Source organism: Grammomys surdaster, unplaced genomic scaffold, assembly GCF_004785775.1.
Source record: "Grammomys surdaster isolate TR1022 unplaced genomic scaffold, NIH_TR_1.0 125271, whole genome shotgun sequence".
In the NCBI taxonomy this organism is placed as follows: domain Eukaryota; kingdom Metazoa; phylum Chordata; class Mammalia; order Rodentia; family Muridae; genus Grammomys; species Grammomys surdaster.
In genome coordinates, this window is record NW_021620153.1 from 207457 (window position 1) to 277294 (window position 69838).

Sequence of the window (69838 nt, forward strand, 5' to 3'; positions counted from 1 at the left end):
TGAGTCTATGGTCATCATGGCAGGGAGCATGGCAGCAGGCAGGCAGGCAGCCATAGTTTAGTATTTGAGAGCTTATATTTTATCTGTAAGTAGGAGACAGAGAATGACTAAGTGGAAATGATGTGTGGTTTCAAAACTTTAAAGCCTTCCCTGAGTGACATATCTCCTCCAACTAGGCCACACCTCCTAATTCTTCCCTAATAGTTCCATCAACTGAGGACTAAGTATTCAACTATAGGAGCATATGTAGGTCATCTTTACTCAAACCACCACTTCTAAGTCTGTCTGTTGAGGAAGGTTCTCACATAGTCTAGGAGAACCTCATACCTGCAGAGGCTGACCTTGAACTCATAATACTTATCCATACACCTCTCAGGTATTGGGATTACAGGATTAAATCTCCACCACTCTGTTTCTTTCTTTTCTAGGATGATATTAGTAATTGAACTTAGGGCCTCACTCATGCCAGGCAAGTGATGCACCATTTAATTATATACCTAGATATAATATTGTAAATAATGTTGAGCTGAGCATTGTACCATACTTTGAGCACTTGGAAGCACAAGGGCTAGAAGTTCAAGGTCCATTTGGGTTGCATGAGACTGTCTGAGAAAACAATTAACTACCCATGACAGTGGTAATGATCATGATGATGATAATATAAACACTATAAGCACAGAGAGAGAGAGAGAGAGAGAGAGAGAGAGAGAGAGAGAGAGAAAGTTTCACAGTGTGGAATTTTCTACTTCTGTACTACAATGGCATACCTTTAATCCCAGCACTGGGGAGGCAGAGGCAGGAGGATCTCTGTGAGCTTCAAGGCCTGTCTGGTCTACATAGCAAGTTCTAGGACAGTCAACAGGACCACATAGAAAGATCCTCAGAAGCTAAGAAACAAACAAAGGATTTATTTTTATTTTCTGTTTAGGTATATGTGTGTATGTTTACTTAGGTGCAGGTTCTGAGAGGCCAGTAGAAGACATGGTGTCTCCTGGAGCTGGAGTTTGAGGTGGTTGGTTATGAGCCCTTAACATGGATGATGGGGACTGAACTCTAGTCCTTTGGAAGTAGCAAGTGCTCTTAATTTCTGGCCCAGCTCTCCAGTCCCCTTTCCCCATTATTCTGTGTTTTTTTTTTTTTTTTGGTTTTTCGAGACAGGGTTTCTCTGTGTAGCCCTGGCTGTCCTGGAACTCACTCTGTAGACCAGGCTGGCCTCGAACTCAGAAATCCACCTGCCTCTGCCTCCCAAGTGCTGGGATTAAAGGCGTGCGCCACCACCGCCCGGCTATTCTGTGTTTTAGAGTTGCAGATTTTTGGAACGTTTTGGATTGTAAATTTTTAGAATAGGAATAATCAGTCTGCTCTAGCTATGTGAATTTCCTCGAATGGATTAACTCTTCTTTTATTCTGATGCCTCCATTTGCACATCAGAAAAATGGGGGCAAGCACTCAGCAGACTCAGTTTTATTAATAGAAATATGGAGATCTAGGCTTATAGCCCCCCCCAACCTTATCCATTCTGCAACACCCCTCCACATAACCCCTCTCTATCATCTGCTCCTCTATAGTGGCTAAAGGACCCGGGGCCGCGCACTGAGAAGCGGACACTGTGCTGTGACATGGTATGCTTTGTGTTCATCACACCACTGGCCGCCATCTCAGGCTGGCTGTGCCTGCGAGGGGCCCAGGACCACCTCCGTCTGCATAGCCGGCTGGAGGCTGTAGGGCTCATTGCCCTCACCATTGCCCTCTTCACCATCTATGTGCTCTGGACACTGGTGAGTGGGTAAAGCCCATGTGGGTGGGCTCAGCTGGGATACCTAGGCTGTGTGTGAGTGCTGCTTCTGCTGAAAGTGGTTCCCTCAGCTTCCTGTTGTTCCAGGTTGGCACTATAACACAGGTCCAGGGATGCCCCCAGCAGTGAGCCTTTTTGCTCCAAGTGCACAAGGGCATCTAATCACTATGGGTCAGATGGGAAGAAGGAAGACAGATCAGCAAAAGGCTGAAGCTAGGAAGAGATTTGGAGTGAAGTGGAACAGATACATATTAAGAAAGTGAGGGTAGGTGAGACATGTCAACAGTGAAGTAGAGTTTGAGTTTGAGTCCCTGGACCTATGTGGTGGGGGTGAGAGCTGATTCCAGGTTGCCATCTGTCCTAACATAAGGGTGCCGTGAGATATGCTGCCATGGAGATAACTAAATGTAGCAAAAGTATAGATTAAAAACCTAAAAAATTATGAGCCCTCACCTCTCCCTGCTGAATTGTTGGCTTCTGATAGACTCTGGAGAAGGGGAAACTTTGTCTTCAGTTGTGTGTCCACAGCTGGGCCCACCAGGTTCTGGTGTATACCAGAATCCATGATCACACAGAGTAACACAGAAGACATGAGTATGGGCAAAGTCTTTGTAGGGAGGGAGGGTTTGGTGAGGGCGGGGGTGCTGTTGAGAGAGAGGAGGGGTGAGAGTAATCAGAATGTATGTATGCATATATGAAATTGTGAAAGAAGATATTAAGTTAATATAAAAAGTTAAGACACAGAAAGAAAAAAGAAAGGAGCCGGGCGGTGGTGGCGCACGCCTTTAATCTCTGCACTTGAAAGGCAGAGGCATGCGGATTTCTGAGTTTGAGGCCAGCCTGGTCTACAGAGTGAGTTCCAGGACAGCCAGGGCTACACAGAGAAACCCTGTCTTGAAAAACCAAAAGAAAAAAGAAAAAAAGAAAAGAAAAAAGAAAGGAATCAATCAATCAATCTGGCCAGGCTGTAGCTCAGTTGGAGGAATAGTTACCCAGTTTTGCTTAGTGGTGTCTTAAGTACTGCCAGTGTTTGTACAGCAAGGATGGGATGGAGTTTTCAAGATGCATTCCTTATAAAGGGACACATTTTAAAATATATAAACTGCGTGAAAACATATGTACTGCTTTACTATACCTGCTTGTTTTATCCTTTGCTAATATTGTCTCAAAAGAAAAGGGGTAGCTCCCGAGAACATCATTGTGTGGATGTACTGCATTTATTTAATCAATTTCTTTTGATGTACTCTGAGACTTTCGGTAATGTATGGGATTTTACCCCCTGTTACAAACAGTATTTTGGGTAACTACCAATGAAGTTCTTTTTTTCTTCTTTCTTCCTTCTTTCCCTCCCTCTCTCTCTTCCTTCCTTCTCTCTCTTTTTTTTTTTCCTGTTGTGCTGGGGATTGAACCTAGAGACTTGAGCATTCTAAGTGCGTGCTTTACCATGGAGATAGTCCCTAGCACTTAGAGAGCATTTCTTATGTTTATAAGTCTATGGGTGCATATAAGTATATAGATGACAACTTACAGAAGTTGATGCTCCCCTTCAGCACTCCAGAGTTCATGGCTGTCAGGCTTGGTGGCCTTTACTACTGACCCATCTGGCTAACATTCCACTTTGTATTTGAGACAGGGTCTCTCGCTGTACCTGGAACCTACTGTTTTGTCTAGACTGGCTGATCAGGGATCTCTAGAAATCTGCCTGTCTGACCCGTAGCATTGGTGTTACATATACATTGCACAATGCACCAGCTTTTTTTTTTTTTTTTTGCAAGCTTTGGGGGTCTGAACTCAGGTCCTCACACTCACGCTCACACTCACGTGGCAGATGCTTTATCAACGGAGCCATTTCCTTAGTCCCCTTGCCCACTTCCCTTTTTGAGACAGGGTCTCGTTTATCCCCTCATGCTTGCTGTGTGGCCAGAATGATCTTGAATTCCTGGTTCTCATATCTCTACTTCTAACTGCTGAGATACCACCACATCTGGTTTATGTGGTACTAGTGTACATTTTTTTTTTAAAAATTACTCCTCTGTTTTCCCTTTCTCTTCCAACATCCCTGGTGACCACCCATCTTTTGTCTCCATAGTTTTTCCTCTTCTGAAATGTCATGTACTTGGAGTCATACAGCATGACAGCATGTAGCGTATTTAAATTGGCCTCTTTCGCTTAGTTGTTTGAATTTAAGTTTTCTCCATGTCTTATTATGGCTTGATGGCCCACTTTTGTTGTTGTTCCATACTGAGTATTGAATCCATGGCTTGCATATAATAAGCAAGCATGCCACTATTGAACTCATCCTCAGCCCTGTTTCGATATTGTTATTTTAAGACAGTATCACAAAGTTACTCAGATGGACCTTGAACTCACTCTGTAGTCCTGGCAGACCTTAGATTTGTGATTGTCCTGTCTTAGTTTTCTGAGTAACTATTTAGGTTATATTCCTACAGTACCAGCTGGACTCTTTTTAACAATACAACCAGCTCTCATTTCTTTTAGTGTGTGTGTGTGTCCCCATGTGTGTGTGTGTGTGTGTGTGTGTGACTGTGTATATAAGAGTGTTGTGTGTGTGTCTGTATGTGTGAATGATGGTGTCTTAGTTGGGGTTTTATTGCTGTGATTAGACACCATTACCAAGGGCAAGTCTTATAAAGGACAACATTTTACTGGGGCTGGCTTATAGGTTCAGAGGTTCAGTCTGTTGTCCTCAAGGCACCAGCATGGTAGCATCTAGCCAGGCATGATGCAGGAGCAACTGAGAGTTCTACATCTTCATCTGAAGGTTTCTGGCAGAATACTGGCTGCAGGCAGCAAGGAAGTGAGGGGTTTTGTAGCTCACACCGACAGTGGCACACCTACTCCAACAGGGCCACACCTTCTGATAGTGCCACTCCCTGGGCTGAGCATATGCAAATCATCACAGATTTTGTGTGTGTGTGTGTGTGTGTGTGTGTGTGTGTGTGTGTGTGTGTGTATGTGTATGTGTGTAGGGGGAGTATATGTGTATGTACACATATGGGTGCTAACAGACAGCCAGTCCTACAATTCTCTTGTCTCTACCTCCCTCCCTCTCCTCCTCAGTTTTAGGGATACAGGTATGGTACAGGGTCTTGTTTAGCTTTTTATGTGGATGCTGGAGATTTGAACTTATGTCCTCAAGCAAGTTCTCTTACTCATTGAGCCATCTTCCCAGTCCTGTAAATGCAGCACCATTTTTACCCTCTTACATATGAAGAGACACTTGGTCGCTTCCAGGTTGGGCAGTCATGTGATGGTTGGGGTTGAATACTCCTGAGAGACTGGTAAGACTCCACTCTCATCCCCTTGTCAGAAGAGCCTGCTCCCTGCTGGGGTCACGGTGGTGGTCCCCCACTTTTACAGGACTTGGAGCTTATCAGAGTATCCTCAGAGGACCAAATGGGTGAGTTTATGTATAGTATACAAGAAATGCCCAGAGGTGGCACTGCTTCTAGGTTTGACCCTTGACAAATGCCAGGGCTCCCTTTCCTCCCCAGGGTGGAGGCCTGTCTCTACCTTCCAACCCACTGCAGGACTGCCCCCGCAGGTCTCTTTTCGATACCATTGCCAGCTGTACTCGGAATGGAGGAAGACCAATCAGAAAGTTCGCCTGAAGATTCGGGAAGCAGATGGCTCGGAGGACCCCCACCACTCCTTGCTGGCTACTGGACTTTTAAAAAAGGTGGCAGAGGAGACTCCTGTGTGAAGGCCTGGCTGGCATGTCTCTGAGGTAGTGGACAGACCAGAGTCAGATGGCAATGCACTGGCATTTGGAAAGATGGAAGCTGCCTGACTTTTCATGCACAGCTCTGATGCTTCTCAGGCCAATAGCCACAGCAAGCAGAGCCTGCTCTGTGATCCTGTGTGAATATATTTTCAAGGGTTTTGTTTTGCACATTATTGTATATGACAAGCACAGATGGACAGATTTGAGCTTTGGATGGAGTAGGCACCCCTATATCTGATATCTGTTTGACACCTTTTGGACAGCAGCTTTAGCTGCTGGTGTCAAGGGTGCCCATTGGACTCAAAGGTTCCAGCAAGCTTCTTGCATTATTCTGCACCTAGCTGGCTTGCTTTACTGGCACTCTTGACTTATAAACTTATAAAGTTGCACTGCATTTCAAAAACCCACCCCTGAATGAATAAAAGGAGCCCTTGCTGGCTAATATGGACTCATCAGTTATGTTTCTAAACTGCTCCCAGTAAGAGATTCTATGGGGGCAAAAAATATAAAATGCTTGGCTTGTTTTGTGGGATCTGTTATGAAGCTGTTTTCTTTTCTTATTTTTATGTTGAGGTACAGAGATGGCTCAGTGGTTAAGAACACTGTCTGCTCTTGAAAAAGACTGGGATTTAATTCCTAGTACTCTTATGGCAGCTTGTAACTGTCTCTAACTCCAAGTTCAGGGGATCCAGTGCCTTCTTTTGGCTCCCACAGACACTGCTCACATATGGTGCACATACATAAATGCAGGCAAAATATCCCTACATATAAAATACATTTTTTTTTAAAAAAGGTGACTTAAGGGAGAAAGCATTTAGTTTTAGCTTACAGCTCCAGGTTCAGTCTCTCATGGTGGGAAAATCAAGGCACAGTTAAGTATTTCTGTATCAATCAGTCAATCAAGATGATCCCCACAGTCATGCCCAGAGAGGCTCATCTCACAGGGGACTCTAGAGTCTGTCAAGTTGACAGTTAAAGCTAGCCATCATGGAAGCCTAAAGAAAACGTTAAATCAGAGGGTTTTGTTGTTGTTGTTTTGTTTTTGTTGTTGTTTTAATAAAGAATAGAATGCAGGGCCTTGGGAGATGACTCTGCCGTTAAAGTGCTTGCTACATAAGCATGAAGACTTCCCATCTCTATAACCTGTATAGATTAGAAGTATTTGTGTTTCTGTCCTCTAGGAAATCCTAGTAGCAAGCTGGGTAGTAAACTAACCATATGGGCAAAGCTCTGAGTACAGTTGAGACACTGAGCCTCAATGTATAAGGTGGAAAAGAGTGAAGATAGCAGCATTAGCCTCTGGCCTCTGCACGCATATGCACAGGCATAAACAGGCATGCACATACACATACATGAGGGAAAAAAAATCAAAGAACAGGAAATGGGGTTAGCTTATTTTTTTATCATTTTTAAATTATTCATTATTGGTATTGCTGGGAGAGGTCAGAAGAAACCTTCTTAGTGAAGCAGAGTCTTTCCTTCTGCCTTCATGTGGGCTTCATGGATCTAACTTAGGCTATCAGGTTTGCACAAGTGCTCTCACCCATTGAGTACAGCCACACACACACACACCCCCGGGCCTGAGCAGGATTTATGGTGAATGATATTTTAAAAATATTTTGTAAAGATTTCATTCTTGTGTAAAAGTGTTTTGTTTTCCCTGCTGTGAGTGAGTGTACCGTGTGTGCAGTGCTCAAGGAAGCCAGAAGAGGGCGAGAGATTCCCTGGAGCTAGATGGAGTTTTAGATGGTTGTTAGCTGACTGACATGTGGGTGCTAGAGATAAAACCTCTGTCTTCTATAAGAACAGCAAGTGCTCTTAACCACTGAATCATCTCTGGCCACAGTAAATGATTCTTTTAAGTTATTTTAGCTGATGATGTTATAGTTCAGTGATTGAGTACTTGAGTAACAAAGACAAAGTTCTAGGTTAGATTCCCAGGATCATTAAATAAATAAAGTTTTAAATATAGTTTTAGTGTACACACACACACACACACACACACACACACACACACACACACAGACACAGTCTCTAAGTAGCTCTGGCAGGCTGGAACTCAAAGAGATCTTCTTGTTTCTGCCTTCTGAGTGCTGCAATTACTAAAGGTATGCAACACCATGCCTAGCAAAATATATACTTGTGTGTATGTGTGTGTACGTGTACTATATATATGTTATTTATATATACACATATATTTTTGAAATGCTATTGGGGATTGAATTCGAGCTTCACATATTCTAGGGAAATGATCTACCATGGAGTGATATACTTAACAAGTGACTTTAAGAATAAACCAAGTAGGGGGATTGTGAGTACAGAAATGGCTCAGTGATTAAGAGCACTGGGCTGCTCTTTTATTGAAGAGGACCTGGGTTTAATTCTCAGGATCCATGTAATGACTCACAACCATCTGTATCTCTAGTTTCAGGGGATCCAGCATGCTCTGCTGGTCTCCAATGACACCAAGTATATACATGGTGCACAGATACACAGCAGGCAAAATACCCATACACATAAAATAAATCACAAAGGACCTGTTGTGGTGGCATGTATCTTTAATCCAGCACACAGATTTAGAGGTAGGCTTTGTGAGTTCAAGGGGAGCCTGAAATACATATCAAGTTTCAGACTTCCCAGGGCTGTATATCTCAAGAAGATAAAATAAGCTACATGTGTTCCTCTACACATACCTACTAGAGCTACATATACCTCTAGTTCCAGCTAGGAGGTAGAGGCAGTAGAAGCTCTTTGAGTTTAGGCTAGCCTGGTCTATAATAGAGAGTTCTAGAACAGCTTAAATATTTTATCTCAAACAATAGTGATGACAGTGGTAACAACAACAAGAGAACAAACAAAAACAAAAAATAATAAAAAATACTTGACAGTTTACAAAGGCCATATATGTAGCTCAATGGTACAGAATATGCTTAGCACGTGGGAGGTCCTCATTCCATTCCAAGAGGAAAAAGGTAAGAACAATTTTCTTATACCTTGTATTTCCAATTTGCCAGATCCCATATACTCACTAATAACTAAGGGTAATACTCTCTATACCTATCTGAGATTACCATGGATGAGACACAATTCTGAGCTTGTCTCCCCTCTTCTCTGGGGGAGGAACAGTTATTACCTCAAATTTTAGAGGTGGGAAGACAGAGGCCCAGTATATGAAAACCTTTGTCTGAAGTTCTACAACTTTAGGAGCTGGGGATGCCCCAGTGTTAAGCTTTGTGCCCTATCCCCTGGCAGACTCAGGAAAGACGCAGCATATGGCTCTGGTAATAACAGTGTCTGCTGCTCCTCATTCTCTTTTGTTTAGTTGGCCCTAGAATAATATAAATAGGTTGTCCTCAAATTTGTGGTGGTACTCTTGTCTCTGTCTCTGGAGTACTGAGTACAGGTATGTGTTGCCATACCTGGTCAGCTCACTTTTGAGCTCTTGTTGTATGCTGAGTTATGTCCAGGGCTCTTGGCATTTTCCTGCATTTAATGTCCAGGGCAGCCCTGAAAGGTGGTTTCTGAGGTACATATTTATTTATTTACTTACTTACTCATTGATTTTTTTTTTTTTGAGACAGAATTTCTCTATGTAGCCCAGGCTGTCCTGGAACTCACTCTGTAGCCTAGGCTGGTCTCAAACTCAGAGAGATCCACCTCCCCTCACTCCCAAGTAAAGGCATGTATCACTACTGTCCAGCAGGAGTCTTTCATTAACCCTACTTCCAGATGAACAAATTGAGCCTCAGAGTAGTAGTCTCATAATCCCAGTGGATCCAATACAGTCTGGTCTTTCCTGTTGTTTTCTGCACCCATCTCTTGCCTGGTACGTATGCTCATCCATGGGATGAGGGTACGGTGGCACAGTATCTTGCTGCCCCGACTGGAAGCTTGAGGGAAGCCAGTTTTTTAGAATGTGAAGACTCAGAGGCTGGAGTCTGGCCTATAGGAGACTTTATGGCTGGAACAATATGCTTGAGGAACAGAGCTGAGATCATCAGACATTAGGTGACCAGTGAACTGATATCCATTAAAAAAACATAAGCACACACAAGCATCTTTGCTCTTTTGGCCTACCTAGCTTGGCGCCTACTTCTCATCATAATTTTGGAATGTAGGGCCCTGGAAATGCTGTAAGTGTACCCAAGGAGGTGCCATCAAGGAGAGAGAGAAAAGGAGGGAGAAAGGGAAGGAGGGAAAGAAGGGGAAAAGAGGAGGCAGGGAAACAGGAGTGGGAGGGAGGTTTCTGTTTTATATCTCTTCTAATGCTTTGAATTGCATGGAGAGTTTTAGTTTGATGTTAACCTGTCAAGAATTATGCATACAGGGTTGGCTCTGTTTCAGTGGGGAAAGATATTTGCTGCCAAGTTTGACAACCTAAATTTGATTACTGAACCCACCTGGTGGAAAGAGAAAATTACCTCCCACATGCAAGTTGTGGTATGCTCAAAGCCTCTATTCGAGCATTCTTTTTCTCTCCCTCCCAATAAAAATAATTCCTGCCAACATAATTTTCATTATCTTTCTGCCTAGCTCCATTTAAGCTGATATCTCCTTGACATGCCATGGCCATTGTCATAGCAGGTGTTGTTTACTTGCACAAGATAGAACCCCTAGCATTCTATCATGTTGGGGTAGGGGGACCTTGGGAGGCTTCACCCCCCCCCCCAAGACCTATCGGCAATAGTTGCTGGAGGAAAGAGGTGTCATTTTCTTCAATGTTGTAGCCACCCATTTAATTGCCCCGGTAAATAAACCCCTAATCTATGCTTTTGCAAGCGAACCGGACTCAGTAAACCATAAAACAAGACAAAGAAGTACATGGGGGAACTTGTTGGAAAGGTTCAGTGGAAATGAGGAGGGGGGAATAAAACGGTAATGGAAGGTGAATATTATAAAAATACAGTATAGGGTAAGGGATTGAAGCTGGTAGACTGCTAGCGTGGTCAAGTTACTGGGTTCAATTCCTAGCACTGAGCACAGTTCCTCTAGCCTATCATTCTAGAACTCAAGAGGTGTAGGTGGGAAGCTCAGACATTCAAGGCCAGCATTGGCTAGAAACTGTCTCAACAACAACAGGTAAACCCCAGACAAACTCAAAGTACATGATACACATATATGAAGTTTAAAAAAAAAATAGCCAGGCATGGTGCATTCCTGCACTTGGTAGGTAGGGAGAGGCTGGAGGGCTACATATTGAGACCCTGGCTCAAAGAAAAAAGTTAATGAGTAAAACAAAACAGGGAAAAATATGAAGTAAGCTAGAATGAATAGGTCAGTATGTGCGCTCATACTATAAGTTCGTAAGAGCGATATATATCTCTCCCCGTCCCACGACCCAACTGTCTCCGCCGGCATCGCGAGGCGAGGCCTGCCACTCGAGGAGGCGTGGCCTGATGTTCAGGGGGCGTGACCCGAGACGAGCAGGAAGCGGGAGCCGGTCGCGGCACACGCAGGCGTTACTGGTCGTTCGGGGGTCACGTGAGCGCGCAGGCGCAGCTCGACAGAGCCCGCTCCCTCACACAAAGCCCAGACGCAGAGAAAATGGCGGCAGGGGTCGAAGCGGCGGCTGAAGTGGCGGCGACAGAGCCCAAAATGGAGGAAGAGAGCGGCGCGCCCTGCGTGCCGAGCGGCAACGGAGCTCCGGGTCCGAAGGGGTGAGTATTCTAATAGCAATTTATCCTCCTCTAACTCCAGCCTGGTTACTTCGCAGCTCCGTTAGGTCTGTTGGCCGCTTTCTCTTCTCTCACGGCGGTGCGGCGTCTGCGCAGGCCTTTTCCCTGCCGAGAGTTGGGGGCGGCCGAGGCTGTGACGACGACGGAGCCTGGAGAGCCTCACGGATCGCCCCCTGCCGACCGCGCTTGCCTCCGCTGCCTCAGCTTCCTGGCTGGCTGCGCGCGTCGTCGAGGCCTCAGGCCTATGGCCTGGTATTATTCTCGGAGCAGTGATGGCGCGCGAGCTGCAGGAGCCCAAGGCCCGCTGCACTTCTCACTGGGGTCTCGAGGATTGAGCCATTAAGACTGTGTGATTTCAACCCCTAACATACAACCCATGGATGTGGAAGTATTCTGTCTCAATTTATCAGATCTGAGAAGTTAGGGGCGGGAGGCGTGCGCGTGCGGGGTGTCACGTGTACGGTCAGCAAACGGCGGCGCGACCAGGAAGGTGTCAACACGGCCCTCGTTGCAGGGTTCCTAGACCCCAGTGTTCCCCTCATCCTGCAAGAAGTGATTCTTCCATCAGAATGGTCCCGGAGCCGGGCTCTTGGACTGTAGTTCTTCCTTCTCTTTATATCCCTACTTCTTAAAGTGCTCAGTTGGTATCAATGGGGAGAAATGATCCCTGCTTGCTCAGTGTTCACCCTTAGCAACAGACATAAAGTGTGCGGGTGGAGGCACCAATTCGGGCTTTCAAGATTTCAGAAATTAGAATAGTCAGATGTCATCATCCCTTTTTTGGAATCCTGCTTGGAGGTCTGTTTAGGGACCTTGGTTTGTTTTTATAAGTGTCCTAGCGCAGCCTGATGAGTCCTGGCCTTGTGGGAGAAGTTGGAAGCTGCAGGATCCAAAAGGCAAAGTGTGGCCAGGATATATAGAGTGAGTTCAGTCTAGGTTGTCATTCGGTCAATGGGAAATTGACCTAGACCCTGATTCTCAAAAAGAGGGATGAAAACATAGCAATGGCCTGAAACTCCAGAGTCCCTAGATTTGATTCCTAGTATCAGACCACGGGCAGTCTTTCTGAGTCCCAAAACATCCCAAAACAGTTTTTCTTCAAGGAGGAAAATATAAGATTCTGCTCCTGTGGAACTCTCCTCATACTGATATACACTATATCACCTTGAGGAGGTCTGGAGAAATATTTTGGTTCTAAAATCAGCAACTCATGTCTCTGAATTTTTATTTTCCATCAAACTTATAAGATGGGAAGTTTTAGGATCCTGGGAGTTGAGAGTATTTAAACACTTGTTAATAAAGCATTTACCAAGTAATGGCTATTTTGTTACTGGAGGAAATTTCAGATCTTTTATCTTAGGGAGAAGTAAACTCCCTAACTGGTTAACTGGTTTGTGTTATTCAACACTTAGAGGCTGAGTTCCAGAGCTGATTTTGGCTACATAACAAGTTCAAGATTTGCCTAAGCTACATAAGTACTTGTCTATTGTGTATGAGTGTGTGAAATTATAGCCCATTAATAGAGTATTTACCAAGGATGCACAAGGTCCTGGGGTCCACCCCACAGGACTGAAAGGAGAAAGAGGCCTCTCTTTATTACCAGTACTTTACCATGGAAAGTCTCAGCTTAGGAGTGTGCTCATTTTTACTTTCCCTTCCATCCTCTTGGGAACCCAGGGTCTTGAGGATGCTAGACAAGCACTCTTACCTCTGGGCTACACTTAAGCACCTTTAGTCACCCTCATGTTCATTTTTTTCAGCCTTTGTCTTAGAGATGCCTTGTAGGATCAGATTCCCTCCTCCGGTCTTTTGTTTTTGAGTTAGATGCCTGGACAAACTATAGAGTCTACAGTGTAGACCATGATGGCCTTGAATTCAGAACAATGCCCCTGTTTCTGTCACTGCCACCCAGTTGCTGGAATTACAAGTGTGCACTACCACATCTGGTTCACCTTCTAAAAGCTTTAAGAAAGTTATATCCCGCGCCGGCGCACACCCTTAATCCCAGCACTTGGGAGGCAGAGGCAGGCAGATTTCTGAGTTCAAGGCCAGCCTGGTCTACAGAGTGAGTTCCAGGACAGCCAGGGCTACACAGAGAAACCCTGGCTCAAAAAAAACAAAAACCAAAACAAAAAGAAAGAAAAAGAAAAGAAAGTTATTTTCTGTCCAGGCAGTGGTAATGTGTGCCTTTAATTCCAGCACTTGGGAGGCAGAGGCAGGTGGATATCTGAGTTCAAGGCCACCTTGGCTTACAGAGCTCAGGACAACCAGGACTACACAATGAAACCCTGTTTCGGGGGGCAAAAGATTTCCTGTATGTAGAATGTAATGCTGCTAGAGCCTTTCTATATGAAAGATTGCATTTTTAATAGAGCACAGTCCTGTGGTACAGTTTTTTAAATTTCCACTGTCTATATCTTGTGACTGAGTCATTTGACAGACAGTATGAACTTAGGAAGTTTCAGAGATGAATATCCTTTGTTGGAAAGACCCTGAGTAGTCTGAGACTGGCTTAATGGAGAATACCTGAGAAAGTGGCAGCATTTACTTTTGTAGTGTGAGTGAAAAGCAATTGTTATTTTTTGCATTACAAAATTCTTGAAACAAATTTCTTTTAAAGCACAGAGGAGCGCTTTTTTCTTTCCACCTTTTGACTAGGAATTGAACCCAGGTTTTAGTGCTTGTTAGGTATGTATATACATTACCTACTGAACCTTTTCACCAGCTTGTTTTTGTTTTCATTAAAAATAATTATGTGAATGCATGTTTTGTCTGTTTATGTGTCTCTGCACAACATGCATGCAGTTGCCCATGGAGGCCAGGAGAGGGTATTGGATCTCCTGGAACTAGAATTTTGGGCAATTATTAGCTGTCATGTGGGTACTAGAACTTGAACCCAGTCCCTCTGGAAGAACAGCCAATATTCTTAACCACTGAGCCAATCTCTCTAGCCCATTTATTTAGTTTTTGATAATAGAGATCAACTGATGACCTCCTGTATGCTAGACAAGCACTCTACCATTGAGCTACAGTCAAATGGAAACCTTTTTATTTTTAAGTGTTATGTGTATGCACACAGGTGAGTGCATACACTGTGCATACACAGTGCTTGGAGGCAGGAAGAGGGTGTCAAATCACCTGGAGCTGGAGTTACAGGAAGTTGGGAGCTATGGGTGCTCTTAATCACTGACCCATCTCTACTGCCCCATTGTTTGGGGATTTCAGACAGCATTTCACTCTGTAGGTCAGGCTGGCCTTGAATCCTGCTGCTTCCGTCTCCTGAGTGCTATGAATATATATGTGTACCATCATGCTCTGCTCTGTTTGCTGTACTTTTTTAAAAAAGTGATTGTATACTTGGTGAAAAGTACTTTTGAGGCACATTAGATTGTTAGCTCAAGATTAGAAGTGGAAGCTCTGTATTTTGAGTGTATGCTGTCAGAGCTTTGCTGTTACTTTGTCCTTTGGTGTGTGGTGTTTTTTTTTAGACTACGGAAACAGATACCATCCTGTAAAGATAAGCTTGCTTTTTCCTTTTTTTTCTCTCTCCAAGGGTTTCCCAAATGGACTCTCATATTACTCTGCTTTGCAATATTAGTTAAAACTGAACTGCCCCTTTAGTAGTTTGTAGTGAGTTCAGTGCTTAGGTTTCTTCTGTGATGGACAATGGTTGGAATGTTTTAAAACCTCCCAAGTGAATACAATACAAAAAGGCTAGAAGCAAATAGGTCTCCCTTTTTACACCTCTCAGAATTATTATTGGTATGCTGTGTGCTAATTCTTTTAAAGACTTAGTAGTAGCCTCCACTTACAAATGAGAGTATTATTCAGTACTGGTTCCTACATGTTTTGCTCTTAACATATACCAACTTGCTTTTTGTGTTAGTATTTTTTTTGTAGTCATAGTAGTAGAAATAGAGACAGTTTGCTAATTTATATTTGTTGTGGCAGGGTCTCGTTGTAGATCATGTTTGCTCTGAACTCAGGCCCACCTTCATCACCCTTCCAGTGCTGGAGTTAAAGGTGTTCTCTACCATGCCTGGCAGATGTTGTGTATTAACAAAGAAAAATATTGTTACACCTTTATTTTGGGGTGTTTTTTTATTTTGAAGGGAGAGAGTTAAGACAGGGTTTTTCTATGTAGCCCTGGCTGTCCTGGAATTCACAGAGAGCCACTACAATCCTGCTGTTTTTGTTTTCGTTTGTTTTTAAGGACAGATATTATGTATCTTTGATTATTCTGAAATGCCACAGTAGATTGGTCTCTTAATTTACTATATTTTCCTTGCTCCTTATTCCTGAATTCTGAGAGTATGGGTATGTACTACCATTCTACTTGACTAATTCTCGTTGATTCGCTCAGCAAGCCTGTGTGCTACTATGGATACAGGCTATGTTGGTTTGCTAGTAAAGAGTCACTGTAAAAGGACCCGATTATGTGTTTTGATAAGGGGAGAATCTGTACCTAGAATAGTGTTCCATTAAGCTCCAGCTCCGGATTTAAAGGACTTCTGTTTAAAAAAAAAAAAATCACTTTATATAAGAGATCGTTTTCAAGAGGGAAGATATATTTTTGTCTTAGAAGATGTGATCAGAATTTCAGGGTATTGAATTTTTCTATATATTGAGAAATTCCAGAAATAGTATGAGTAGGAATTATGGATCCTTGGCTAAAGTTTAAGGTTACATTGGGCTGAATGAGACTTTGGCTGAATGAGACTTTGTCTTTAAGGGGGAAAAAAAGGACAAAGATTTGTCAAGAATATGGATTGCAAATAAACACATACAAAAACAAAACCCCAGAACTGTAAGGTATAGGGAAAGAAAATGAAACCAATATATTGTACTCTGGAACTTCCGCTCTGGACCAACTTGGCCTCCAACTCAGATTTGCCTGCTTCTGTTAGGATTAAAAGTGTAAGTCACCACCGCCCAGCTGAATTTTAAATTTCTTGAATACTGCTTTTATTTCTCACAAAACAGCAAAAAGACACAACAGATACAGATAATCATGTATTGTCATTTTAAAATTTGCTTCAAGTACTTTATCAATCTAATTTTGAATGCTTTTCAGATTTGGAGTATTTATGATAAAGATGCCTACAAAAGGCCAGTGAGATGACTCAGACACAGTGATGAAAGGTGCAGGACAAACATGGTGGAAGTAGAAAACTGACTCCCAACAGTTGTCTCCTCACTACCACATGCATTCCAAACAGCATGAATACTCAGGCACATACACACACACAAACTATTTATTTATAACTCAGCACTCAAGAGGCAGAGTTCAAATCCAACCTGGTTACAGAACCAGTTCCAGGCCATACAAGGCTGTAATAGTGAGACCTTGTCTAAAAAAACTTTCTATGAGAGTACATTTTGTTTTATTTTCTTAAAAGGAGAACTTTCAGAATTACATGTTAAGGGTCTGGAGAAATGACTAGTGGTTAAGAGGACCTGAGTTTAATCAAATGTGGTAGCTCAGATCTGTCAGTAATTCCAGTTCCAGACAGATTTGACACCCTCTTCTGCCCTCCTTGGACACCAGACAAGCATGTAGTACAAAAAATATTATGCATAGAATAAAGTAAATAACTTTTTTTAAAAAAAATTGCATATAAGGATTTGGGAAGAAAATATTCAGTAGTCTTGTGACAAATGAAAAAATTAGCGTTGGGAATGTTATGATGAACTTTGTGGGGTACTACCTGTTATGTAATCTGCATTTGAGTATGTTTGAGAAAAGTCTCTTTGAGAATTATATTTAAATACTTTTCTATCCATAGTTCTCTGGTGGATGCTGACAAGTGGATTGATGGATAATTTACCAACTTAAGTTAATGTGTTGTCTGCCAAGATGCATTGAGAGATGCTTTGGCAGACAGTGTTGTTTGGTAAATTTAGGTGATGAATCCCCCCCCCCACCGTCCCTTCTTCTGTGTTAGTCAGCATAAAGAACCATACCTAAGCCTAGGGACAGCACTCTTGAGCATGGGTTGATGATAGGTAGGTAGTTTTGTTAGTAGTAGTAGTTAGGGGTTAGGAATACTGGTATGTGCCACTATACTATGCCCATTTCAGGAGTGGGTTAGATTTTAGTTTTTTGTTTGTTTGTTTTGTTTGTTTTTCGAGACAGGGTTTCTCTGTATATCTCTGGCTGTCCTGGAACTCACTCTGTAGACCAGGCTGGCCTCGAACTAAAAAATCTGGGTTAGATTTTAGGGAATACATAATTGCAGATATCTGCTCTGTGGAGACTTTTCATTTGCAGTGTTCCAAATCAAAACAAGCATTGACCATGTCATGTATAACTGTGTGGGATTATAAATCTGGTACAACAGGTAGTGTCTTTTCCTTGTATTAACCGAGAAACTTTTTTTCTCTTGATTTCAGTGAAGAACGACCTACTCAGAATGAGAAGAGGAAGGAGAAAAACATTAAAAGAGGAGGCAATCGCTTTGAGCCATATGTGAACCCAACTAAAAGATACAGAGCCTTCATTACAAATATACCTTTTGATGTGAAATGGCAGTCACTTAAAGACCTGGTTAAAGAAAAAGGTAATGGTACTGGTGGTGAAGTAGGGTAAGAAGGTCAATGTGTCTCTTCTCTGTGGCTATCTTCTGGTTTTTTTTGTCAGTGGAAGCTGCTCTAGGAAGAGCATGTGTTCTGTTCAGGTTTAACGCTATCCCTCAATCCCTCCATCCATTTTATGTGATCATGCCCATGTGTTAAATAGGGTGATTTATATGGTCCCTTGACCTACAAGTGATTTTACTGGCTTAATATGGTTATTGGGACATCAGTCAGTGAGGGGAATTTTTATGATAAAGAAATGTATCAAATTCTTCACATTATTTGTTGTTTTGGTGTGCGTGTGTGTGCGTGTGCGTGTGTGTATTTAATTTTTTAAGTTTTTTAAAAGTCTGGTTTGGAGATAGTTTTAAATTTTGTGGGTATCCTCCTGGAATCAAAATTTAGTGTGTGCTGCTCAGATTCCAAACTCTGCAACAGGATTTTCTGTTTGAACTGTGAACTCTCCTTTGAAATCAGAGATTGGCAATGGGAGATCTCAGGTCATCTGTGCATGTGTGCCTTAAAGGGTGTATGGTGTCTCAGCCCAGGCATCCAAATTCTGGGCTAAGACAGGGCAAATGACCAAGTGTCTCTGCACGCTGGAGCTTTGCCTGCTCCTGCACTGTTTGCTTTTGTCCTCCTTTCCTTCATGATTCTTATCCCTGTTGGTGACTCTTGGGACTGAAGAGATTGCTGGGTCCTGGTTTAGATAAGGTAGGGTGCCTTGAGCAGCTCCTTCTCCAAGGGAACCTAGGATCAAATCACCCTTAATGGAGTTTCTTTGAAGGACTGGAAGGAATTGGTTTTCTGGAGCATTCATAATGAAGAGAAGTTTGAGCTTGATTTGTTGAATGGTTTATTCTTAGTGACAAGGATACCACTTGGATGGCCCTTTTGGTGTGTGTACTGGTGGCCCAGCATTGAGTTTTGAAACTGAGTGGCCACTGCCATCATTATTCCATCACTTACTTGACAGTAACATGCAAGAAGCACTAGGCACTGTGGACCTTAAGTCACATGTGCTGCTCCCATGTGAGATTTGTTTCTTGCCTTGATTAGACAAATCATTCCTGCCAATTCTCCTAGAGCAAGAGTGAAGTTTCTTTTGTCTGAAGAGTGTCATGTGGCATCCCCAGTGTTCTTGGTTCTATGGGACTGCTGCTTTAATACAAGCTTAGAATTTCTGTACAGTACAGTTGGATCTCATTCGAATTAGTTTTTGGAATATACCTCAAATTTGTGTTCTTTTGTGATTTGGTTGAACCACTGAATTGTTATCTCCATTGATAATAAGGTATAGTAGTTCCAAGAACCAGGAATGTGGTTTTGGAAATGCAATTGTTAGAGTTTTGTAAGAGATTGCAGGCCAAACTACTTTTTCATTTTTAGGAGTGTGTGAACCAGTTTTGGGACATGATGGATAAAGTAGGTGACATTTTTACTGCTTTACCATTCAGTAACTAAGTTTTGGAAGCCATAAAGTAGCAGCCATGATGTTTCTGGATGTAGAAGCAGTTCACCTCAATTTATATTTTGTCCTGTATTAAGTGTGGAGCCAGCCTGGTGATTTATTCAGATCCTTCCAAACTGGTTCTCATATTCCCCTGGCATACTGCCATGGATGTGGGCGCTTCTCCCTCTCAGTGTACTTTTGGTGGTGTAACTCAGAATTACAGGTGTGCAGTAAATCTTGTTTTTATTGAACATTAAAATGTTCTTGTTTAGAGCTCCCCAGTACAATCTAATTATTCTGCTGTATAAAAAATTAGTAGTGTTAGCTTGGGAATAAAATGATTCATGAGAAAAAGGTTAATTTTTCTATAGTAGTGTTCAGAGTCAGTGAAGTTTAAAAAGACATTTATATAATGTATGGCTTAAAATGTCCTTGTTTGATTTTTTTTTTTAAAACATGTTTGTTTTTCCTGTCTCGAATTTTTCCCTCCTTCCCTCCTTCCCCCTTCCCTATCCCTGTCCCCTCCCTCTAAGACAGGGTTTCATGTTTTGTAGCTGGATGTTCTGGATCCTGCTGAGTATACCTCCAGATTAAAGGCATAATGTGTTGTCAGAAAGCCCTAAGTTTTTGAAAAACTTAGGTGGCAGATAGAAGTACTTAAATCCTAAAAGGAATTGTTTCATAGTAACCACAACTAAACAGATCACAGAGATTAGACTGATGCGATCACAGCAGTTTTCCCAATCTGCAGTCTACCCTGATAAAACTATATCCTCCTGGAATAAGAGCTAGGATTAGTTAGTTGTCTTTACCTCCAGTCTCTACCATTGCAACAGTATCTTTAGTTGCAGCCTCTCAGAACAAGACAGGAAGGGCAACAGTGCTGGTAATAAGTGTCTCATGTTCTCTTTCCTGACTTCTGGTCTTCCCTTTCTTTGATATCAAGTGTATATTTTGTCTTTAATTTTAGCACTTTATCAGCATTTTAGGATAGTCTGTTAATGATCTGGTAAAAACCTGGTCACTTTCCCATTGCTGTTGATGGTGAAATCAGAGTATTATTACCCGCCAGGCGGTGGTGACGCACACCTTTAATCCCAGCACTTGGGAGGCAGAGGCAGGTGGATTTCTGAGTTCGAGGCCAGCCTGGTCTACAAGATAGCCCGGGCTATATAGAGAAACCCTGTCTTGAAAAAACAAAACAAAACAAAAAGAGTATTATTACCCATTTCTAAGACGAGATCTATGGAAAGCATTGATTTCCTCTGAGCCATGTTGCTGTTTTGTTCAACTCCTGTCAGCTGTCAGTCAAGGTTCTAGATTAAGATACTGTTTGTGGACCTTACTGTTTGCTTGAATACCTGATCCCAGAGGAACAAAGTGAAGGTGGGTTTGTTTTTTTTTAATTGTTTATTTATTTTTTTACACTCCAGATTTTATTCCACCCCCCTAAAGGTTTTTATTGTTTATTTTTATTTTTAATTTTTTTTGGGGGACAGGGTCTCATCTCAGGTTTGTTTCAGACTCTTGATCCCTCCTGCCTTAGTCTATCTAGGGTGACAGATGACTTTCACAACTTAAGCATCCTTTTTAGTGGAGGCAATGGTTGTGGTGCTAGAGAGTTCCTGGATTGAAGAAAAAAATGGGAACCACTTTTACATGAATTTAAATTAGAGGTTCCAGAACTATGTTTGAAAGTAACTTTCATTATCCACAACTACTCAGATAAATTACAATAGAATATGGGATACGGTCTTAAAAGTGTTTGGCTGTAGAGCTTGGGTGCCAAAAGTGAAGATTTCTTGTTTTTTTTTGTTTGTTTGTTTTTTGTTTTTTTGTTGTTGTTGTTTTGTTTTGAGACAGGGTTTCTCTGTATAGCCCTGGCTGTCCTGAAACTCACTCTGTAGACCAGGCTGGCCTCAAACTCAGAAATCTGCCTGTCTCTGCCTCCCAAGTGCTGGGATTAAAGGTATGCGCCACCACTGCCTGAGGAAGATTTCTTTTAAACAAAATTTGTGTGTGGGGGGGGAGTTGTTCTGGTTTTGTTTCTGTTTTTGTTTTGTTTTTTAGCATCTTTATGTGTTACATTAGTTAGAGACCTTAAAATTCTCAGAATGAAGAAAGTTGGGTTCTGGGCTTCTTATTTCTTGGTCTACCTAGGGAGTTAGCAGTGAGGAGGTGGGGCAGCTGCCACTCAGGCAGGACTTAGCTGCACTGGTGAGTAAACACTATGCCCAGTTTGAGGAAGAAAGAAAAGTCAGTGATACAGTTTACTCTCAAATCCTAGTTGAGCAGTTTAGTTTTGATTTGTATAAACAAAGATTTCTTTAAGCCTTTAATCCTTCCATTCTTATTTAATGACCATCACTTTGAGTAAATTTCAGATTGCTGCTGACAGAAAACTGAGGCCCAGAGGGCAGGTGTAGTCAGTAGAAAATCTCCTTTTCTTTGCAAAATTTGCAGTGTGGGTTGAATGAGACAAAGCTGCTTTAAATTTAAATGAAGTTCCTGCCCAGTATATTCTTCATATTTTTCTGTTGCAAATTGATCTGTTATTTTACAAGGCCTGCTATACAAAAAAGCACTCAGATGTTTTAAGTTTTAAGGTGAGCCCCAGCAGTACAGCCTGTGAAGCTTTCTTCATTGGTCTTTGCTATAGGTAGTAGAACGTTTTCTTGTGCTCTATAAGCCTGCATTTGGCTTAGTCAGTTTCTTTCTGATCTGTCCATTAGTCAGCTCATTGTTGTGTAGAATAGTTTGCCATATTTGAAGTTGTCTTTTTTCTTTTTTTTTTTTTTCCTTTCTTTTTCTTTTGAGACAGGGCTTCACTATGTTAGATCAGAGAGGCCTTGGGATCCTCCTCCCTCCAAGGGGCTCCCAACTGAAGTTGTCTTTATGGAGAAACTTTCTGCACTGGGCCTTTAATCTATGCAATTTTCCCTTAGATTGGCTGAGTATTGACCACTATGATACAAAAAAGTATGTTCAACAATGTGTCCTGCTTTCTTTCATGTACATATTCCCCCCCCCCCACCCTTTTTTAAAAAAAGGATTCAGGTATGGTAGTATACCCCTGTAATCTCCAGCACTTGAGAGGTGACCGCAGGATTGGGCATTTAGAGGCAAGTCTGAGCTACATGAGACTTTGTCTTAAAAACACGGACTGGTTCTGTAGGTAAAAGTGTTTGCTGTACATGCATAAAGACTTTAGCGTGAATTCCCCACAACAGTACAATAATCTTACTGGTCCTACAAGGAAATTGTGGCAGAATCCTTAGATGCTCATAAACCAGCTACACTGGTGTATGCAGAGGCAGAAATGAGAGTGCCTTAATCAGTGTGGGGGGCAAGGACCTAAGGTTGTCCTCTGACCTTCACAGTGATGCCATGGAACACACACCCCATCTCACACAAGTGTGTACTGTATATACAAACACAAAGACTCCAAAAAAGATGAAAGAAAGATCCTAGGTTCAATCCCTAACACACAAGCACACATCTCCATTCTCTTCAGAAAAGCTTTAGTTTCTTTATTCTTTTATTTCTTTTTCAGTCTCTTACTTAGAGACTTTGACATTTAAAGGTACAGTAGACTTGTCTTAGAAGTCTAAAGTCTACTCTTGGGAGTCTGTGGATTCTATCCAGGTTGTTGATCAAGGAGCTGTAGCATGTGTCATTAACTTGTGTGGCTACTGTTGTCGCTTAACTTACCTTCTAACTATGTACTAATGCAAAAAAAGAAATAGTCTTTCTAAAGCTTTCATGTTTATCTTCCTCTATAGATAGGAATTACAGTTGACAGATTATCCCTAAGAGTAACCAGATGAAGTCTTTCAGGGTATCTAGATTGGAATGTTCCAAACTCGTGAGGAGCGTGATTATGTTGATTGTACCTCAGTATAGAAATACTTATTTCTGAGCCACAGAAAATATTTCTAACAGGGATATCATTTTTAAATCAAATTTTTAGTGCACAGAATTGAAGTTGGATGTGTGTCATTACTAGAATGTCAAGTGGGAAAAGCTGTAATTTTCTTAACTTGGTATTTTGTTAAATGGTTATGACTGTGGAAAATGTTTGTTTTGGACTTTGTTGTTTTCTAGTTGCAATAACCTTTTTGGGTAAAGTGTCTTTGGACACAAGCTAGAAATTTCAAATGCAACAGTCCTTGGATTCTGACAAACTTAAAAGTTGTCTTGAGGTTGATATAGTGATTCTTTTATTTAAGGTCATTGGGCAGTAGTCACAGCTGGTAGGAAATAAACTTGGAATGTCTTCACTGGTTTGACACTAGGCATTCTCTCATCAGTGGAGATAAGAGCTGTTGGTCATTGAATGGCTGCTGCTGTTGAAATAAATGGCTTTAGAAGTGGTCATGGAGTTTTGGAACTGTTAACTTTTGAAAGGGTAACAAAAAGCCAACCTTTACAACTGTTACTTGGCTATGATCAGTTTTTTTTTTGTTTGTTTGTTTGCCTACATTTGTACTCAAAAGTCAAATGTAATGGCCTCTCCCATTTCCTTACCCCCTTTGCACTGATTGTCCTTGTTTTGTGCAAAGTACCAGTTTTATAACATTTCAGGAAAGGACGAGAAGGTTGAGGCTATAAAGTTTAAACTTTGAACACTTGGTCTTCAACCACTGTGCAACTCCATTAATAAATACACCCTTGTGTTTGTGAAATAATTAGATTTTGTCTTTCATTTGAATCTTTCTGTATTTGAAAAATTCTAATTCTAATGTCCTTTGAACAAAGGAGTTGTAAGTAGGGAGGACCAATCAAGGCCATTAATGGGTCATGTTTACCTGGGCACTGCTAAGCCTAAGTGAGTTGAAAACTTTAATCATCCTAAGGAAAGAGTGGTTGATTCCTAAGAAATTCTCCGTCTCTCTTTTTTAAACTTTGGAAATTGGATTTAGATGTTGTTTTCTATAAGTTAATGCTTTGAGCTATCTTCAAGTTCAGCAGCCATTTTGGTGGTTGTCTAGATGGATTCTAACATCTGGTTCTGGTGGTCATGAATTGGCAATCCAAACCTTTAGGAGAATCTGCAATACACAGAGAAACCCTGTCTCGAAAAAAAACAAAAAAACAAAACAAAAAAGAATCTGCAGACATTTTTAAAATCTGCTATTTTTTTCATTGCATATAGCTTAGACTCATTGTACTATTTAACTGTCTTGTTGCCAACTGAACCTTAAACTTGAATTTTTACCCTCTTACAAGGATTTTTAAAAATGGAAAGAATACAGCCTGATAATATTCTGATTTCACAGTTGTATAGTCAATATTCTTCTTCCAGACCATGGTGTCTTGGACTGTATACAGAATCTAGCTATAGAATTTGAGGAGCCCAGTACAAAATGAGAGGCTGCTTGTTAACATTAGAAAGTTGAGGCTAAAAACCTGAATTGTTACACAGTTTGTACACACAAAACTGGCCCTGAAGTTGTATCTGTATGCCTTTTGGTTTATGTATAGGCACATTCTTGTATTTGTGGCATGTGAGCTCAGTTCAGTGGCATTGTGATGTGTGTGCTGTTTATCTTGACTTTACCAATAAGAGTATACCTGCAAAAACATCTTTTCTTCCTTCCCTCAAAAGTGAATCTTGCAGAATTCTTTCCTGTAGATTTGGATTGCCTCTAGTCATGAGTGAGCATTACAGACAGGGAAATTGATAATGGAAATCTGTGGAAGTAGTGTGCTTGTGGTGGGAGGAAAATCAAGGACATATTGTTAATGAGTTCTCACCTATTTTACTGCACACCTGTAATGCCTAGTTTGGTGGTTTAGAGAATATGGAGTGTTTCTGGGCTTTCTTATAAGGCAGAGGCTCCATACAAGGTTGCTGATGATTGTTCTAAATTCCCATTGTTTTCTTGGCTTTTCTCCCTTGGTTTATGTGTCGTCTGGAAACTGATTTGTAGTTGGTGAGGTAACATACGTGGAGCTCTTAATGGACGCTGAAGGAAAGTCAAGGGTAAGTGTCTGAGAGAATTTCTTCTGTGGATTTACTACATGACAAATGTAACTGTATGGTGGCGTGGACTCGAATGAAATCAGGAAGGCAGTGAGTGCTCATGTTACTGTAGCCATGTTTGATTTTGCCAACATTCCAGTAGGGTGGGAGGGGGCTTGCAATCAGGAGTCCCGCTTTTCCAAATGGCTGGCCAAAGAGCTTTCTGGTATTCTGTTTGGATGCCCAATTTGGATAACTGGGGACCAATAGCAGCATTGTCTCTTTGTTTAACAGGAATTGGCTGTGTGTGAATTATGCATGGAATTTTAGTGGTGGTATAATTAAAGTAAAAGTGTGTTCTTGTCTAGAAAATGTTATTCTTGGTTGTTTGCTGATTTGAAAGTTGTGTGAACCAAAGATTCTGAAAAGTAGCCTTCGTGCCAGTAAATTGTAAACCACACATTACAAACCTGAATATTCAAAATTGGCCTAGTTTAATGAGAACATAAACTATTTTTCTGTCGTGTAATAGAATGGCTTAGAATAATCAAAAGGATGAGTTTAGTTTATGGAAAGGATGGATTTATTTAGTAGGAGTATGGTAAAGATTGATTGAGTACAGAGGGAAGCAGATCAAAAGTTTGTGTGATTTCTTGGAGAACCTGATTTAGGTCTGCTCATTATAACTTAGTAGCTTTAGTGCAGTGGTGGTAATGTGTAGGAAAAGGAGATTAAGGAGCCCAGCTTTTTACAAGGAAGGCTAGGTCGTGCACTTCTGTCAGCTTCCCCTTAGAAGGATTAATTTTAAAAATCTTGACTTTTATTACATACATCATATCTTTAATTTGTTTGTAACCATCATTGATATTTACTGTTTCTGTTTTTTGTTTTTTCTTTTTCCCCTTTGCTCATCTGACTGGTGGTCTGTGGCTTCTTTCAAAGGGATGCGCGTAAGTATTACTTATACTTACTAGCATTTGAATTTTCCAAGTTGTAGAACTGGTTTTCATTTGTTTTTTGACTTTTTTTTTTTAATAGTGTTGTTGAATTCAAGATGGAGGAGAGCATGAAAAAAGCTGCTGAAGTTCTAAACAAGCATAGTCTGAGTGGAAGGCCACTGAAAGTCAAAGAAGTGAGCTCTTTTTGTTTCCCTCTTCCCTGAACCCAAGGCCTTGTATCTACTAGTATACTACTGAATTATATCCCCAACTCAAAAAGTAAGGTGTAACTGTTTGATTAGGATAGGAATGGTCTTCGACTGCAATGTACTGAGTAGACAGTGTACTAAGTAGACAGTGTACTGAGTAGACAAACCTATTGTCTTTGGTTTATTTGATTCTTTGTTCTTTTAAGACCAGCCCTGTAGTCAAGACTGGCCTTGAACTCATGATTTTTCTGTCTTTGTCTCTTAATCAATGTGCATTTAGTCTGTTTTAATAGAAGGTAGTGACTTTGTAATGGCAGATCTTGAACCTAAGCTGACCACTCTTAATCCTTGCTGTCTCAAAAATACAAAACCTGAGCCTCTACTTGTGTTCAAAAGTCTGAACACTATTCTTGGCCCATCTGTTTTTTTGTTTTTGTTTTTGTTTTTGTTTGTTTTGTTTTGGAGACAGAATCTTGCTAGTGGTTTTAGCCTCCTAGGTGTTATGATTGTAATGATGTGTCACAGTAAACTTGCCTCTTTATTTTTGTGTATGTGGTATGTACCTATGTGTACATACGTGTATACAGGTGATCATGCTAGTAGTGAATGTTTTTCTTCCTCAATCACTCCACCTTAGATTTTGAGATAGGTGCTCTCACTGAACCTGGGCTCACTGTTGAAGACTGGCAGGCCAGAGAACTCCAGGGATCTTTCTGTTTTCCCATTCCTTTCAGTACTGTGATTACAAGCGTGCCTCACAACCTCAGCTTTTACATGGGTGGCTGAGGATCTGAACTCGGGTATTAATGCTTGTTTATTTACCCCCTGAGCCATCTTCCTATCCCTCTTTGAATTTTATAAAATGAATGTATTCATCTTTATTAACTCCATGCCATGGGTTTCTTGTTTGTTTGTTTGTTTCTTTGTTTTGTTTTTGTGGTGGTGATGGCAAAGATTGAACCTAGGGCTTTGTGCCTGAGCTTGCCACTATACTTTTTTTTCTATAGAAGGATGTTTTATTAACTGCCAAATATTATTTGCCTCCTTGACTGCATGTGTATATGGAGAGCAGTGTTAAGATGTCTGAGATCAGTTCTTTGCTGTATATCCCAGGCTAATTTATAACTCTAGATCCCCCTGCCTTACATGCCTGTGTCGATTAAAGGCAGGTGTCACCCTTCTAGATCTTTTCCTTTTGGAAGGAACACAACATATTTGGGACTTAGAGGAAAGCATGGTCAGGTATAAGTCAATTCATGTTAATGGTAAATTGAAGAGGCAGGCTTCAGGAATTGGGTGGCACTGGAAAGATGGCTCAATGGTTGGGAATGCTTGTTGCTTTTCTAGAGAGGATCTGCATTTGATTTCCAGCACTCAAGTGGGAAATACACAGGTCACAATGACCTGTGTAACTCCAGCTCCAAGGCATGTCCACATACATTTGCTATATACCCCATCCCATATGGACATGTAGACACAAATAAGAATAAGATAGATAAATAATCATGCCAGCATCAGATTTCCATAATCCTGTTCAGGTGCTGATACATTGACTGTACTTGAGTGCCAGCACTGGTACTCTTGAGAGCTTTGGGTAATCTAGGATTATAGAATGGTGATTTCAGACTTTGTGAAAAATCTTTGATGAGTTTTACAGAAATTACACTAATTAGTAAGAGTCAACTATTCCATGCCCATGAAGATCTTGTTTCAGTCTGGAATTTTTAACTCAGGTCAGCCAATCCATTTATCCCTTACTGTTCATTTTAGTTAAAATTGAAGATTGTTTTAAGATTTTTTGTTTTCTGAACTGTAGAACTCTTCTGATTGCTGTGGTTTATTTCATCTTGTCAATAATTTGAGAAATACCTTTCAGGGTGTCTGTTGGTCTTTGCAGATTTTTGTTTGCTTATTTTTCTTTGGTGTTGGAAATGGGAGTGGCTGATGCATACTGTCCCATTTGATAAGATCTGTCACTGCTAAGTTGTATCCTAAGACAGACTTACCGAGTACACAGCAAGGGTGTCAGAGTGGATGGTAATAGAGTCCCACCTGAATGAAGCTTTCTACTTATTTTGAGACAAGGTTTCACTTAGCTTTATAGGCTGACTTTCAAAAGTTCAAGCAGGTCTTGAACTGCTTTAGTAATCCTGAGAACTAACGTTACAGACCTTTACCACCACTTTTTTACCATGCTTTACTGAGAGACATTTTCTTTTCTTTTTTTAATTTGTTTAATGATTGGTGCTGTGGATTGCACTTAGGAATACTAGGCAGAAACTCTATCAGTGAGCTGCACCTCAGCAGAAGACAGCCTCTGTAGTGGTGAAGGTGGTAGCAGTTCCACTAGTTTCTGCAAGCCTACGTCTGACCTACGTCTAGCTGTAACGCTTTGTGCTTCTTTCAGGATCCTGATGGTGAACATGCAAGGAGAGCAATGCAAAAGGTGATGGCTACGACTGGTGGGATGGGTATGGGACCCGGTGGCCCAGGAATGATTAATATCCCACCCAGTATCCTAAATAATCCTAACATCCCAAATGAGATTATCCATGCATTACAGGCTGGAAGACTTGGAAGCACAGTATTTGTAGCAAATGTAAGTAAATGGGAACATTCTCTAAAATAGAAAAATAGGGAGGGGTGGGAATAATGTGAGAATAGTGTGCATGTCATTTAATTTTAAATTAAATCAAAACAAATTAGGAAAATGTACAAAACACTTTAGATTGATTGTATCACTGTTATACAAGTAATTTAGGTTTATGGTAGATAGCTTGTTTTTATTTTAAAGTAGGCCTTCTAGTTTGTTTTCTTGTAACCACTGCATTTGTGGTTTCAGGATTGATCTCGGCCCTATTGGGTCTTAAACATCTGAGGTTTTCAGATGTTTACAAAGACAGTAGCTGAGTATGCATCCTTATTGGGGTTTATTTAGGTATAGGAAAGAATGAACAGTCAGTTGATATATTCACATTTTTTTTGTATCTAGAGTAAGTGGTGATATTTTTATTCTCTGCAAGGACAAATACTTTTAGAACAAAGTGGGTTCAGAAGTGTCGAAAAGACATAAAAGGGGGAGTGACTTTTGAGTTTTTCAAGACAGTTTCTCAGTGGTATAGCCTTGGTTGGCCTTGAACTCAAGAGATCTGCCTACCTTTGCCTTCTGAGTGTTGAAATTAAAGGCAGGTGCCACCACCATCCTGCTTTTTAAGTATGAGGGGGAAAGTTTGTTAAATTTGAGGAGACTTAAGCTGTTCCATTTAAGAAGAGAGGCAATAAATAGCAGAGTTAAGGCCAGGTTCTGCAATCCTGTTTGAAAAATTCCACTTAAGTTAATTTTCTTGTAAAGTCAGTCAGAGCCAAAGTCAAGTCTTAATATAGTAAAAGTGTGTCTTTTTCCCCAAAGAAGTTTACCTTGAGGTTTTTATCTTCTTCTTTCACCTAGCTGGATTATAAAGTTGGCTGGAAGAAACTGAAGGAAGTATTTAGTATGGCTGGTGTGGTGGTCCGAGCAGACATTCTGGAAGATAAAGATGGGAAAAGTCGTGGAATAGGCACTGTGACTTTTGAACAGTCCATTGAAGCTGTGCAAGCTATATGTATCCTTTTGTGAGAGTTCAGCTCATGGTACACAGTGCCCACAGCACTGTTAGGCATTAGTATACCTAAGTGTGTTATAATAACAAGGTAGAAGTGACTATTTTCTCTGTGACTAGAGTGAATAAATTACTATGGAATCAACATTTTCTGGAGTGGAGTACAGATGGATAAAAGGTGTGGTTGTATCATAGACATATACTATGAATGGTCTTTTCTAGTGTTTTCTTTTCAGAAGAGTTTAGGAAATAAATTATTTATAAGAACTGGGGCTTTTATTTGTTTATAATATCTTTATGGACTGAACACTTTGTTGTAGAGTAGACATTGTTTGAAGAGCTCCCTCTCCTTGCCATAGGCTTGCCCTTGGGTTACATCTTTTTTAATTACAGTGGAATATGTTACACATGGCTACAACAATTAAACTCAGTAGTCTATTACGGATTGCTTTACCCAGAAAACATATTTCAGAAACAGTAGGACTCTTGTCCTGTTGAACACATAGAAAACTGCTTTAATTAATTACCAGAAACATTTTGTAGTGTAAAGTAATTACTAAAACTTCGTACCTAAAGAGTTGAAATTGCTTATGAACTCACAGAGAGGTACTGGTAGCTATGGGGTTGTTACCTTTTTAACATTTTACATGGTGTGGTTTAGCAGTTGTTAGAAATAGCCTTAATTGTAATACCAGCTATGTTTAATGGCCAGTTGCTGTTTGATAGACCGATGCATGTCAAGATGGTAAGTTACTAGGATCACTTTCTTTGTAATATGTTCAAATAAGTCAGGAAAAATGTAGAATTACTAAAACTATATCTAGCCCTTAAACTAAACCTGTTGTTTAGTAGGCTGCAGAGTGATGAGCACTTTTGCTCATGGAAGTTTTTTCTGTAGATTCCTGTCTGGTTAACTATTATTGTTAACCCCTATGTTCAGGAAGTCCATTGAGTATCCTGCTTGAGCAAATAATCAACTAAAAAGAATCCTTAGCATGGAGCTCCAGTTTTCAAAGTATAACATACAGTGTTTGGTTAGTATTATGTTTGTAGTGAACAAATATTTGATTCAGACAGCTTTTAAAGGTCTATTGGAGTTCAGTCTTAATAGATAATAACCCTGCTATAGTGTTGCCAAAATAATTTATAGAAACAGTACTGGAAGATATTGAGGCCAGTCTGACTAGGATTCGGATTCAGGAATAAAATAAAAGAAGCTTTAAATTTTGTTATTTGAAGACGTTTAAGTCTTTGAATAGCTAATAGATTCATAAAACTCAAAAAAAAAAAAAGCATGAAAAGAGGGGCTAGAGAGTTGGCTCAGCAGTTAAGAGCATTAACTGTTGTTCCAGAATACCCCTGTTCAATTCCTAGTACCCACATGACAGTTCACCACTGTCTGTAACACCAGCTCCAATAATAGTTCACCACTTTCACACAGATACAGGTGAGTAAAATACCAATGTACATAAGAGAAACATAAGTGATAGTGTGAGCCTCACTAGTACTTACTACTCAGGTCCTGCCCTACCCACCCAGTAATACAAATGTGTTTTTATCCTTCCTGTTGGCACAGAAGATAAAAACATGCTCCTGTATGCCTCTTTATGTTTGATACAGTTATTCTGCTGTGCCATGGCTATGTCATAGTTTATATTTAACTGTTTTTTTGTTTGTTTAGTTTAAATTTTTGCTTTTTCCCTGGTGCTAGAGACTGGATACAGGGCCTTGTACATGATAGGCAGGCATTTTATCTCTGGGCTACATCTCAAAACCTGTCTTTGTTATTATGGTTTGTTTGTCTTTTGTGACAGTTTTGTGTAATGTAAGCTCACCTAGAACTTGCTGTGTATCCCAAAGCTGGCCTTGAATTCTTGATCCTTTTGCTTAAGTCTCTCAAGTATTATGATTACAGGTGTGCAGCACACAATACCTAGCTTATCTGGTTCTTTGTTGTGATAATTGTTTCCCATCTTTTGCTTTCGGTGCTCCTGTAGAGATTAAGCTCTGTTTTCTTTTTCTTTTTTTCCAGGATGAGAGAGCTTTACCAAAGGGAGATTTTTTTCCTCCTGAACGCCCACAGCAACTTCCCCGTGAGTATATGAGTTATACTAGATAGAAACTGTTACAGTGAAATTTATTCTTACAGTTGTGGAAAGGATAACTTGGGGATTCTCTTGATTTGTTTGTCCTGTCACCACCCTACCCTACACAAGTTGTACTATATAGCTTTGACTAGACTGGAACTCAGAGATCTGCTTACCTCTACTTCTTAAGTGCTGGGATCAATGATTTACACTGCCATGCATGTCTTGATTAGTTGTTTTCTGTAGATTTTTTAGTATAAGAAATGAGTAAAGAAAAAAAAAAGAAAAGAAAAAAAAAGAAATTTACAACTTAAGAGTTTCGATAGTGGCACTGGCTCACAGGGTAAAGGCATTTGATGCAAAACCTGATAACTTGAGTTTAACCCCCGACACTCACATGTTCGAGGAAGAGAATAATTCCTATAAGTTGTCCTCTGACCTCCACTCATGTACCAAGGAATATACATACTTTTCTGTGTGTGGTGGTCTGAGTGATAATGGCCCTTATTGGGTCATTTATTTGAAAGTTTGGTTTCTAGTTGATGATGGTACTATTTTGAAGGATTAGGTGTGGCCTTGCTGGAGATAAGAAGTCACTGGGGCGGGCTTCAAGGTTTCATAGGCCCACAATATCCCCAGTTAACTCTCTGCTTCATCTTTGTAGAGATGTTAGCTTTTAATTACTTTTCTAGCACAATATCTGCCTTTCTGTTGCCATGCTCCCTGCCATGATGATCAGGGAGTCTTAACTCTTGGAACCATGAGTCCCATGTAAAACTTTTTTTTAACGAGTTGCTGTGGTCCTAGTATCTTAACACAACATTAGGAAAGTAACACATTGTGTTTCTCTGTTGCAGACACTTTTTTTTTTTAAGAAGTACTCTTGGATTACACCGTGACAAGGCAGGCTGCCCAGATATAGAGGGCAGAATTGTGCAGTTTAAAAGTGTCTTGGAGTAGGTGGGTGGTTAAACAAATTGCAAATGGAATAAATGACAAGTTGAGCTGGATTTTGCCGTATAGTCTATCAGTATCCGTTTCAGGTATATTCTAAGGGCTAAAACTGTATGTCCATGTGAAGAAATGACACTTAGAGCAGCATGACTTAGTAGTCAGAAAGTCAAATCAGACTTGGTACACACTTGTTATCACAGGACTCAGCGTCTGAAGCAGGCCAATCCAAAGCCGGCCTGAGTACACAGGAAGATGTTGTTACAAAAGGGAGGATGTTGGAAATGATCCATTAGTTTATGTATAGATAACTAAAATCTGGCAAAAATCAGTTGATCAGTCAAAAAAAGGAGGGGAGGGAATGGAGGCACAATTCAGTATAGAAAAACCTTGTTTCCAGCTGTGGGCAGTGCCCAGAACAGGTGGATCTAAAAGGTAGCAAGTTGTTTTGTGGTTGCTGAGGAGTGACTGCTACTGAGGATGAAGTTTTAAGAGTGAACAAAAAGTTAATGACATTGTGATAATTGCTAGCCTGAAAGAGCCTGTGGCTTTAAGAATAGATCAGAAATGCAGACAGAGAGATTGGGAACTTAACTAAGGGTTCAGATTACCCAGTACCAAAAAAGGGATCAGAGAGACAGGAGATGGCTTGTCTGTTGAATGGACCATATTTTCTTACTACCTGTCTGCAAGCAGGTAGTCACTTACCGTGCTTGTTGTGGTTCTTGTTGATGCTTGTGCTAGAGGTAAAGGAGCACTGTACCCCAGGGAGCCCATTATCCCTGGTTCTTGGTCTGTTGGTATGGCTCAAAGGGTTGACCTCAGAGCTTTGAGTACATTGGAGTAATAACCCTTGGTGACTTCTTAGAGCTGTTTCCATGCAATTAAAAACCTACTTGATAGATTAAGTACCTAGGACCTGTCACAGTTTTTTGTTGTTCATTATCTTGGTTTAAGTGTCAGGCCTCTGGCTCTTTCCAGTCTGCATCCTTGTTTGTGTTTGTTGAGCATAGCAGTGAGGATGTACTGGATATCAGTTTAGTAATTCTTGAGGTGGTGGCACACATTTGTGATACCAGCATTCAGAGGATAGAGGCAAGATGATCTCAAGTTGGAGGCCAGCCTTGGGCTGCATAGTAAGACCTTGTTTTTAAAAGAAGGGGGCAAAGAGGGGAGGGGAGAGAGAAAGATTAGATTTCTTTAGGGAAAAAAATGGGGTGGGACTCGAGCATTATGCATAACTTTAATCCCAATACTCAGGCAGGGGCATGTGGATCTTTGTAAGTTTGAGGCCAGAGAGGGCTAGATAGTGGTACTATATTATTTGTTTCTTTAGTGCATTCTTTTTGAGTGTATGTTAATGTGCAGATTCTTGAAGGGCATAGGACAGCTTGAATGCACCAGCATTCTTTACCATAGGTTTTGGAGGTAGAATTCAGGCTGGGGAGTAAGGGCCTTAACCCTTGAGTCATCTTGCTAGCCTATGAACTGACTTTTTAGCTGCCTGTGTTGTGTAGGTACACATTACATACTCTGACTTCGTGTAAAAAGCTGTATCTTCATAAAAAGGGACACTCACAGGTATGCAGGTGTATAGGTGTTGAAGTTAAGTCAGGCCCTGGGCTTTCTTGGTCTAGGGACAGAGCATAGCAGCTAGAATATAATAGTTGTCTTGCCTCTGAGGGTCACCATGTTTTCAGAAAAGGAAGCCACATTCTTGACTTTCTCTGCTTCTTTCAGATGGACTTGGTGGTATTGGCATGGGGTTAGGACCTGGAGGGCAGCCTATTGATGCCAACCACCTGAACAAAGGCATTGGAATGGGAAACCTAGGGCCTGCAGGTGAGAATTGTAGTGGGGTTAACTGGGGAAAATTGAATTTATTTAAAGCCACTATTGGGTAGTCGTATCTGGAGATATTCAAATATGATTAATGCAGTTGGAACAAAATCCCCTTTTCATCTCAGCCTCATGTGCACAAAAGCAATATTGTTTTTATTAATTGAAAAATTTTTAAGCCACTGTGCCTCTTCATCTTAGTCATAATGACTTTTGAGCAGGCATAGGCCAGTCAGTAAAAGGAAGCAAGGTAAAAAGTTGGTCTCACCCAAGGTCACACTGAGTAACAGTGCAGCCTCACTGATTGCAGGACCACTCTACCACTGGTGCTTTAAGCCTGTCAAGAAGTCCATTTCACACCTGATATTGACATGACTTTTTCCATAAATATGTGCATTGATAAAGGAATTTGAAAAGCTTCTGTGAGTGACAAAACTCGTGGGTCTCAAGGAAAAATGGATAGTGTATTTGTTCAGGAAGACAAGGAAAACATAATGAGTGAAAGCTTAGCTGTGTATGTTTTTTTTTTTTTCCTATGTACTATATTTCTTTGTCAGTAAGGCATATTTCATTCTTTTGGATCTAGACTTGGACTTTTCATAGACTCATTTGAAATGGATGGTGATGTGGATGCTCTGCCTCAGCACTGTTACTCTTGCATATGCCTGATAGCATGGCTCTACCAACCTCAGCACACTTGATTTGACTAGGAATGGGGAAGGGAGCATTTGTGGCTTAGAAACTGCTTTATTATTATTTAAATTTTTGCTTTTAATAGGGGTTTTATTAAGCATCTATTTCTGTTCTTCAACATTTTAAAAAGTGACTTTACATAGTTTGTGTCTAATTGTTATATTTTATATTTAATGTTGTCTGGCTTGGTCATTTAATAAAATTACATGAGCTCCAATTTTAATCCACATTTAAACTTACTCTGTTAAAAGCTTTTGCTTGAAATACAATCTTGACAGTTGAAATAGTGGCTACCCCACCTTTGAAATATAATAATATCAAAGATTCTTTTTTTATTGGTTTGGAATTTTGTGCTTTTAAAGTTAAGCATTACTGTTTCGATATAAAGTTTGTTTGCATTGACTTTCTCTTTTAAAGGAATGGGAATGGAAGGCATAGGATTTGGAATAAATAAAATTGGAGGTAAGAAATTTAAAATAAAGTATATATGTAATCAAAGTGTTTTCCTCTCATTTTTCTTGTCTTTGACACCTTGCATGTGCATTCTTTCTTTAGTTTCTAGAAGTCTGAGTCTAAGAATTACTTGATTTTATTTGTCTGTCATTCCAGTGGGTGTTTGTTGCCTTGATTCTGGCTTTCTGACTCACTAGCTCTGTGACCTTGGGCAAATTGCTTTGCTCTCTGTATTTTCACTTGTGTTTTCACGAGGGGGTTGAATCAAGCCAGGTTTTTAAAAAGGAAGTCAACCTTTTTCCTCACCCAACAGTTCTAAAACTGTACATTCATAACATAATGCCAAAAGTAAAATATAAAAACAGTTTCCCTTGCCTTGTTGGGATGAACATTAAATACTTTCTTACAGGCATGGAAGGACCCTTTGGTGGTGGTATGGAAAACATGGGGCGATTTGGATCTGGGATGAACATGGGCCGAATAAATGGTAAGAATGGCTTTTTCTCCTGCTTGTGTCTTGTCTACTCTTTGAGAGCTGAGGCCTTCTTGTTGTCTGTAATACTGTAATCTACTGTGCATGATGTCCCACCTGTTTTTCCACTTAATATACGTTTGAACCTGCTAAAAATGGTAGAGTTATCTAAACCTGGTTCTCTTAAGGCATAGTCAATGTATCAGACCCCCTCAGTACTTGAGTAGTAAAAAATTTAAATTTACTTGCTACCTACAGCAGTCAAACACATAGATATCTGTGGTTATGCTTCCTGCATTTAGAAACATTTTCCAGGGACTAGAGAGAGATTTCAGCCTTTAAGAGTATACACAGCTCATGCAGTAGCCTCAGGTTCAATTTACTAGCACCCACATGATGACTCACAACTGTCTGTAATGCCAGTTCCAGGAACCTGACACCTCTGTTGATCTCTGCAGGTTCTGAGTATCGTTTCTTTCACACCCCCCTCTCCCTCTCCCACACAAATAATAATGACAGTTTTTTAAAGAATGCTTTCCAAAATACTCTTGGCACAGAATGCTGGATTGGTACTTTTTTTTTTTCCATACTTTCCAAAGTATGGAAAAGTCATTTATAAAAACCCAGTTATGTAACATTATAATATACATTTCAACCTTATAAGGGAGATAATGCTTATTACAATATTAACAGTTTTTTGATGTCAACTTGCTAGCCTTGCTTTGATTTACTTGGCCTTATGTAGACATAAATTTAACAGGTGGACCTCCCCCCAGGTTCGTTCAATCAGAGGGTTACAGTATTTTCTAGACCTGGGCCTGAGATCAGAAAAGCAGAAGACAGAAGAGAAGTGGCTAAATGTATGCCTGACTTGGCCCATGGTAGACTGTTCATACTGAAGCTGCTAATGTGGTCTTACAGAGTCTCTGGACATGACTCCTCAGTCTGTATGCCCAAGGAATCACACTTGACTGTTATAAAGAATTAAATCTCCTAATAACACTAATTACAAGGGGGTAACACCTAGCTTCCCTGCATTGGAGATGTCATCCATCCTCAGACAAAGCTTTAACCTGCTCTTTGGGTTTGTTTGCCTCATCGATAAAATAAGGCTATCTGTTTGCAAGTACAGAAGAGGTTCTAAAGCCTCAGATAACTTCAAAGCATCAAGCCTGTAATGCTGACCACATCAACTTGTTAGCCTTATTTTGGTTTTACTTGGCCTTATATAGACAGTATTGACCTGTTGCTGAATTATAATGTAGGACTGGACCATCTTTGATAGAAATCTTTGGTACTTTCTCTTAATCTGTGGGGTTTTGAGTCACCCAAGAGTCAGATTAGTTATGACAAGACTTCAGATAACTATCTGCTATACATTTGGCTTGAACAACTTAGGGATGGATTGATCTTTGCCTCTACTTGTATAAGTTAATGAGATCTCATTATTTGAGAAGACAAAAGTTTGTCCAGAATGTATTAAGTTATTATATATCTGGTGATAAGATAAATCTCACCACAGGTGTTGGCAAATCTTGCAACAGTTGCTAATATATAGTAGGTGAAGAGAATCACACATATCCCCCTCTTCTCCCTTTCCTCTTTCTCCTCCTCCTCTGCCTGTTGTTATTATTGTCTTTTGAGACAGGGTTTCTTTGTATAACAGCCCTGGCTTTCCTACCACTCTCTGTGTAGGCCAGGCTGGCCTTGAATTCAGAGATCCACTTGCTTCTGCCTTCCAAGTGCTGAAATTAGAGGCATGGGCCACCATGCATGGCTATGATTCATTCTTATATGCTCAGAAAGAAAATCACCTGACTTGATTGGTAAGAAAACCATAACATGTTTGATTTAGATTTCTTCAGCACATAAATTAGGATGGGAGATATCAAAAGGTCTTGATGACAGTGTGATGGACCAAAAATGAAACAATATCCTCTTCACATTTAAGAGTTAACCAACACATTTTAAAAACAGAACAACCAATATCACTAAATTCAGTCCTTCTAAGAATCACATGAGTAGGTATTGTTACCCTCATTTTGTCAGAAACTGGGGCACAAAGAGTAATTTGCCTAAGAGTAATTTGCCTAAGGTCATAGTAATTAGCAATGCTAGGGTATGAATTCAGCCTTTCCTTAGAACTTGCCTCTTCATCATGCTTCCATTCTGTCTTTTAGAATTGCCTCTAGCATGATGGCACCCCCTGTGCTGAGAAACTGGATGTCTCTGCTTTTGAAATCTCTTTTATGCCAAAAGAAGTTTGATTTCTACTTGCTGAAAAGCTATTCCCTAAGTCATTAAGATTAAGTCATGAGTCACTAAGAATTTGTGCTTTTTTGTTTTGTTTCTGGTTTTGGTTGCTTCCACATCTCTTAAATGTTCACTTCCTTGAAAGGATAAGTCTGTGAGTTACATGCAAGCAAACTTACAGTTATACACTAAAAGGCATATACTACACAGTACCAGTTTGCCTGATATTCCCAAAGAGTGAAATAATACTGTTTTTATTCTCCCTCAGGATGAACTTAGAACCCAGTGCCTCATACATACCAGACAAACACACCGTGGATTTAGACTCCTCAGTCTATCCAGTACTAGATTTTCCTATGACTTCTGAGTGGGGGAGGAAAGCAAAGTAATATACATTTGCATCTTGCATGAGAAAAATGGACCTATATGTGTAGGAATAAAGTAGATAGTAGTAAGAGTCATACAAGACTTTTTAAAATGAAGTTTATGAGTCTGAGTGAGGGCCTGTGTATGTTTGTGCATCATAAACATGCATGCCTGTTGCCTTTGAGGTCAGAAGAGGCTATTCGAACCCCCAGAACTGGAACAGACAGTTGTGAGCCTATGCAGGTGCTAGGAACCAAACCCAGCTTGTCTGCTCCTAACCTGTGAGCCATTTCTCCAGCTCCACAAAAGACTATCTTAGGCAGGTGTTAAATGTGATTGGCCTTTCCCTCACAGAACTTCAACATTGTTAAGACATTGCGAAAATATGATGACAAATAGCCAAATAGCTCTGAACAGTATTACAGTGATATAAAGAACAAATGGATAGAAGTTTGTACCCAGGTATATCTCTTCATTCGATTTGGGCAGTCTTTGCCTCACGCTTGCCAGGCATGTGACCTTGACCAAGTTACTAAAGGGATTTTAGCCTCTATGAAAAGGCAGAGGTGGTTGTGAGCTTCTGGTAATGGATAATGCTCTACATAACAGTACCAGGTGTAGTCTGCCAATTTTTTTGTTTCCAGTTGATAGTAGCTATGCTCTCTAAATGTCGTAGGCCCTAGGAAGATTGTCTACATCGTTAAGCTAAGCATCCCAACTCGACAGTTGTTTTTTGGCTTGTAGACAGTGTCTTTTTCTGATATTTAGGAACTGCTGAAACTGGTTCCCAGTATTTGGTGACTGTCATCCGTCACAGCATGGTTAGGAAGCAAAGGAGTTTCTTTTAAAATTTAGTTTTATATGTTTAAGTGTTTGCCTGTGTGTATGTCTGTGTAACGCTTTCATTTCTGCTGCCCAAGGAGGCCAGAAAGGGTATCAGATCTCATGGAACTGGAGTTACAGAATGTGAGCTGGGAATTGAACCCACGATCTTCTGGAAAAACAGCCAGCGCTCTTAAAACTATTGAGCCACCTTTTCATCCCATAAATGGTTTTCTTAAATTTACCCTAACTTGGGTGCTAGTGAAGATGCACTACCTTTAACTTTATATATGTAAATCTAAAGGGGCATGAAAGACTAGAGAGTAGAAATAGAAGAAAGAGGCTTTAAAGGGGAGAGTCGTAGAGAGAGTAGTAATAGAGTAATAGTACATATGATATATAAACATGAAAGAGGGTTCTGGCATCCTAGGGAGGGTTGAAGGAGGAGCAAGCAAAACCTAGGAAGTACAAAAACAGCATGAAAAACTCTCTTCTTGGTTTGTTAATAAAGAAAGAATAAAACTAGGTCAGTAATAATAAATATATCTAAGTCTGAAAGGGGGAAAATGTTAATTTTTCCTGCTTTGCTTTGACTATCTGACTAGTTCTGATTCTTCAACTTTTAAAATTTGTAAGAGTGGGTTCATACCTGTATCTGACTAGATGATTGAATATCCTGTTGCTACATCTAGTTTGTTTTTGTATCTAAAATAGTACTTCATAAAAGATATATTTTAAAACACTGTCTTGGCATCATGTCTGTGCCAAAAAGAAAATGACATGTTGTTGTGCTATGAACCTTCCATCCTTCTCATTCTGTCATCCCTCTCACCTGTGTGACAAGGGTTCCTGTCGTGAAGTTACATGACAACAGGAATGGGTCCTGTTCTGACCTGGATGGAAACATTACCTGTAGGCCTTGCTACTGTGGTACTTGCTTTCTAATTAATACTCTTTACTCATTGAATTCCCTCCTACTACTTTGCGATCAAACACAAAAGAGTAGAACAGTCTATACCAAATAAAATAGTGAAGTTGGATTTTTAGAGTAACTGGATTGGTTTGGGTATCCTTCAGTTTTTTATCTATTACCTCCTTCCTACACATTGTCCCTTTTGAATCATGGCAGTAGATCTTTGTACTTCTTGGTGCTTTAAAAATAGGTTTGTGGTCCTTGCTCTTGGATGCAGTTGAAGAGATGATAGCTATGAATGTCCAGGAGAGTGATCTGATGAGTAGGTGTGATAGAGCTTTTGTTTCCAGACCCTAGGCTGCTATATCAGCAGCACATGAAATACACTAAAACCTAGAAAGAATTGTTCTTTACAACTAGTAGATACACTGTGCTCAAAGCACAAATGTAGGGAGACGGACAGGGTAAAGGAACAATTGACGTTGATGACTTGGATGCCCAGAGATTTGGCAGAGTTAGTTGGGACATCTGCATGGGGGTACAGGGAGTTGGGGGGGTATCTATGAATGTCTTTAGAAAGTTTGGCTGTTTGAATTTGTTGAGTACATTTTCCCACAAAATTTCCTCAGCAAAAGACTGAGGAGAATGTATGCTTTTAATCCCAGCACTCAGGAGTCAGAGGTAGTTGGATCTCTGAGTTCCAAGACAGCCAAGCCTATACAAAAAACCTGTCTCAAAAAACAAACAAAAAGATGGGAGAAATACAAGATGTTTTGGGGATTAGGTTGTTGGGGAGGGATTGTTTTCCTTTTCAAAGATGTCCTTTTATTATATAACATACAAAGACTTGCCTACCTTGAAAAGTACAAGAAACATAATGGATATTTTCTCATTAAATATTTTCATATATATATGCTTTATCAAATGTCAAAATGATTGTTTTGCAAAATAATAAGAATAGAACACAGCTGTGGCAAGCAAATTGTTTTTGTTGTTGTTGTTTTGTTTTGCTTTATAAATAGTTACCTGTTTGATTATATTTTAATGTTTTCTAGACAGGGTTTCTCAGGCTGGCCTTGAACTACAGGGATCCACCTGCCTCTGCCTCTTCCTTCATAGGGTGTAGGAGGAGCTAAGGTGGGAGGAGTAAGGAGAGGAAGAGGAAGAGGAGGAGCTAGGAGAGAGGAACGAGAGAGAGAGAGGGGGGGGGGGGAGGGAGGGAGGGGGAGAGGAAAATGGAGGCAGATGTTCACGTGTCTCCTGCAGTCAAAGGTAGTTGGTATATCTGGGTTGGGTATTGGATTACACCTCTGATTGAGTGGACATCTTGTTATTAATCATTACCAAACACATAAAGCCTTTGATTAATCTTTAAGCATTAGAGTCTTATTCTCTTACCTGGCCCGCATGGATGGTGGAATGGTCTGAGCAATGCCCAGCCTTGCAGAGACAGCGTGGAAGACTGACAGAGCCATCTCCCATGCTGGCGTCTCGTGGGTGGCAGGGCTGGTGAATCTGGCTGGCTGCTTCTAGCTGCAGCAGCGCATGTGGCCTCCAGCTGAGAAACATAGTGACTGAGCTAGGCAGAGCCGCTGTAACTTAGATAGTCGGCCTGACCAGAGGCCGATTTTATACCTCAACAGTAGGGTTGTGATTAAAGATGTATGCCACCACCGCCCAGTTTCTAAGTCTCTGCTCTTAAAAAAAAAAAAAAAAACTCTGTCTTTAAAACTTTTGTTTCGCCGGGCGGTGGTGGCGCACACCTTTAATCCCAGCACTTGGGAGGCAGAGGCAGGCGGATTTCTGAGTTTGAGTTAGAGACCAGCCTGGTCTACAGAGTGAGTTCCAGGACAGCCAGAACTACACAGAGAAACCCAGTCTCGAAAAACAAAACAAAAAACAAACAAACAAAACTTTTGTTTCCAGGAAGTTTAATCATTTCTTTTGAAAGCCCTCTTCCTTCTAATTAATTCTGTTTTCTTAGATTTTTTTTTTAATGACCTGATGACTGCATTAGAAGGACAGTGAGCAAAACTTAGTGTGGTTTTATTTTAACAGGAATGTCTTCTGTCTGCCAGGCCCTGTGGAACCTGGCCAAGCTTGCTGGGTCTGTGCTTAAGTTGGAAGCCAACTAGCCATTCATTCTCCCCTTTTTTTCCTACATGCCCAGGATGATTATTATTCTACTTCTCCATCAGCAATCAGGGTACATTTAAGTGTCTTCTCAGTTCCTTGCAAATACTGTCCATTATGTTGTGCATTCCTGTAAAGATGATGACCAGGGTGACTTGCTTAACCTCTACTCCCTTATAAACACCACACAGTAGTGGGTGTTTCCCAACTAAAAGGAGATGCCAGAGTCTGTAAGAACAGCTCTGTGGACCTCAGGAGGGCAAAGGTTACGTGGGTGGCATTCTTTCTGGACCATCAGGTGCCTTCCATTAGCAAGTATGCTCTAAGATTGCTATGGCTACACGGCAGCATAGAGTATAGCATAGGCATGTGGTCCTAAAAGATGGCCACAGAAAGTGCATCTGCTTGTGTATGTCATTCCATAACGATTTCCCCTGTGATCTCATTTGCAAGCCATTATGACTGCTGGGAAGCCCAGCTAGCAAATTTGATGTATTTTAAGGACCCATTTTCTGCTTGTGATAGATGCTGAAGCTTTGGATTTCTAAGGAGGATATTAATAGTAGCAGCAGCAAACTTAAGGAGGCTTGGATGAGCCATTGACCAGCAAGCAACAGTGTTTTCTTGATGGGACAGTGGGGCAGGGAGATAATTCACCTGGAGAACTAACCCTAGGTTTCTGGCCCACTGAGGAAGTCTCAGTATTAAGTGTGTCCAGACCATCTTTAGAAAACTGATACTGAGCAAGGGTTGAGGGCCCTCCTCTTTGTTCTCTTTTCCGGACAAATTTGCAGGCACCCCTGTAAACTGGGCCTCACTGTAAAGCTACAAGGAGTCCTAGCATTGTTACTTTCTTTGCTTTGTAAAATGATGTTGTTATATGTATGTTTCTCAAACCTGTTTCCCTTTTCTTAAAATATATATACTTTAGAACATAATGAGCAGGTTTCTGTTACAGAAAAATTTGGCTAATTATTTTTTTCTTTCTGATTTTCTTAGAAATCCTAAGTAATGCACTGAAGAGGGGAGAGATCATTGCAAAGCAAGGAGGAGGTAGGATTCACTTAGCTTCATGATCTGTGTATTGTTGTTGTGTTGTTAGAACAAGCATTTAATGGGAAGTCCAAAGTAATGTAACAAACATGGTCTCTGACACAGGTGACGCAGGGTGGTATCAATTGCTGCCTTTTCCTAACTGTGGCTTGTGACACGTGACAAAACTCACCTATAAAATGGGGAAAGGGAGCCAATAGGTACAACCTTTGAAGTCTGTGAAAGAGCTGATGCATGTAAAAAGTCTTAACACTGAAAAGTGCACCACCTAATGCATGACAAATGTTTGTTGAAACTGCATACATTGAGTATTGCAAACATTTTGGTATATGACCTTCAATGAGCACTTAGATCTAAAGTGTCCAGCCAGGCATACATACGTTGGTATATGAACATCTACACAAGTCCCTGACTTCCACTTGTGCTTTTTATTCCTGTTTCAGGTGGAGCTGGAGGCAGTGTCCCAGGGATCGAGAGGATGGGCCCTGGCATTGACCGCATTAGCGGTGCTGGCATGGAGCGCATGGGCGCAGGCTTAGGCCATGGCATGGATCGAGTGGGCTCTGAGATTGAGCGTATGGGCCTGGTCATGGACCGCATGGGCTCAGTTGAGCGCATGGGCTCCGGCATCGAGCGCATGGGCCCACTAGGCCTTGACCACATGGCCTCCAGTATTGAGCGCATGGGCCAGACCATGGAGCGCATTGGTTCTGGTGTGGAGCGAATGGGTGCCGGCATGGGCTTCGGCCTGGAGCGCATGGCCGCACCCATTGACCGTGTGGGCCAAACCATTGAGCGCATGGGCTCTGGTGTAGAGCGCATGGGTCCTGCCATTGAGCGCATGGGCCTAAGCATGGATCGAATGGTGCCCACAGGCATGGGGGCCGGCCTGGAGCGCATGGGTCCTGTGATGGATCGTATGGCCACCGGCCTGGAGCGCATGGGCGCCAACAACCTGGAGCGCATGGGCCTTGAGCGCATGGGAGCCAACAGTCTCGAGCGCATGGGCCTGGAGCGAATGGGCGCCAACAGCCTGGAACGTATGGGCCCTGCCATGGGCCCGGCATTGGGCGCTGGTATTGAGCGAATGGGCCTGGCCATGGGTGGCGCTGGCGGTGCTAGCTTTGACCGAGCCATTGAGATGGAGCGGGGCAACTTTGGAGGAAGCTTCGCAGGTTCCTTTGGTGGAGCTGGAGGCCATGCACCTGGAGTAGCCAGAAAGGCCTGCCAGATATTTGTGAGAAATGTAAGTGGCTCTTTAGTGGAATTCCTGTGTTGTAAATGAAGTTGTGGGGAGGTCAGTGGACTGAGTGATATAGGATGGAGAGGAAAGTCTGATGAAGGGAGAACTGGGCAGTATAGGTGGTATAGCTTGCCCATCTCCAGAGTTGGGCTGGAGGTTGAGGGGTTTCTGGAAAAACAGTAGTCCCAGTGCCAGGCATGGTGGCCCACTCCCTTAATACCAGCACTCTAGAGGCAGAGATGAGGTGGCACTCTGTGAGAGCCAGTCTAACAGGAGCTACCAAATGAGACACTTGTCTCCAAATACAAGGAAACAAAAGTACAATAGCCTGGCATTTGCCTATGATATGCCACGTGAGGCATAGACTGAGCTCCAAAGGTCTGTGGTCTCTGATCCCTTGGACTGAGGAGCACTTCAGTCTTGGCACAGGGATTCTGAGAAAGGTGACTACTTGAATTATATTTTGTCACCAAACTGTGAGTTGTGTCACTTAATAGCCTAATTCTAGATAGACTGGTTTTGTTCCCTGTGGATTGTCTTAAAGAGGTCAGGAAATGAGGATTGGTTTTTTTTTTTTTGAGTAGAAGGGATTATTGGGGATTAAACCTAGGGCTGTACACATACTAGGCAAATCACCGTATACCCCATAAGCTACACACCCAGCCCAAGTACCTTCCAATCATATTCTCATATCTGTTGTAATGTTTGTACATTAAGACTTTGTTGTATCACAGATTAGTCTGCCTCTTTTTTCCTCAGCTCCCATTTGATTTTACATGGAAGATGCTAAAGGACAAATTCAATGAATGTGGTAAGTGTCTGTTTAAAATAGGCTCCCTGTGCTTTCCTGTGTTGTGGCTTGTTGGTGATGCTATTGAGTTGGAGCAGTGAAGCTTCTTTCCTAGCCTTAACAACCACTGTCCATGGGCTCGAGAGTCCATAGGCCTTGCCATTGTTCTACCTCTGCAGGTATACAGGCAGGTGTTGGGTGTCCTGGTATGTGTCATTCTGTGTGCTCATTTCATCCTTGCAGTTCTTTTCTAGTTAGGTTTTTGAAGCAGACTCTCACTTTATAACCTAGGCTAGATTCGAATTCATGATTCTCTTTTTGCCTCTGCCTTGCATTTGCTGAAACTATAGGTAAATGCCACCTCTCCTGTGTTTTCAGTTTCTGAAAGGAAGCAGTATTGTCACCTTTTTACATAAGAGTCAGCAAAGCATTATTCCTAAGGTCACAGACTTTTAAGAGGCAAAAAGTAAATTCAAGAAAAATTGCTTTCCTCCTTTAAGCTCATGGCTGGTTTGGTTGCTCAGAGAACTCGGGATCAGCAGTTATAGATCTGAGCACATGGTGTGGAGTGAAAGTCTCTGATTGTGGATTCTTAACATATGAGACAACCTTTCTGGAAAGCTTTGGTGACCACGATACAGTCTTCCCCTGTTCTCATTGCACCTTCTCAGCTAAACCAAGGTGTGGGTGGGTGGCTGCTGGGTCAAGACACCTGTTTCTTGTTCCTCATGCAGAAATGGCTCACATTCCAGTGTGCTTGGTGCTTTCCCTGATTCTTTGGGATAAGCTGTGGAGTCCAAAGCCAACCTTCTTTGCTGGTTCTGTGATTCTCTGAATTGCAGTCTTCATGACCGTCAATATTGTGGCTAGATATTCCAAAAACGGAATGAAATGTGTCACTCCCCACTTCAGAGAAAATGCATATTCAAAAGATTCTGGAGACTTGGTTCCATTTCTCTCCTGCCCTTGAACATGAGTTACATGTTCTGCTGATATTCTCTGCTTTCCTACCAGAAAATTCTCTCCGCCCCTTTACTCTTTTCCTCTCTTTTTTCCTCTTTTTGAGATAGTCTCCAAAGTCCTTATGTAGCCAACAATGACCTTGAACTCTTAGGTTTTCTTTGGGGGTGTGTACTCTGTAGATTGGGTCTCTTGAAACTCAGATGGGCCCTCACTATATAGCTGAAAATAACCTTGAACTTGTAGACTGCTTACTTCTACATCCTGAATGGGATTACAGAGGTGTGCCACCCTGCCTGGTTTGTACAGATGTTGGGTCTCAAACCAGGAGTTTGATGTATGCCTGCTAGGCAAGGCACTGTGTCCACTGAGCTGCATGCTTAGTGACCTTGAATTCTTGACTCTTCTACTTCTACCTCCCAAGGGCTGGGGTTACAGGTGAGACACAGGTCCACTTTTCTTTCTGTCTTCCCTCTTTTTCTTCTGTTTTGACAATCCCTTTTGAGCTTGGGCCTTGCCAGGTAGCTCCAGACTGGCCTAGAACTCAAAATCTTGCTTTAGCCTCCCAAGTACTGGGATTCCAAGTGTGTACCATTGTGTCCTGCTCTGGCAGGAATGTTTATTCTGATGAATGTCTACTTAATATCTTTCAGAACTTTATCATGAGAAGCCACTGGATTGTCATCTCTCCCCAAGCCATTAGTAGCACTAGAATTATGGGCTCTAACAACACTACTGTGTCTTTGACTCTTACTTTATTATAAACCCATTTCTTTTGTACGTGACACATACCTGGGTACATAATAATCATATAGGTCCGTAAGCTGCTCACTAGGTATACTTGCCTTACATTGGGGCAGTATAGAACCATCATATTGGTAATGGCCTTGTGACAAGATAGTTGTATTCAACAATCAACCTTCTAAACAATCTAAAGTTGGCTCCATAGTCCCGTCTCTGTAACTTGCTGGAGCATAAGGGCAAACATTTGAACCCATTCAGCGGGTTCTTCACAGCAGGTTAGGCTGTTGTGTGCTTGGAGAACAATGGCAATGTAGTGGAGGGGGCTGTAGTTGCTGGCGCCGCCATACGTGGTGTTCTGAGCATTCACTTCATACGAAAGGGTCTCTCCTTTTTGACTCTGTCACCGAAATCCAACAGGTGATCTGGACTGAGTGGAGCCCAGACTGAGGCTGAGCTCTGGGTTTGCCTGATGCGTGTGGTCTCTTCTTCCCTCCCTGTGCCAGGCCACGTGCTGTACGCCGACATCAAGATGGAGAACGGAAAGTCCAAGGGGTGCGGTGTGGTTAAGTTTGAGTCTCCAGAGGTGGCTGAAAGAGCCTGCCGGATGATGAATGGCATGAAGCTGAGTGGCCGAGAGATTGATGTTCGAATTGATAGAAATGCTTAAGCAGTTGCCTTTTTTAAACATCAGTACCAGACCTCTGAATTTGTATTTTTTCTTGTTAACCATTTTAATTTGTTGGCTGGATGTATAAAGATGTTTAAAAAATTCAGTTGCTTTTTGGGGTAATTTGAATTAATTTTTTAATGATTGGGGTTCCATTTGACTGTTTGCATTGAGATTGCAATGTGCGCAATTTTTTTTGTAGTTGTGGCATCTTGTTGACATCGAATATGACTTTGATAATAAATACCAGTTCCTGAAAGTGGCTTGCCTTTTTTGTTTTTGTGTATTTTGTAGAGGTGGCCATTTGAGGTCTGCAGAGTGAGGCAGCTTGCACTTCCTTCTTCCTCAAAGCTGTCAACACCAGGGATCTCACCCTCATTGTTGCTTGTCTGTGGGCCCCAGGGTTTGAAGAGAGGACCTGGTTATACTAGGAACACTACTAGTAAAGATTTTAGAAGGTCATTATTTTCCTAGGTGTGATAATAGCAATCCTGAAATATCTTGCAGCAATCCTGAAAGTCATCCTGTAGCTTTATTCTGTGAGTCCCAGCTCACTTAACTTTGGCTTTTCTTTGTTCAAGCCCACTGAGAATGTCACTGTTTGGGACATACTTCATAATGATGTCTTGTTAGGCAGGAGCCCCACCAGTGATGAGTCATCATAGATTTCCCTCAGTTGGCAACACAGATGCTTGTAGCCTACAGGGGCTTTCAAGTGTAGCTACTAGTCATCCAAGTTATGTGTGGATGTATCCTCTCATCAGCTCCTTTTAATTAGGAGGGTAACTGTTTTTTTTTTTTTTTCCCCAACTTTGGTGCCTGTGTTCTACTGTGTGTGCCAGCAAGGAAGGAGAGAAAAGACAAGAAACAAGGATATTTTAAAGAGGAGTTTTATATAAGCACATGCCTTTGGGTGTCTGGTTGCCAGGCTGGGATCCAGGGCTCCTGAATGAGCAGTGGCTGGACTGTTGGTCCTGGAATCCACTTATCTGCCATGCTGTCACTGAGGAAATGGTTGCATGTCCAGAGGGTCTGCAGAGAAGGATGAATTTCAAGTGACCCTGTGCCACAGAGGCATGATACAAAGCATCCCTTATGGGAATCACTGTACATACCCCCGAAGCTGACATCATCATATACTTCAGTTTCCCTGGGAGAGAGAGCATAGTATAGTCAGCAGAGGACAACCCTGGTGTTCACCACTCCACCCAGGCATGACCAACACTTACAAGGGCAACAATGCAGTTCTGGGCACATAGCCATCTGCAGGAGAGAATGGGTAGAATGTATTCTTAGCCCTAGCACCCCTCACTCCTTTCTCTAGATGTAGGCCAAGCACACTTACACTTGCCCTTGGGGTCCCGGCAAAGCATCTCATCCTTGCTAGTGAACTCAATCACCTCTAGGATCTCTCCACGCCGGATGCCCAGGTGCTTGCCACCCCCGCGACGGGTCTTGGCATTGGGGTCAATCATCATCTTTGTGTGAATCACAATTTCACCTTCAAACTTGAAGAACATCATGTTAAGTCTTAACTTCTGTTAGCTTGGTTTCTTCCTCAGGAAGGAAGTCCTGGGCCCTGGGTACCAATTTTCCCAGGACTCATTTTTTGCTCCATGTTCTCACCTTGAACTTCTTTCTAAACTCTCTTTCAGCTTTTTCTGCCTTCCTGATCTGTTTCAGCAGCTTGGGGTCTGTGGCTGGCAGCTGCTGTGGCTGAGTGGCCTTCCTGAAAGACCCAGGTATCGGAGTATTTATGAGCAAGAAGTACTCCCATCAGAGTACCAGAGCTCAGCCCAACACCATAACACCCCATTTGCCTTGTGTACCTGAGCTCTGGCTCCTGTTGAGGCCATCTGGTGGCTTGCTGGGTAGACTGCAGTTCATCTGAGAGCATTGGACAGAGTCAGGACAAAGGCCCCCTGCTGTATGCCTCTACCCTAGTGACTTGTGAGATGTTCCTGCCCGCTCTGAGTTCTCAGTGATTCCCTGAATCTCAGCCACTTTTTTCTACCTTTCTTTCAACTCACCAGTTCTTCTGGGTAAGGTTCACTTTGGTGAGGAAAATAAAGGCTGAGAAGTTTGTCTAAGGCTACCCAGCTAGTAAGGTAGGATGGTAGGATGAATTTTATGTAGACCAGGCTACCCTGGAATTTAAGTCTGTCCACCTCTGCCTTCTTGAGTGCTGGGATTAAAGGTGTGGCCACCATGACCAGCCTACAAGTTGTAGGCTTTGGGAACCATTTTGCTTCTGCCTCCCAGAATATGGTGGAAGTTACAATAAGATGTTGGATTCAGAGCTAAAAACAGTCATTCTCTTATAGCAGGCATCCACTGCTTGCCTCTGAGGAGGAGCAGCCAGTGTGGGGTTTTTAGCCTGAAACTTCTGCTGCTGAGGCTGATTGGCCAGTTTCCCAGGGGGCTAACTTATACTACTTCCCAGCAGTAAGCCAGGCTTCCAGAGTGAGTCCAACTGTTGGCAGAGAGTTTGCATGCCAACCTCTTGAAGCCTGGGTGAAGGCCTAAATCAAAAGCCTAATTTTTGCTAATGACCCAGATATCACTGTGGACATTTCAGACTGACTTTTCTGGTGAGCAGCCCACAGAGGGGGTGTCTGTGTACACCTCTTGATCTTCATTCTACTGCAAATATCTGATTTCTACCTAGAACCTGTACTGCACCTGCCTCAGCCTTGTGTGGTCTCATAGAAGCAAACTTGTTAGAAGCAAACTTGACGGATATTACTGGGTTGTGTGGTCCTTGGTTACTCTACAGCTTGTTCTGAACAGGCCACTGGCAGTCTGCCTTTTCTGTTGGTCTGTACATATCCTGGAAAGGCTGAACCCTGCCTATCCCCCAGATTAGTCCTCAGCTGAAAAAAGAGGGGGCCTGCCTTCCTTCAAAGGAACCCAAGTATAGGAGGGAGAAGCTAGTGGTTTCAGGCCACTCTAAAAAGATTACTGAAATGCTCAAAGCAGCCTTTAAGAGGCTGTGTGCCCAGAGGAAGGCTCACACAACATTCCACTGAAAGAAAATCAGAAGTCTGGTATTTGATCATGATCTTGAAGAAAAGTGAATAAAGACTGGGAGGATGTTACTAATAAAATCATTGGGGGGCAGGGGTGTGGTCTATTTAGGAAAGGGAGGTCCTTAATTCTGGAAACAGTAGCCAAGGCTCTCACCAGCTTCTCTGCAAAGCTGCACCCTATCAAAAAACCCAACCAACTCCCCCACCCACCCCAAAAAGAAACAAACCATAGAGTATCTTTTCAATGGAAGCATGAGAGGGCAAGATAAGAAACTCCCACCAGCACTTAAGAGGCAGAGGTAGTCATATATCTGAGTTCAAAGACAGCTTAGACTGTGGAGTGAGCTCCAGGACATCCAAGGCTGTTACACAGAAACTCTATCTCTAAAAACCAAGAAAGAAAGACAAAAAGTACTAAAGGAGGTATTGTAAATATTGTCATGGTTATATCACGATAAGCAAACAAAAGGGACCCAGGAAGGAGCAAGGGCAGGAGAGTTTGAAGGCACCTGGCTTTGTATGTGGACCTCCAGCTGGGACGGGGAGAGCAAGTGCATCTTAAAGCCTAGAGTCCCCTCCTAGGAGGCCCAGTAAGACAGTCGGGAAGAGAAGTTCAGCTGGGATCCCAACAGCTGGAATCAACTGGTTGACCTAATCTTAGATACTTGAACTCATTGGTAACTTCCTTGGCTGTAGCTGCAGAATCAGCAGTTTTCTCATAGAAGCTCATGTTGCCATGGAGGTACCAATCTTGGAGTCCCTTGAATTGACTAAAAAGAAACTTCTGCCACATTTCCTCCAGCCTAAACTTCTGATTTCAGGGATACATCTTGCTGGAGTATCCTTCTAGGATGGACTGCAAGGAACCTTGTGGGTAGGATTTGATTTGGTTTTGTTTGCAAGATTTCATCTAATCCATGTTGGTCTTGATTGCTAAGTAGCAAAGGTTGGTCATCCTGCCCCCTTTATAAAGGGAACATGCCATATCATGATCTCACTCATTCCCTGCCTACTGTACTGCCTACTCTTGTTTGTCAACTTTGATTTTGTCAATTCTTTCATTGCTGTTAATTCTCTTGTCACCTCACTGGACCTTGCCTCTACCTACAGCAAAACGTGGCTGCCTGTGTACCTCTGGGCTTCCCCTTCCTCACCATCTAGCCCACCAGCATCCATTTTGGTCTGGATCACTTTCTGATCTTAAACCTGGGGCATGAGATAATGCCTTTGCAATTAATGTTTCATGGGTACCCAGGCCAACCACCAAGACCACCTACAAACCTCTGCCTCCGGGGGTGAGACTAGAGTCATCTGTGGCCTCCACAGCATCATACAGTTCATAGATCTCATCTGGGTTCCTGAAAGGACACTTGAAATGAGGGCTCTCTTTAGCCTCACACCCATGCCTGACCCTTCTCTCCATACACTCACTGTGCATTATGTTGAGGTTGTTGGGCTTGGAAGTGGTTCCCAGTAGAAGAGCGTGTCTTCAGTACAGCTGTGGAGGAAAGAGCAAGGAAGGGAAATGGCTCTGCTCAGATATTTAGCACCCTCCTCTGCCTGAGCCACCTACCCCAACTCACCTGTGGCTGTTGCTGGGGCTCTCCTGAAGTTTTGGATATTGATGGGGACAGGTGGTAGTGGGGGCTTGGCTGGGGGGAGTCCCAGGCTGCTGGCTGAGGGCAGGGGCCGCCGTCGGGGTGGCTGCTGGACTTGGAAGTCTTCTGATCTCCAGCAGGGTTTCCCAGGGACTCTAAGCCCAGGGCTGAGAGGGAGCTGGGAGTTGGAGCCCGCAATAGCAGAGGGCAGGGAACATTCAGACACAGAACCAGGAAGCTTGGGCTTTCTAGGCAGACCCTTGGGGAACTCAGGCTGGAAGAACTTTCCGTGTTGAGGCTGTAGAAACTTCCTCGGGAGCGAGCTGAACTCGGGCTCTGAGGATGTTCTAGGGAGGTGACCCAATTCTGACTGTGAGGGCTTTTTAGAAAGCACATTGGGGTCTGGCTGCTGAGTCTTCTTGGGAACCTTGCAGACTTCAGGCTCCGAGGATGTCCTGGTAAGGTCACTTGGCTGGAGCTGTGGATGCTTCTTGGGGAATGCATTGAAGTCTGGCAGCGGGGAGTGAGACTGGGGGTTACATGACTCAGACTTCCAGGGGGGTGTCTGGGGGACCTCATAGAACATGGGCTGCTTTGGGGACTTGGGGCAACCAGTGGCTTGAGGATATAGAGGCTTCCTAAAGTTCTCATTGAACTCAGACTTCACACTGCTCTTAGGAAAGGTACTGATGTCAGGCTGTGGGAGGTGGGAGTAAAACTCACTGGACCCACGCTTAGAGGGTGATGTCTGAGGAACTTCGATGGACTCTGACTGTGTCAGGGACTTCCTAGAGAAACCAACAGCCTCAAGCTGCTGTGGCTTCTTGGGAAAGGTACTGAACTCAGATGGCAAGGGCCTCAGAGGGGCCTCATTGGACTCAAGCTGCCAAAACTTCTTGGGTTTGAGGTCTCCTAGAGGCCTAGCAGGATTGTTGAGCTCAGGCTTCAGGGGCTTCTGGGCAGGTATACTAGGCTCCTGGGGTGTCTCAAGCTGTGGAGATCTCTTGGAAGGCTCTCCAAACTCAGGTTTGGGGAGCTTCTTGGGGAGATTAGGGAATTCAGGCTGTGGGGGCTTTGGGAGGCTGGCAAACTGGGGGTGTGGTGGCTTCTTGAGGTCTACAAACTCAGCCTGGGAAGGCTTTTTGAGACCAGTGAACTCTGGATGCAGAAGCTTCCTTGGGAGTTCAGCTTGTACAGGCTTCTTGGCTAGATCAGTGAACTCAAGCTGTGGCAACTTTTTAAGAACTTCGGGTTGTGGGGGCTTCTTGGGGAGGTCTACAGACTGCAGCTGCAGTGGCTTCAAGGATACTACACTGAGCTCAGACTGTGAGGACTTCTTGGGCTGCTCACTTAACTCAGTCTGTGGAAACTTCTTCAGGAGTTTGTTGAACTCAGGTTTTGGGGTTTTTCTGAACGGTTCTCCAAGTTCTGGCTGAGAGGCCTGGAACTTAGCTTGGAGGTTTCGGAAGTCCTGATTGCTCCCCTAAAAGGACATGGGTCATTCAGGAAGGGTCTCATAACAAGAAGGTAGATACAGAAACAGTTACAGTTGGTCACAGGCACACAAGCCCATCCCCCTCCTCTCCCCTTAGGTTCCCATTCTAACACTGGCTCTTCCCCAACCTCAGCTAGCTTCTCTTTTTTGGGTAAGAACTATTCCTGTCCCCAGGTTCCTGGAACCCACACCCTCCCGACTCCTCCACCTAAGCTGTGTCTAACCTCTAACAGGACCTTGCTACTTACGCCTCTCCACTAGCCCGTGGCTCTCACATAGTACTTCTGATCAACAGTGCCTTCCCAGCATCTTTGTACCATTGCTCCCCCTTGATCCTCTCTTTGTCCTCTGCCTGACCACCAGGTTCTCCCCAGTCCTTTTTTTTTTTTTCAATTTCAAAATACATCCGGAATTCAACCACTTCTCACTGTCACCCCAGCTAGAGGAACTGTCTACCACAGTCCGGATCACTGTAATGGGGTCCTTCCTGGTCTGCTGCCCTAGAGGATGCATGCTAAGTGCCTGCTCCCAATCTCTTAGTGAGTTTTCATCTCTGGAGAAAGCAAACAGTCCCTGAATGACTTTGCAACATCCCTCCCCATCTCATAGCCTCTATCCTGTCTATAATGCATACCACTCAATACATGGGCCTCTCCTCTTCCTCCTCCATGTCTTTATGATAATACTCCTTAAGGGTGACCTCAGAGACAACCCCATTTAAAATCAGTTTTCTCTTCCCAGTTGCCCACATTCATCAGCATTTTCTATTTTCTTTGTCTCCTATGACCTATGAAGCTTTTTATATTAGTTCTGCTGTCTTTACAGGGTTGTTTTGAGGGGTTTTATTTTTGTGGTATTAGGGATGAAATCCAGCACCTTAATAAACAAGCTCTGTAGCAATGAGCTGTAACTCCTCAGTGATGAGGGGTTTTGTCTGTATTTTTAAAGTAGGGTCTCATATATCCTGGGCTGGCCTCAAACTTGCTTTATAGTTGACGATAACCTTGAACTCCTGATCCTTCTGCCTCCACTCCCATGTGCTGAGATTACAGGTGTGTGCCACCATTAGCTTTAGTTGTTTACTTGTTTGTTTGTTTTGAATCAGTTTCTCACTATGTAGCCCAGGCTGGTCTGGGATTCAACAGTTCTACTGCTTCAAGCAGTCTGAGTGCTGGGATTTCAGGTGTATACCACCATACCCAGATTGACTACACACTGTTAAAATTTTATTTGGGGGGCTAGAGAGACTGCTCAGTAGGCAAAGTACTTGTCATGCAAGCCTGGGTTCTATCTTCAGTATTCATACATAAAGAAGTCAGGAGGAGTACCTGTCATCCTAGCTCTGGAGAGGTTAAGAGAGGAGGTTCTCTAGGGCTTGCTGGCCAGCCAGTCTAGCTAAGTTAACAATCTCCACATGAATTTATCTAATATGTGGGTACAAGGTCTCATAGTTCCTGACATGACTCATGAAACCCCTCATGAGGACCAGCAGGCAGGCTCCCCAAATGAGTACAGGCACCCTATGGCATGTTCAGAACATCTCCAGTGCTCTCAAGTCTGACCGGCTCTTTGCCCTAGGTCATAGGTACTGGTAGATATATAGTTAGATACTCCCAGCCTATCTTCACCAAGGGTAAAGAAGATTGGAGGACAGAGGACAGAGAGGACAGAACCTTGTGAACCCATCTAGAGATGGACTCAAAAGAATCTCTGGGAAGGAAGCAATTCTTGCCTGGGGTCAGATATGCCTTTGTTAAAGCCCCAGTCTAAGTGAGTTGAGGCAACAGCTCCAGATGACCCACAGGGGTAGATAAGGGTTTAGCAGAGCACAACTTGGGTAACTGGCTGGAGATGGGGACTGGTGTAGCAGGTGCGTGACCCCTTTAATCATCCCACAGGAAGCCTCTGCTTATATCCTGGTTTGAGGGTATATTGTTCCACTCAGACCCAACAAGCACCACACTGCTTTGTAGTCACAGATACAAAGCTGGTTCACAGGAGCTCAAGCTATTATGCCTTGGCTGTTCCCTATCTTTTCCTGGTTCATTTCATCCCCAAGATTGTTCTAGCTCTATTCTGCTAGGCTACCCATGGCGGCATATTTACCAGTTCCCCAGTTTCCACTTGTGCCCCTTGTTACCTGGCCAGAATGAACTTCCAATGGGGGCTTGAGGACTCACCATGGCTTCAGGGGCTGATGAACCACAGGGTGAATTGGTTCTGAGCTTAGGCTTCTGCCTTGAGGAAGTAATTGTGGTTTCTGCTCCACGGGCTGACACACCAAGTGGGGGCTGTCGAGGTGGGGAGGGCAGAGAAGGAAGGAGGCGGAGATGGCCTTTCTGTCCCCTCCTTGAGTTCCTGCCTGTCCACTACTGTCCCCAATATTAGGTCATTAGACCTAAGCATATGTCTAAAGCACATAGTTTGTAGCTGCCACTAGCCTGTTGATTCCCTATTGTCCCCCTTAGTCTTAACACTTTGGGGTCCTGACAGGCCAAAGAAGCAAGCTTAGGCCAAACTCGGGACAGCCATAAAAACAGAGCACCTCAGAAGGGATTTTATGGTTTTCTCTGGGTCTTAGGAAGTCTCTAAAGAGTTAGACCTAAGATATGGCTGGTGCAATGGTGAAGACATACAGGAGGACCTGTATTGCTTCATCTACCTTGTTTCACCACTTGTATTCTCAACAGGACTTCCCTGTTAAGGTGACAAATGCCCCATTAGCCAGGGCTGTACACCTAAAGCATAATCAACTGGGTAGCAGATTTATGGGTGGGTGGTATTAAAAGATTTGTAAGTCCTGGGCTGAGGGGATATCACTGTTCCTGTGAAGGTAGGGGGTTTTAGGACTCTCAAGTTTCTAGTGGAAACTTAAGGAAGCAGAGAGAGGAGAAACCAGAAAACTGGATTGCAGGAAAATGGAAACAGCCCTTGAGAGCCCAAAGTGGGACAAAAGTAGATACAGGAAAAGGAGAGCCCTGAGCACAGGATTCAGTCAGTCCATAGGAGCAAAACCACTCAGCAGGGCACAGAGCTATGAGTTTCAGTTTGGGAACAGGATAGAATTCCTTGACCTGTTAAAAGGTCTTCCAGAGATTCTGATGTCACTAGCCTGGGATGTGGTCCAAGCAGGAGGACTATTTAGACCCTAGCAGGGTGGTTCCAGTGCATAAGATGAGTAGACATGTGTTGGTGTCCCTGGAGTCACAAAGTGCATGCTTTAAGCACTTGGCATAGTGATGCATACTTGTAATCCCAGCAGAAGTAGGAAGTTCATTACATTTCCAAGACTAGCCTAATCTACATAGTGAATTTCAGGCCAGCCAGTGCTACATAATGAGACCCAGACTCAGAAAATTAACCAGAAAATGCATGTTCTGCCTAGGTACAGTGACACACATCTGTAATCCCAGCATTTGGGAGATTAGGGGCAAGAGGATATTAAATGCATAGCCATCCTCCAGCTAGACTTTATCTCAGCACTTGGGAGGCAGAGGTCTCTTGAGTTCTAGGCCAGCCTCGTTTACATAGCAAGTTCCAGGACAGCCAGGGCTACATACTGATAACCTGTCTTGGGGGGATAGGGGGGGAGTTGAGACCCTGTCAAAGGAAGATAACATAAAATAATAAAATAAATCCAAGGTTTGTAGCTCTGTTGGTAGTGACTTATATAGCATGTACAAAGCCTTAAATCTGATTTCCAGAGTCTCATAAAACAGAACTTGGGAGGTAAAAACAGGAGGGTTGGAAAGTCTGGTAGTTTAAGGCCATAGTTCCAGTGCAGCAAGGAATACACACAATGAACCACAATCTTAGAAACAAAATAGATGTATGTTTTGACTTAGGTGATGAATCTGCTGTGGGGTATTATGAGGCTGACAGAGTAGCAAGAACCTTTATAACTCTTGGGAATGAGCCAGGTGAGGTTTCATGAGCTTATTTAAATGGAAAGAAAGCAGCTTAGGCTAGAAGACATGCCTCCGTTATTTTAGCACACAGCATCAAGATTCTGATGCTTCTGTTTTCCTGTCTTGGGTCACAGTTCCTAGAAATGAATCTGTTTTTACATGAGTCTCGAGTGGATAGGGATGGCTTAATCTGCATTTTAAGTTTCCAGAATCTTGATGAATGGAGTCAGAGTAGGAATAGGAAAGAAACCATGCCTATAATCCTAGCTACTGGTTGAGAGTGTGGCTGATGGATCATACACTCAATTCAGGTTTGGTGATTGAGTGGAGACCCAATCTCAAAACCGAAAACAATGGGCCAGTGAGATGGGGCTAGGGGTTGTTGTGGTTATGGTTTAAATATTTGCTAGACAAATATTCTTCCTGGAATCCACGGAAGGTGGAGAGGAAAAACCAATCCCACAGCTGTCCTTTGATCTTTTTGCTGGCCTGGAAGCACACAGTAGGCAATCAAGGCCAGCTACAAGCTAAAGGGCTGAACAGCAGGTGACCCAGCAGGAGAGCGTGCAGGGTGGTCTGTAAGCTCCAAGCATGGCTTCCAGACACCTCCCAACTTTGTATTTTGCTTGCATGAGCATGACCTGGTGGTTCTAACTGAACTATGGATCTAGAAGCCTAAAATGCTCAAGGGCCAAATAAATTATTGTGGTGTGCCTGGAAGATTTGGTAGTTCTGTTTGAAGGAGGAAGCCAGAGTGAGTCGGAGCACGGTCCAGACGTATGCACACACGAGCTAGTTGCTGCTCTCCACCTCTCTTAGACAGGATAATATAAGCAATTTGGCATCCCTGAGGTGACCGAACTGTTAGTGCATAATTACCCACGTAGCCTGAAACTTGACCCCCGAAGACAAGTCTCTAGGAATTGTCCCATCTGTTCAAGTCAACCTCATTTGTCAATTTGTCAAGTCAACCTCAAGTGCCTGACAGCAGAGGCTTTTCCCACACTGACATTCTAGAGTGTTCTCTACTAGAAAGCTAGGGCACTAGGAAGACTTTGTTGTCTATGTGGGAGTTGGGGGTAGAGCACTATGGTGTCTCAGTTTAAAGAGAAGGAGGTCGGGGATTAATGGGAGTTCAGGAGCAGGGTGTGTGGTGGCCTGAGCATGGGTGGGGATGGGGATCTGCAAGGCTTCCCAGAAGAGCAAAGACTGGGCATGTGTAAAGCAACAAGGATAGACAGGTACTTTAGGCAGCAAACAGGGTGCAGTGGAAGTTCTTTACATCCCTGATATCTGATTCCCAAAACTATGTTTCTGGGACAGGAACCACTGAGAAGACATTTTCCCAAATCTCCTAGTCTTCCCAACTCCTCCCCTTTCATCCAGACGGTCCCAAATGCGGACATTATGACATCTATCTACCTTATTTTGTGTGGGTGCATGAATCTGTGCCTATGTTTGCAGAGGTTAAAGGTTGCCATCAGGGTCTTCAACTTATTTTTTGAAACAAGTTGCTAGACTAGCTGGCCAAGAAGTTGTAGGTATCTATTTATTCCCTTCACCTCCCCACTAATCACTTGCTATTCTTTTACTTTGGCTTAATAAACTGATTCAAAACCAAGTATGGCTGCTGTAACTCATTCTGTGGAGAAAAAGAAAAGATAGGAGGGCTGTGACAGGGATGTAGGGCCTGGAGGACCTAGCTTAGCAGGTGACTAATCTGTAGCCTTTTGGCTACAGATACCAGGACAAAGAGGTGATAGAGGGTAATTCTGATTTTAAGTTAGGATACAAGGAAGTGGTAAGACAAACTGGGGTGGTACCAAGGAGGTCTTTAGGTTTTTCTTTTCCAGATTCTTACATTTCCCAGAAGAAGCAGGTATGAAGAACATGGCCATGGAAGAAGATGGGGAGGTTTCAGAATGAACCTTGGGCTACTAGAACAGAATCTGTGTTTGTGTATGTGTTGTGCATGTGGGGTACAGGCAACCATGCTAGCACACGTGGAGATCAGACAGAAGTTAATATTAGAATGCCTTCCTCAGTCACTTCGAGACAAGGTCTTTCTGTTTTTTGTTTTGTTTTGTTTTTTTTGAGACAGGGTTTCTCTGTATAGCTCTGGCTGTCCTGGAACTCACTCTGTAGACCAGGCTGGCCTCGAACTCAGAGATCCGCCTGCCTCTGCCTCCCAAGCACTGGGATTAAAGGTGTGCACCACCACTGCCCAGCATGAGACAAGGTCTTTCAATGGAACCTTTAACTCTGTTTTGGCTAGACTGGCTGGCCATCAAGCCCTGAGGATGTTCTCTTCACCCCCTTCCCTCAGTACTGAGTTACAAACGTGTTATCATATCAGTTTAAAATGGCTGCTGGGAATCTGAACTCAGATCCTGTTTGTACCTACTATGCCATCTCTCCAGGCCAAGGAGTCTTTATCCAGAGAGCTATAGGGGGCACTGATGAGCATTGGCAAAAGACTATTTCCACAGGTGCTCTGACTGGGGTAAGAGCAGATGCCCTAGCTAGACCGAGAGTTTAAGACCAACCTCTAGGTAATGGCTGAATAATACACTGGACTTCTACTTCCAAGAGGCATGGCCAGCCTGGCTATGGACTGGAACAGAAGCAAGGCACCATTATTTTCTTTGTGGATATATATATGAGAGAGGGGTTAGGTGGTGGGGGAGGGGACATAAGTGTCTTACATATTCCATATCTAGCCAGGATGACCTTGAATTCCTAATCCTCCAGAGTCCACTCTCCCACCCCTCCCAGTTCTGGAAATGTATGCACTTATTAGCATGCCTAGCTTATGTGGTGCTAGAGATAGAAAGAACCCAAGGCTTTGTGCATGCTAGGCAAGTACTGTACTGAGCTACACCTCCATCCTTAGTACATTTTCAAATGGACCAAAGACTCTCCAGAATGGAAATCAGGGCAGAAGCCAGCAACAACAGGTTTGCTGGCTGCAAGGAGGATGCGGATAAAGTTCAGTTCTCCATCTTGCTCCACCCAACTCAACTACAGCCACCCATGTCCTCTCTGTGAACCCACTGGCCTCAGGAGAGGGGAGTGTCTCTAATCCAGGAGCGCTCAGAGTATACTCAGACCTAGATTTCCACATTGCCTTCCTAATTCTTGATACTTAGTAACAAAATTTCTTGAGACAGTGTTGCTGTGTAGCCCAGGTTGGTGTAAACTTGAAAAGAGTGATTTTTCTCTGTTTTCCAAGAGCTTGGATGTGCCACTACACCTTGGGACTTCCTCCTACGCCCCTCCTTTTTTTTTTTGAGACAGTGTTCACTAAGTATCCTGGCTGGACCTTGTCACTTAGATCAGGCCTTAAATTTACAGAGATCTGTTTGACTCTGCCAAGTACTGAGATTAAAGGTGTGCGCCACAATGTTACTTTAAGCTCAGGGCTTAACATATGAAAGGACAACCTTGGATACTTTTCTTTTCTCATCCCACTCACACAGTCCATCAGGGTTGCATGGGTAAGCACTTGAACATGGTGAGCCATGAAATTTTGTTTGGTTTTTGTTATTTTTCAAGACAGGGTTTCTCTGTGTAGCTCTGACTGTCCTAGAACTAGCTCTACAGAACAGGCTGCCCATGAACTCAGAGATCCACTTACCTCTGCCTCTCAAGTGCTAGGATTAAAGTCATGTGGCACTATGCCTGGTTTTTTCATTTTTTGTTTTTCCAATAAAGGAAAACCACTTGGGAAAAAAAAAACCCACAATCCTATCTGGCTTCTGGAAGTTGTGGAATGAACTCACTCACTACCCCTATCTACAACTATCTAGGGTGGGCACTGAGCTGGAGACCTGGATTTCACAGCTGAGGTGCCAGGAAAATAGGAGTACTGATAGTACTGATGAGGGTCAGATTCTGTGACGCCAATATTAAGTCCCCCTCCCATGATGTGTGAGTACCCTAGTCCCATAGGTAGCAGCAGCCTAGTGCTTATTTGGGGGGCTTTCAGGAGAAGGCTCAGAAGTTAAAAGTTAACTCTCAAATTAGTGAAAAAAAAAAAAGGTTAATTGACACACACACACAAAGTTCACTCTCATATTGCTCTTACAGAAGACTCACATTTGATTCCCAGCACCTACACTGGCAGCTCACAAGTGCTTGGGGATCCTATACCCTCTTTTGGCTTCCATAAGCATTACACTTGTGTACACACATACACTCGGGCGCTCTCTCTCTTAAAACATAAAAACATTAAAAAAAATCTTATCTGGGGGGCAAGGGACCCAAGACACAGTGCACACTGGCTCAATGTGCCTCTTTTACTGTCCCCTCCCTCCTCAAATTACAAAAATCTCTGTATCCCCTCCTACTCAGCCCAACAAAGCAGGTATAAAGCTGTGATAAAACTGGATTCTCTCCCCTCTGACAGTTGTGACACCTCAGGAGCAAACAGGGTTGGGTCTGTGTAGAGTTGAGGAGGGGCCAGCTGAGCCTGGGCCTCATCCCTTGCCTCTAGCTCCATGCCTGAACATTCCTCAGCCTTACCCAACTGGGTGTCGCCACCAAGGAACCCAGGTATCAGGGATGTGGGGTCTCTAGGGTCCTGGAGGTGTAGTGTCATGGTGGACTGAGAGGCTGTGAAGAAGTCACACTCCATACACGACTAATAGCCATGCATGTGTTGCCACACAATGTGGCTGGGAGTCACGTACCCTGCAGGCATGCGGGCAGACTTCAGTGAGCCCTGGGTCTCCATCCAGAGAGCCTTTCAACCATGGATGGTAGATGTCGGCCAGAAGAGATTAGACTTTCCCCTGGGTCCATCCCCCTCAGCTCCCAGGGTCCAGGCAAGCTAGATTCTTTTTCCTGGACTTGACTGCCTATCACTGCAGGCATCACTTTTGCCTCCCATCCCTGAACTCATAGGAAAAGACCACTCAGAGATTGGACAAGATGCAAACGTTTACACAGGAACACCAGCACAGATGAAGGCACAGGTACCAGTCATTTAAAAGTAAAAATCATGTATTTTAAGGGATAGGCAGGGCCCGCACAGAGCACAGGAATGAAGGCCCCTCCACCCTGCCCTGGTGGTCACCTGCACGCACCTGAGGGCGCATCGGAGCCACCCTGAGGTCTTCTGGGACTACTGGTAGCACCTGTAGGAAAGAAGCAGTTCAAGTTCAGAATAAGGGTAGGCTCAACCAGCTTTGCAGGCAACCTGCTCCTATACTTACCTTGACTCTTCTTCCAGATGGCAGTGCTGGACGCTGGTGGCCCTGGAGTGGCAGCCAGGAATGGGCGCAGTCGAGGGGGACTCAGGCCAAAGGGTGCAGGGTTTAAATACGGAAGGAAGGGCCCAGTGGGGGCAGAGGTGAAAGGCTCAAGTAGTGGGAATGGCAGGCCCAGGGAGGATGAAGGGTCGGACTCTGGGGGACGCTCGGGTACAGGTGGCTCTTTGTCCAGGGCAGGGGGTGGTGGCGGGGCTGGGTTCTGACCATGGTCTATACAAACATGCAGATGCTTGAAGAGCGAGCGGTGAGTGCGGAAGCGCAGGAGGCAATTCTCACACCTGGGGGGCAGGCACAGTACTAGACTGTCTCCTGGGCAACAGGAAGGGCCTATCCATTGCTACCCAGGGACCAGGATGTGAGAAGAGTATCTACATCAGAATCTCTGTAGATCTGCACCCGAAGTGAAAGAGCTTGGCCTACATGCTCTCCTTTACTGTAGTCTTAATCCTTCTGGACCTTTGCAGCTCAGAATCTCAAGTTTTGACTTTACTTAGGTGCCAGTTTTTTACATAAGACATGAGGTGGAACTGGACAGAACCACAGTATGTATATCCTACACCTCTAAGCTGAGCCTGTAGCCAGAATGACTTAGTGCTAATTCCCATCTGTTATCCATGCATGGTTGGGAGTGGCTTCCCAGGACTCATACTTCAACCCACCCTCCATACACATTAGGAAGCACTAAAGATTTGGGAATTGCCAGAGGGGATGGTCAGAGTCTCACTTGAAGTAGCGATTGGGCTTGTAATGCAGCTTGCCGTGGGCTACCAGCTCCTGCATGCTGGGGAAACTCTCAGTGCAGCTCAGGGCTGAGCATCGGAAGAGTTTGCCTGGTAGGGACAAAGTGCACATGTGGAGTGGGGTGGTTAAGCCTAACCCTGGGGGCTCGCTGTCTGCTTCACTATCGGCAGCCCTCATCTTACCTTCTAGTGACTGCGTGGGTGGGCAGTGGGTACGGAGATGCTGTGCTAGATCACGAACACTGGGGAAACTGAGGCAGCAGCCAGGGCTAGAGCAGGGTATTTGTTTCCCTGCAGGATAAATGGGTGTCATTACTCTTTTCCTTATTGACATCTCCCCCATTCCCAAAGCCTTGAACACTCCCCACCCAGCTACTGTTAGAATAAACTGCCTGGAAGGGCTGGTTTGGTTTAGTTCATCCCTGGAGCCACACCTGACATACTGACATGATGCTCAGGAAATGGTGAAGACCACCCCCCAATGGGATATAAGGTGATTCTTCATCCTGCACCATCTGAGTCCTATCAAAGGCATGTGACCCCCCCCCCCCCAGAAAGCTCCACAGATAACCTGGTGGTGGACGTCGTCTGGGCAACCGAAGGTCTTCAGTGGTCCCCATGCCTGTGTTTGTTGAGCCAGTCTGGCAGCTGTCTGGGGCTGGATAGGCAACTTGCTGCAGAGGTCCTCCACGGTCCCACACTGGTGGCGTGGCTGTTGGGTTAGGGCCAGGCTCCTCCATGGAGGAAAAAGTGGCTGTAGCTGCCACATCTGGTGATGCCACCTCCTTGTCGGGCTCACTGGAGCTGGATTCTACAGTGGCCAGCGTGTCAGAGCTGGGCCTAGATGGTTCCTCCTGATGCAAGAAGTGGCTAGAATCAGGCTGAGATCCCTAGGACAGAGGGAAGCCCTTCTACTACAAAGGTCCACAAGACTCTAGGTTTCTATCTCCCTCCAGTCTCACCAGATATTACCCAAACATTCCACTTTCTGAGTCACCAGCAAGATAAAGGAGGTAAGGGCAGACTGAGCTACTGTCTCCTAATTCCAACTGCAGAAGGAGTTATCAGGGATTATGTATAAAAGGACATCATCAATATCCCTTACTTTTCAACTTTGGCAGGAGAGGCACCATGGGGCGGAGGCGTAGCCTAGTGGAGCAACCAGTAAAGGCTGGAGAGACTAGAGTGGACTGTGAGACGACGGGGTAGGACTGAGCTAGAGCTGAGCAGACGACCTCAGAGAAGCACAGGCCAGGATGTGTTAAAATCGGGAGTGGGCGTGGCCCAAGCGAACCCAGGCCTAACTGAATGGGCTGGATGCTCACAGTCAGCGGCGGGCGGGGACCCGGATGTGGGGGCGGGGCCGGCTGGAGGGGGGCGCGCGGCAGGACCGTTCCCTGTCAGTCCCGCTGCTCTTCCGCGCTCGCATGCGGGGTGCTGCGCTCACCATCCTCTACTCAGTTAGACCTCTGGTTCCCGTGCCTTCGGTGGCTCTGGCTCCAGCAGGGACGACGTCCTCGGCGACACGGGCTCACGCTCATGTCGGCGCCATTTTTCTGCTTCTCAGATCTCGCGAGATACGGGGTGTGGCCTAATTCTGGGCGCTTCTCTAGGAGGAGGGGCCTGAGACTAAACTTCAGCTCTTAGTCCGGTGGATACTTGTCGGCCTCACTGCAGACTCAGAGGGCCAAGTTCCAACATGAGAAATCTTTTCAGGCTTTAGTGTCCTCGTCTGCGAAATGGGCACCTCCATCCCTTCTCTGCATGCCCTATAACCAACTCTAGATAGGAAATGAACAGCAGTTTTCTTCTTTTTTACCAGATCAGGTTAACCTGGAACTTGCAATCTTCCCACCTTAGCCTGCAGAGTACATGGATGACAGACACTGTGTGCTTTTGACTAGACTTACATTTTAGAGAAATAGAGAAATGTAAGTGTAAGTAGACTGTAACTGCAGTCTAGTCTCAGGCCCCTCCTCCTAGAGAAGCACCCAGAATTAGGCCACACCCCGTATCAAAACAGCTCCCCCCCCCCCCCCCCCCCGTTTAGCCTAGGCTGGCCTTACACAGAAGTTGACCTTGAACTTGGATGCCAGTACACCAGGTTTTAGGCAGTACTAGGTATCAAACCCAGAGTTTTCATACATGCGAGGCAAACACTTTACAAAGCAAGCTACATCCTTAGCTGTATACACATACATATACAAATGAGTATGTATATGCACAGACATGAACAGCTAAGTGTGGAGGTCCAAAGGGGACATTGTCTTCCGCTAATGCTCTCCACTTTATTTATCGAGGCAACATCTCTCACTGAAGTTGGAGCTCACCAGTTCCTACCTATCTATGTAGCTTACTTGTCAGAAGATTCCTATGGCCACCTATGAAAGTGCTTATAGGTAGCTAGCTACTGTGCCTCACAGGGGGTGCTGGGATCCAAACTTCCTCATTTACATGAGTATTTACACTCATTTACATGTGGGCCTGAGCCCTGGTCCCTTATGTCTGCACAGAGCCATCTTACTAGCAAGCATCATATTTTTCAGCACATCCGGTCTGCAGTAAGAATGAATCTGCTGTAATAGCCCAATGTGGGAAACATGCTAACTGTGGATTTTCAGGTTAGGTGAACAGGCAAAATCCACAGGTAGTGAGGTGTGAACATGAATCCCAAATGCACTGGTACTGAGAGGTTCCTTGCCCACCCTACTTTTCTTAAGTGCATCCTATATGCCAGGAAGGAACTTATTACTGTTCTTGGAAGACTTGAGTCAACCACTGAACAGAGAGACAATAAATCAACAACAGCAGAAAAATAATCCATAATCTATCCTAGGAGATAAGAAAACGAACAAAATTGATGTGAAATGAGGAGTCAGGGCTGCCTGTTTGAGGGGGTGACTTGAGCTATGCCTTGATGCCTGGGGAAGCAGAGCACTCTGGGAAGCTGGCACAGATATCCTGAGCTGGCAAGGAGCAAGCTCCCCTTTGGTGAGCAACAGTGAGACCTCTGCACTATTGAAACAGAATAAAAATGTGGCATGGAGGTCAGAGAGAGAACTTGGGTGAGTCCTGTAGGCCTTGTAAGAGGTGGAAGAGAGAGAAACTATGGTTTCTGATGTGGTCATTGATGAATGTTTGTTTTTCCATTTTCGTGTATGTGGTTGCATGTATATGTGCATACATGTTAGTGGGGTATTTGTGGGTGCATATTCACATGTGTGGGTACATGTGCACTTTGTTGCTTGTGCATGTGGAGGCTGGTGGCTGAAGTGGAGGATAACCCTCCATGCCTCTTCCTCATTATTCAATGAGTCAGGACCTCAAAATCAAGCCCAGAGTTCACCAATATGGCGATTCTTGCTCTGGGGATCCCCTGTCTCCACCTCCTGAGGCTGAAACTACAGGTGGGCCATAGAGCCCACCTGGCATTTACCTGGTGGCTGGGGATTTGAACTCAGGTCCTCATGTTCTTTGGTAGGAGCAGTTGTATGACAAGTCTTTCCCCAGGGAAATACAAACACTTCCACTTACCTTAGATAAAGAGCCCATGACAAAGCAAAGCATGAATAATACTAAAGTCCACCATGGTGAACCAAGGGTTTTCTTGAGTTACTTATAAGAATATGGCTGATGGGTTACTTACAGCGGGAGATATGACTCAAAGACACTTGAGTCTGCATTACCAGATTCCACCGCGTAATAAGTGATATCTCACAAAAGCTGGGAACCTGGAACACACTCCATAGCAGCTCAAAAGGTTGGAGAATGTTCTTTCCAAGTGACTCAGTTGATCTAAACCTCTTCCAGGTAGCTGGCCAGGCTTCAGAGACTTATTTGCAGCTTGGCTTTTCTGAGAGTGACTCTCAGCAACCTGTATGGTTTATTATAATAGGGAGGGGCCTTGTGAGCCTTGTCAGTTTCAGGGACTTCCTGAAGCTATTTTAAACGTTTACCTTTTTGGCTTAAGAAGCTTCCCTACTGATGGAACAGCTACATAACCTCTGAGCCATCTCCCCAACCACATAAATGTCTTTGGTGAAAGATCCAACATCTCTTTCTGGTGATCATTTGAAGGGTGGGCTTTGGGTTAGGGGGTAAAGTAGAACTTAGATCTCAGATTTCTATACATTCAACCATTCAAGAGATGTTTATTGAGTCATAAACAACTATAGACTTTATATACAACATATGTTTAGGTAAACATATGTTTAATCTGTATGTGCCACTATAGGCAAAGGAGATGGTGAGAAGACATTTAAAAACTGAGAAAAATGGGGGCTAGAAAGATGACCCAGTGGTTGATCTCTTGTAGAGAACCCAAGTTCAGTGCCCAGCACCCACATGGTAGCTCACAACTGTCTGCTCCTGGGAATTGGATGTTATCCTATAGCCTCTGATGGCACTTGTACTCACACAGATACACAAATACACATAAATAAATAATCTCTTTTTTGAAAGATTTAATTATTTCATTTATAAGAGTACACCATTATTCTCTTCAGACACACCAGAAGAGGGCATCATTAGAAATGGTTGTGAATCACCATGTGGTTGCTGGGGATTGAACTCAGGATCTCTTCAAGAGCAGTCAGTGCTCAACTCTAAGTGATATCATACCCAGGGATCATCTTCTTAGAAGAAATGTCAGAAAGAATGTAAGAATCAGAGATGGTCAGTAACATCAAGGAAGCAGTGATCCCTGACAAGCTGACCACACACCAAGGCAGGCCAAAACTAGATCCAATGGGGAAATTTTACAACAGAAAGAAAGGTTCATTTGGAATGGATGGGAGAGTGGAAAGAGGATGGTTATGGGGGAGTCTGGGGGGGGGGTGAATATGTTCAAAATATGTCGTATAAATTTCTCAAATATGGAGCCAAAAAACGTTTAATTTTTTCATCTTCCTGGCCTCCACACCCAGAGTGATTGGATTATTGGTATATACCACAACATCTGTTGTATGCCACATTAGTGACCCAATTCAGGGTTTTGTGTATTTAGGAAAGCACTTGGTCAGCTGGGCCTCTTTTTTGTTGCAAGGTGGAGAGATGCTTTTGTGCTGAGGAAGGAAGGATAGGGTGAGGCTGAGGAAAGAACAGGGCCACAAGGAAGGGAGAGGAGGGGCCGGATGTAAGAAATTTTGAGAAAGAGCCCACAGGATGTGGAGCTGAGGCCTGGCTAGGTGACAGCAGTTCACAGTGTGGAGCTGTCCCTAACCTAATTCAAAACTGTGTGTTAGAATATAGCAAGCCCACTTTTCTTCTCTCCAATCCTTCCCAATCAGGCATCCTTTCCAATACTTAAGCATCCACCCTGCTCATAGCCTTACTTCCTGTAAATGAGGTATCCTTTATACCAGTGGAGTGAGGGGGCTGTACCCTCAAAGTCCAAGGAGGG

General features: G+C 43.2%; 4 protein-coding genes across 11 annotated transcripts in view; 2 read left to right on the forward strand and 2 right to left on the reverse strand.

Annotated features, from left to right (window-relative positions):
- The window catches only part of March2 (membrane associated ring-CH-type finger 2), a 24398-nt gene extending 17769 nt beyond the window's left edge, over positions 1-6629 (forward strand). For 2 of the 4 annotated variants that reach the window (XM_028785554.1, XM_028785555.1), the window contains exons 4-5: positions 1569-1778; positions 5361-6629. In XM_028785554.1, the coding sequence (XP_028641387.1) occupies positions 1569-1778; positions 5361-5519 (369 nt within the window). In that variant the 3' untranslated portion in view covers positions 5520-6629. Of the gene's footprint in view, positions 1-1568; positions 1779-5310 lie in introns of all 4 variants that reach the window. The other 2 variants (XM_028785556.1, XM_028785557.1) reach the window with 2 other exon arrangements.
- A 4380-nt stretch (positions 6630-11009) lies between these two features.
- Hnrnpm (heterogeneous nuclear ribonucleoprotein M) lies at positions 11010-48653 on the forward strand. Of its 3 annotated transcripts, XM_028785528.1 has the most exons (17): positions 11011-11197; positions 17609-17775; positions 25178-25230; positions 26152-26159; positions 26248-26341; positions 28764-28802; positions 28920-28955; positions 29805-29958; positions 30651-30700; positions 31988-32048; positions 34734-34835; positions 35943-35987; positions 36388-36465; positions 43937-43990; positions 44434-45236; positions 45993-46044; positions 48231-48653. In XM_028785528.1, the coding sequence occupies exons 1-17, from the start codon at positions 11085-11087 to the stop codon at positions 48392-48394; spliced, it is 2073 nt and encodes a 690-aa protein (XP_028641361.1). In that variant the 5' UTR covers positions 11011-11084; the 3' UTR covers positions 48395-48653. The 3 variants fall into 3 exon arrangements, with proteins under 3 accessions (XP_028641360.1, XP_028641361.1, XP_028641362.1); XM_028785527.1 differs by having other exon boundaries at positions 11010-11197; positions 28764-28955; XM_028785529.1 differs by having other exon boundaries at positions 11047-11197; positions 28764-28955; positions 48145-48326.
- Positions 48654-49268: 615 nt separating this feature from the next.
- Positions 49269-56781, reverse strand: Pram1 (PML-RARA regulated adaptor molecule 1). 2 transcript variants are annotated; one of them, XM_028785550.1, is made up of 10 exons: positions 56697-56781; positions 53007-54504; positions 52855-52921; positions 52705-52781; positions 50224-50281; positions 50021-50123; positions 49795-49902; positions 49624-49657; positions 49510-49544; positions 49269-49426 (listed from the first exon to the last, which is right to left on the reverse strand). In XM_028785550.1, exons 1-10 carry the CDS (start codon positions 56697-56699, stop codon positions 49286-49288), a joined length of 2124 nt encoding a protein of 707 aa, XP_028641383.1. In that variant the 5' UTR covers positions 56700-56781; the 3' UTR covers positions 49269-49285. The 2 variants fall into 2 exon arrangements, with proteins under 2 accessions (XP_028641383.1, XP_028641384.1); XM_028785551.1 differs by having other exon boundaries at positions 49275-49426; positions 49740-49902.
- Positions 56782-63407: 6626 nt separating this feature from the next.
- Znf414 (zinc finger protein 414) lies at positions 63408-66009 on the reverse strand. Of its 2 annotated transcripts, XM_028785553.1 has the most exons (6): positions 65885-66009; positions 65009-65291; positions 64621-64728; positions 64422-64527; positions 63641-63975; positions 63408-63562 (listed from the first exon to the last, which is right to left on the reverse strand). In XM_028785553.1, the coding sequence occupies exons 1-6, from the start codon at positions 65885-65887 to the stop codon at positions 63498-63500; spliced, it is 900 nt and encodes a 299-aa protein (XP_028641386.1). In that variant the 5' UTR covers positions 65888-66009; the 3' UTR covers positions 63408-63497. The 2 variants fall into 2 exon arrangements, with proteins under 2 accessions (XP_028641386.1, XP_028641385.1); XM_028785552.1 differs by having other exon boundaries at positions 63408-63975; positions 65885-65995.
- Positions 66010-69838: the final 3829 nt, after the last annotated feature.

Bases quoted from the DNA above. Each gene is read 5' to 3' on its own strand.
- Znf414 (XM_028785552.1), bottom strand. The intron at 64,528-64,620 runs GTAAGATGAGGG...TGTCCCTACCAG, and splicing joins ACCCACGCAGTCACTAGAAG to GCAAACTCTTCCGATGCTCA. The intron at 63,976-64,421 runs GTGAGACTCTGA...CCTGCCCCCCAG, and splicing joins AAGCCCAATCGCTACTTCAA to GTGTGAGAATTGCCTCCTGC.
- Hnrnpm (XM_028785527.1), top strand. From the start codon at position 11,085: ATGGCGGCAGGGGTCGAAGCGGCGGCTGAAGTGGCGGCGACAGAGCCC. The intron at 28,956-29,804 runs GTAAGTAAATGG...TCTTTCACCTAG, and splicing joins GCACAGTATTTGTAGCAAAT to CTGGATTATAAAGTTGGCTG. The intron at 35,988-36,387 runs GTAAGAAATTTA...ACTTTCTTACAG, and splicing joins TGGAATAAATAAAATTGGAG to GCATGGAAGGACCCTTTGGT.
- Pram1 (XM_028785550.1), bottom strand. The intron at 50,124-50,223 runs GTACACAAGGCA...TGGGTCTTTCAG, and splicing joins CAACAGGAGCCAGAGCTCAG to GAAGGCCACTCAGCCACAGC. The intron at 49,545-49,623 runs GTAAGTGTTGGT...TCTCTCTCCCAG, and splicing joins AGAACTGCATTGTTGCCCTT to GGAAACTGAAGTATATGATG.